This window comes from Xenopus laevis, chromosome 9_10S, assembly GCF_017654675.1.
Source record: "Xenopus laevis strain J_2021 chromosome 9_10S, Xenopus_laevis_v10.1, whole genome shotgun sequence".
In the NCBI taxonomy this organism is placed as follows: domain Eukaryota; kingdom Metazoa; phylum Chordata; class Amphibia; order Anura; family Pipidae; genus Xenopus; species Xenopus laevis.
This window is the reverse complement of record NC_054388.1, coordinates 41,173,258-41,227,308: the sequence shown is the minus strand read 5'-3', so window position 1 is coordinate 41,227,308 and position 54,051 is coordinate 41,173,258. Positions and strand designations below refer to the sequence as shown.

General features: G+C 41.3%; 1 protein-coding gene across 2 annotated transcripts; it reads right to left on the bottom strand.

The window, feature by feature from the left end:
- Nucleotides 1-14,578: 14,578 nt before the first annotated feature.
- mgat5b.S (alpha-1,6-mannosylglycoprotein 6-beta-N-acetylglucosaminyltransferase B S homeolog) lies at nt 14,579-45,982 on the bottom strand. 2 transcript variants are annotated; one of them, XM_041579281.1, is made up of 19 exons: nt 45,856-45,982; nt 37,225-37,299; nt 36,296-36,408; nt 32,593-32,740; nt 31,423-31,532; nt 31,088-31,161; nt 30,733-30,900; nt 30,162-30,326; nt 29,031-29,200; nt 28,546-28,677; nt 23,892-24,025; nt 23,502-23,632; nt 22,762-22,767; nt 20,756-20,911; nt 20,465-20,611; nt 19,003-19,119; nt 18,200-18,274; nt 17,224-17,486; nt 14,579-15,584 (listed from the first exon to the last, which is right to left on the bottom strand). In XM_041579281.1, exons 2-19 carry the CDS (start codon nt 37,290-37,292, stop codon nt 15,386-15,388), a joined length of 2,376 nt encoding a protein of 791 aa, XP_041435215.1. In that variant the 5' UTR covers nt 37,293-37,299; nt 45,856-45,982; the 3' UTR covers nt 14,579-15,385. The 2 variants fall into 2 exon arrangements, with proteins under 2 accessions (XP_041435215.1, XP_041435214.1); XM_041579280.1 differs by lacking the exon at nt 45,856-45,982 and adding an exon at nt 42,040-42,176.
- Nucleotides 45,983-54,051: the final 8,069 nt, after the last annotated feature.

Below are 54,051 nucleotides of genomic sequence, written 5' to 3'. Positions count from 1 at the left end.
GGGATCAACATATTTTTTTTGTTTTTTTTACCCCGCAAAACATGCAGTAAATGTGTTGCTTATTCAGTAGCTGAAGTGACTTCCATGACTATTTGTATGAACTAACTTCATTTTGGGGTTTCTAAATGCCAGATACATTGGTTATCATATGCACAATGGGCATCAAACTGCTCAGTGGCATTCATATTTAGGATGTTTGTTCTTGGATTGGTACCTAATGCTGTGTGGGAGATACACACTTGCAAAGTGAATTTTCATACATTTTTATAGAAACTGCTATGTTCAGAAAAGCTTTGATGTTTGGTACTTTGGAGTAGAAAGACATGGTTACCCATTTTATCTTTGGCAAAATGTGTACTTTTCAAAAATAGATGGTTTGCTGGGGTAAACCTAATGGTCCAGGATTTTTTGGCTTTGGAATATGAAGTATGCCATATTCTACTATAGTGCTTTGAAATTTGGTAATTTACTGCTGTGAGTATACATATCTGGTATTGGCATGTTCAAGACACTCGAGGCTTTCCAAGTCAGTTGCATTTTTGTGCATGAAATAAAATATTTTTCTGGTATAAATCCCTATATCATGAAAAATAGCAATTTTAAAATTTTGCATTAAGAGCTCTAAATCTTGTCCCAGAAGTGGAAATAAGCAAAAACAGACTTAGATTTAGAAAGCTCATGTTCTCCTGAAAAAAAAACAAACGTATAGTTTTCTTAGGTAAATTAATATGCCCCTAAAATGAGAGAGCACAAAATGTTCAAAAAATGTCTGGCACTGAGTGCAATTGAAATGAGAAATTCAGCTGAGACTTAAAGGGTTAACAGCTACAGCCAGGATCATTACTGTTATGGGGCTGCTGATACTCAAAATTTCTACAGTAAAGTTAAAGGAAATGTAAACCTCAAAACAAATAAAGGTAACAATGCTCAGAGTGCTCTTCATTCCAAATTTACATTTTTTTCTTTCTAGTTTTCAAGTTATTAGCAGTTTTTATATATCTAATATAATGAATTTGATGAATGCGACAATGCGACAGTCAGCTGAAATCTAAAATGGTCTCAAGATCTAAAAAGGTAGTCTGTGTGCCTGATATACCCCACAAATTCACCAATGCAGGTAGGACAGTGTACCTGATATAACTTAATAAACTGTGTGGCTTCCTCATTGGTAGGAATGGCGGAGGGAGCAGGGGTAACAAAAAGGCCCGAGATGTGTGGAGGTGAATGGAGGCTGAGCAATAGAGCATTTTTAATTAAAGCATGTGCAATTTTCCCTCCCCCCCCCCCCCGCCCAGTGTTTAGGGAATCCCTGCTTGTGTTCAGCAATTATTTAGACTAGATGTTGCCTGTGCCGGCATAGCTCATTTTGCCTGGAGGCTGGAAGCAGTTGAAAGGAAGCTGGTCCTGTAAGGCGTCAGATATTTGTGATAGTAATGCAGATGTAGCTGCAGGCAGCGAGGTAGGGATGTGCAGCCCTAAGGGTCTATATGGCATGAGTTCATGGGTGGTCCTGGAAAAATGAATCTGTCCAGAGTGGGTTGCTAAGTTGATGTTGTCATTAAAAAAAACAAAAAAAAAAACCCTTTTTATTGTCTGTAAAGTAATTTTTATATAAAATATATGATATAAAAATCACCTTTAAAAGGTGCTGTGAGTAATGGAAGTTCTTATTTCACCTATTGTCATAAGAATGCAACCCCCCCTCCGCCACCGCCAGGACCCCCCTCTACCGCCGGACCCCACCTCCTCTGTGTGCACCGCCCAGCGCCGCATGTATGCGAGTGCGTGTAAGCACACAAGCGCACTGTGTTGGACCGGTCGCTGCAGGGAAAGGAAGCTGAGGGTGCGGATCTGGGCTGGAGGGGCCCACCGGGTTTTTTCCCTGTGTCCCGTCAGCCCAGTCCGACCCTAGACAGGTGTCTTTAAACACATTGGTCTTTAGGGAACATTTATTGGTTTGGAGATAAAGGGGGTTATTTAATAATAGGCACTAAATGTTCCCAGTAGCAGTAACCCATAGCAACCAATCAGCAGGTAGCATTTACTGGGCATTTGTTTAAAAGCAAACATATTATTGAAGGAGTATATTTTGTGATCAGATCTGATATATTATGGGTGGGGGGCTTTATTGTTTAAAGACCTTGAATGTGAGCGCTAGTATATTGACATTAACTACAGAGGAAATTAGAGCCAGTAAAGGGGTTTGCATAAGGTAGCAGTTGGTATGGAATAATAAGATAAATAAATGAGTCTACCATTTACCATGGATAAATTACATCCACAGATGGATACGCATTAGAATTATGCAACATGATAGATTTATGGAGACTGAGGGGTAAATACAATCTAAGCAAATGTCCAACTTTTCCAGCCACTTTAGTGAATAATGCAACTTTTAGCCTAGAACTAGCCAACTGCAAATAACGACCCATATGTAGTCATTTATAACTGTTCCACATGATGCTGAATCACAACATGATAGACAGATTAAGCACGATGTTTAGTCAGAGACCACCAGGCTACCCAGTGTCCTCTTCTGAGTGCCTCCTGCCCAAAACATTATCCCACAAATGCCTGAATTCAAAAGCTTATTCTAGAGACAAGGGTATCTTATATAAGGGAATAGGAATATGAGCCCCTGAGTTTGGGGAGGGTCAGGCAGCCAGAATAATAGGTCAGTTGATGTGCAGTTCAAGGTGTGGTAGGATTCAAGCGACCAAATATAAAATCTAGCAATGCTTATTACGACACAATAACAGCTGCCTACAAATGGGCGACTTCATTTCACAAAATTCTGGGACAAACAAAGCTAATATCAATGTTCACTGCAGCTCCCCCACCTCCCTTTCCCATTTTATCTCTTTCTTCTCCATCCTTTCTCTTTCCTCCTTCTCTTCCATACCCCCACCGTTCCCTTCCTCCCTGCTTCTGTGTCCTTCATCAATATAACAATACACATTAGTATAGATATTACTGCGCTATGCACCTCTACATTGCATGTAACTGACACAATCAATACTCCAATCAATCCTTTCAATTTCCATGTAAAACATAGAAGGAAGAATTTTCTTTTGCTATTATCTGCAGCTATTTTCACTCACCTGTTTGGGGGCCGGGTCCTGATGAACCTTATTATTTTATGATGAACATTATTTTATTAAGGTGAAACTGTGTCCTTTAATGCTCTTTCTTAAAGCTTATCTGGCATAGGGCAGGCAAAAAGGACGGGGCTCCTGAAATCTCTGAATTAGGCTGTTTCCCTTTCCAAATTGTTAATGTGATGAATGGGCATGCTTATTCCTTCAAACATAATTCCTTCCCCTCCCCTCTAATTCACAAAATGATTTTTGTTAGCACAAAATAAATATGGCTGGGCAACCAGACAGGGAGATGCATAAGATAGGTAGATAGAGAGACGAGGTTAAATCTCACATGCTGGAGGCAGAGAGAGAGTTTATATTGAGGTGGATGGAAGGAGCTGCAGTATGATGGCACCATTACTAGGCACAAGGAGTAGAGAAATCTGAGGTATATGTGACAACAGCAAGTGCAAGAAAGAGGCATATTGTACTGGGATTGATAGAAGACTGGGAGAGGGGATTAAGCAACAAGGAGAACAGTGCTGATCGGAAGGTAAATCAAGAGAACTATGGGAAAAATATATGAATATGACAAAGGGTGCAATGCACGAAAATGCACATCCCATTCACAAGTACTCGTTTAGACAGGCAGAGAACAATTGCAATACCAGCTTTTCCTAAGGGGGTCAACCACTCTTACACCCCCACCAGACAAGCAGAATATAGCCGATGTCTGCACATAAGGGTGACAACTGCCATATTGTTTCCCTTAGAAATTATAGTATGAGGTATACTGTAGCTTATTGTGTGCCCAGAACATTCCTTCTCTGTATATTTGTATTTATACATATGGGTAGGAGGTGCCATATTGTTTCCCTTGGACATTACAGTATATAGCTTATTGTGTGCCTTATTGTGTGCCCAGAACATTCCTTCTCTGTATGTTTGTGAAGATTCTCATTCAGCCTGGTCATGGTATATCTGTGGAAAGAAGTCAAATCAACTGGACTTGCTGTGTTTTTCTTAATTGAGAAAGCCAGTTGGTTGACTTATTTCTACAGACCCCCCCCCCTGTATATTTGTATTTATACATATGGGTAGGAGGTACCATGTTGTTTATTTTAACAGTTTAGATGAGTTGAGAGAGTATAGCTTTTTGTGTACCCAGAACATTCATTTTCTGTATCTTTGCATTTATTCATATAGGAATTATAGGGCATGTAAAGGCAAAAAAATAAAATCCCATTTTTACTTTCTTTAATGAGGAAGAAACCTATTTCCAATATATGCTAATTAAAAAATGTGTACTGTTTTATAAGAAACCTGACTGTATACAGTGAAATTCTCTTTTCATTTACTGCTGTGGATAGGAATTGTCAGATGGCCCCTAACTGATCTGCAGGGAAACAATCATACTTATAAACAGCAAGGGGAGCCCCCACTTCACTTCCCAGCCATGCAGAACTCAAGCAGCTTTGTTTCTTTTCCTGTAGAGCAGTCGGCAACTGTGTAGAGATTTGTATTGGATTTTATTTTTGCCTTTACATTCCCTTTACTGTTTCCAACTCCAGCTGCTGGGACAAAGATCACAGAGCCAGATTTAAACAGATAAACTGGGATTCTATTTAGAGCATTATTTTGCTGCAGCCACTGGTTCTGCAGAATTGGAGAAAGTTTTTATTAAACAATACAAAATCTATAAATTCCACATTAGATTACATGACAACACAGGACCCAGTGCAGTCTGCATATTCTGATTATTAATCAGTCTTTCTATCGGCATCTGACAGATATTATTTGACTTGTGCTGTTTTGATAATTTATGAGGATCCCTTAGAAGCCCAGACCACACTGAGCATGTGCACAGTCTTGGTCTTGCAAAGATGTTTAACAAAGTTGGCCAACTTTGAAAGCATAAATCATTTGTTTGATTAGGCTTGTGGTGCAGTAAGTTCATGTTTATGTTTAGTGTACAAAATACAGCATTTCTAGCCTTATTCTATTTTAGCCTTTTCTTCACCTTTAAGTGCTAGTTTCCCTTAGACAGTACAGTATAATGGGATAGCTTATTGTGGTAAAGACCACGGGGAGACCATGAAACGTTTGGGCATGTTGTATAAGGCCCATGGACCATCTGTTGGACATCTATGATCTATTTAAACACATACAGGAATGACTTCAGCCTCTACTGGCCGCTTTGGCCACATTTGTTGTCTCAAGTATTTCAATTTCAGTTTATATATTAGATAAGGGCAATGTTTCCTCTATTCGGATAACATAAACCATTCCTCTTGTTCCAATTGCCTGTGTACAATCTCTCTCCCTTAATCTGATTGCATTGCTCATCCCTTCCACTCTGCTCATAGAAGCAATCAGTCTGCTGTTCATTCTTTTTCATTTGATTTTATCCATTCTATCCATTCTTGCTTTGCAATAAGGCCTGTATGGAGTCCTCCTTCTGCACTGTACAATGCAGAGCGGAAAATACCAGAGCACAAAGATCACGTAGGCTGATTTTTCATCTATATTCAGGGGGATGAAAAAGTAGGAGGCAATTGCCATGGGGTCCTGTAAACCAGCAACTGTAAGTCACAAGAATGGGGATGGAAATGGGGACAGTAAGGAAAGATGGTGACAGTAGGGAAAGATGGAGAAAGTAATGCAGGATGGAGACAGTAGGGAAATATGTGGTAAGTAGCATAAGATGAAGACGGCAGGGCAAGATAGGGACAGTAAGACAAAATGGAGGCAGTAGGAAAATATAGAGGCATTAGGAAAGATGGAGACAGTAAGGAAAGATGGAGAGAGTAAAGGTGGCCATAGATGCACCGATAATATCGTACAAAACAAAGTTGATGCTTTTATGGTGGACCGATATCAGCAGAAGACTTGGATATAGGTTGGCTCGTTGATCGGGCACTTTTAAAGGCACCTGAACATTGGCCACTGTTACTCTGCCTGTATATCTGACAATTCAGCTCTAGCACATTTGTATTGAAAACAATCTTTCCTGGCCACTATATGTCAACATAATTCCCCGCCCCCAGGCGTAACCTGAGAACTCCTCCTCCATCAAAACCTTTAAATATAACCCCACCTCCTGGAACCAGTAGTTTTTTTTTCTCTGTCTTTTTAGGCTTGCCAGAGGGATTTTATTTTCCTCCTAACCTAGCAAAATTTGGATCTGTGGTTGCCTCATGTATGCAGCAGGGTTCCTTTCCAGTTTTCTTTTGTGGGAGCAGTTCAGGGTCAGTCAGAGGCTGTAAAAAAGAAATGTTTCCCTGTGACTCTTCTAGGGTGAAGGTGCGTTTTCTTTAATTGTTCCATATTGGGACAAAGGGTGGTGTTATGTTAATGCCTCCTTTAGGGTGTTAATGGCACAGTGGGATTCAGAAGTTTCAGCGAGGTCCCTGCATGTCTTTCTTTTATGTGTGCCTCCTCCAAGATGGCGCGGATGACATCATCGCTATGCTCGTCGGTTCAATGACTCTGGCGTTCGCATTGCAGGTTGGTGTCAGATTTTCTGGTTTAAGGCTTACCAATTTTATTGATTTTGCCGGTGCCTGGGCTATAATAGTTTTTTCAGCAGTTCTCAGCAGTTCAGCGCACCAGATGATGGATCCCACTGCCCTAACAAAAACTTCTCCAGGAGCTAAGTAAAACTATTTTTTTTCTTCTCTTTTCCTCCCTCTCTCCTATTTTAATTGTATGTGGCTTCCATTTTTTCTTTTTAACGTTTGTGAAAGAAAAAGCCTGCCAAGCCTAAAGGGAAGATGGAGTGCAGAGGATGTTTTATTTCCCCATTGCCAAATAAAAAAATTTGTGCTGATTGCCTTTGCCAGCTGGCAGATGACAGTGCCCTGGGGACCAGTTCAGCCAAGGCTAAAGATATCACGGGGTATATTTATCAAAAAGTGAAGTGAGAGATCGCCACAGTCTTCTAGCATGAAATTTTGTCACTCTCCATTCATTTCTTTGGCATTTTTATAAGAGTATTTATCAATGGGTGAAAGTGAAAGTTCATCGTTTGATAAACACGTCTTTCAAAATCTCATAGAAATGAGGACTCTGGTGATCTCTAACTTCACTCTTTGATAAATATACCCTAATGTCTCCATCAGGAGGATTTTTCATACAACAATTTTCATAATTTATCAGATGCCTTGCTTTCAAAAAAGCAGGAGGAGGAAGAACGTGAATCCTCTTCCAGTTTTAACTTGGCTTTAGTCAATCCTCTTATTAAGGCTGTAAAGCTTATTTTAGGAGTAAAGTCATCCTCTGGATCGTCAAATTAATTAAAGGTGCTGCCTTCCTCTGCCAAGACAAAGGAGGGTTTTCCCTTATTCTCTGAGGTCTCAGATTTATTTAAGGCAGAATGGCAAAGGGTCTCAAGGAGAGTTTCTTTTGGCTCATCATTGTCCTCTACAGTCTCCAAATTATACCCATTTGCTGCTGAGGATTCAAAATTTTGGGATTCTCCATCAGCAGTTGATCCAGTAGTGATTCATCTGGCCAAAAGAACCACTCTTCCAATTGATGATTCCTCTGTCCTCAAGGACGCAATGGATAGGAAGGTGGAAGTGGAATTGAGAACATTTTATCAAGTAGCAGGATCAACTTGCTGTCCAGCAAAAGCCTAATCCTTTTTAATTGATAATTTGGATGGCGCAGTGAAAGAAGGAGCAGACAAACAAGATATTCCTTTAGGTCTAGCTGAACTGAAGCAAGCAGCAGGTTTTATCCTGGAGGCATCAGTTGACTTGACTCGTTTTACGGCACATACCATGGCTCTTTCAGTGACTGCTAGAAGGGCTTTGTGGCTCTGTGTCTGGACAGCAGATACTCCTTCTAAACTGAGTTTACCTTTCGAGTTTTTCCTTTACTTTACCTTTCGAGGGTGGCAGACTTAAAGCAAAGTTGGATGACATCTCTAAAGTCCTCTGGTGGGAAGAGTTAACTTCTACCCCAGTAGAAGAATAAGCCAAGGAATCAGTCTTTTATACTTTTTCTTTTTCGTGGAGCTGATAGAGGAAGATCTTATGGGCCTACTTACAGATCCAACTTGAGGGACAGCTCAAGATTCAATTCCTGGCCTAGTGCAGGATGTTCTGTCTCCAGAGGAATAGGCAAGTCTACTTTCACTCCTTAAAAGGATTCTGCATGAAATCAAATTTTCGGAAATTCCAAGGTGGAAGCCAGACGTTTCCTAGATCAGTGAGAATGTTAAGTCACTAATCAATGGTTTCTGTCAATCATCCGATCGGGATACCAGATGAAAGGGTGATCATTCCTGTTCCATCGGAGGAAAGAGGAAATGTTTTTTATTCTATCCTTTTCCTAGTGAAAAAAGCCAGGGGGGTGGAGACCAGTATTGGACTTAAAAATGATCAACGTATTGATCGAAATGAAAACATTCAAGATGGAATCCATTCGCACTATAATCCCAGTTATTCAGAAGGGAGATGGTCTTGTGTCGATTGATCTGAAGGATGCATATCCTCATGTCATTTCCCTTTTCTTCGTTTTGCAGTAGGAGTTCGGCATTTTCAATTTCAATGCCTACCCTTCAGCCTTTCAACGGCACCCAGAACATTCACAAAGATATTAATTACTCTCATTGCAGAGCTCAGGAAAGTGGGATACAAGTCTGGCATTACCTGGACGACATCATAATTTCAGCCAAAAACCCAGATATTTTATCTTTCATTGGTTCAAAGGAACAGAGTGCTCAGTTTTCTTGTCTCTCATGGCTGGCTGATAAATGTGGAAAAGAGTGTTCTTCTTCCAACACAGAACATGAGGTATCTAGGAGCTCTCTTCAATACTCAGTTTCCTTACTGCTAGACAAGACCCAGAAGATAAAACAGAAGGTCTCAGCCATGATGGAAAAAACAATGATCTCGGTCAAGGATTTTATGTCAATCCTGCTTCTAATGGCTTCCACGATTCCAGTGACAAGATGGGCTCAATGGCACATGAGACCTCCCCAGCAGATGTTCTTAAAGCAATGGGAGAGATTCTAGAAGGATTGGTCTCAGATGATTCATCTTCCCTTTTCTCTAAAGAGAGACCTTCAGTGGTGGGTAGACTCCGCCATCTGTTGAAGGGGTTTCCTCTTCAGCAGTGGGATTGGGAGGTCATCTACACCCCAATCATGAAACATGTTCCCAGGGGTTCCAATTAAGGGGTGTAACTGGCTATTTGGTAGTCAGTATTTGGACCGGCAGCCTACAGAAGGCTCTGTTTGACAGTACACAACCAAAAATATGCACCTTCTATGACCAGCATCCAAGGGGTTGGTGAGCAACTGCCACTGGTTGGGGACTACTGCCTTGGATGGTCGGGCCGTAAGGTCAAATTCCACCAAACTTCTCAACCAAGTCGGTGCAGGTATGGCTCCTTTATGCTTCATTCGACCAGCAAAATAATAACAAATGGCTGCTCACGATACAATTGATCAAAGCATCCAATGGCAAGGAGCCTTTAAGAATCAAAGCAATGACATGATCATAAAGAGGTAATTATTTTTAGCACTTTTCAATTGGTCTTCGTTTTTATAGTTTCTGAATTATTTGCCTTTCTTTCCTGCCTCTTTCCAGCTTCATTCATAAACTGAAGAAACCCCAAAATACAATGCTTATGAGAGCCCTGTTGCATAATTCTCCCTCCTGACTAGTCTAGGTGCTGGTGAGCCACACAGCACAATTAACCAATCACTTCATTAACCAGTAGCTAATTGCAATGAGCCTGGTTGAACATCAAATGCCTTGTTAGGGCTATCTCACCCATATGCTGCTTAATAAAGCATGAGCTAAGATGGCTCAGCTTGAAGGCCAGTTGGGGTAGAATTGGAGTAATCACTTATTGACAATCACAATACAAACATCTTAGTTGCTTTTGTACTTTTCCTGCACGATACCTCCATTTCTTTCTCTCTCTATCTCCTATAACTCACCTTTGCGTCTCTGCAACAAAAAACTCTCTATCCTCTTCCCCAGAGCAGAATAAACTCTCAATCCCTATTCACTTCTATTACTTATCTGCCTTTCTCCCTTGTTCCTTTTCATGATACATTTATTCTCTCTCATTATTAATTCTCTTCCTGGGTATTGCATAATGCAACCACTCATTTTCTACCTTGTTCCTCACATAGAAAAGATCAGCCGCTTTTCTCCAGTCCCTGGGGGGTAGTATCAAAGGGTAAATTAACTGCTAGCCACAAAATTCACCTTCTATAACTATCTGCCGTCTTGTCTAAAGGTGAATGTGTATGTATGTATGCACATTTTTATAAAAGCTCTCACACCTGCACTTCCACACGCTTCCTGATCAAGTCAATGAGAGCCAAGGGAGGCTGAAAAGCATAAAGTGTGCCATTGGCCTAAAAAGAAATCCAATGGCCGAATTCTTGCAGAACAAAACAGCACAGTACACATCAGAGTTTTCTAAACAGGGGCCCCCTGTGGTAGGTAATAAGGATAATATTTATGATGATGATTGTTTATTAGATGTTCCGGATATTTTTGGAACAGAGAAGGTCATATTTATACCTTAAGCCTTGCTATGAGCTAATGGGGACCAAACTAGTACTGGGACATAAAAGTAGAATCAAAACATAATGATGACTCTTAATTTCTGTCAAAATACATGTAAAAATAAGGCTGGGTTGGCCTTTAATCTGTAAAAAGAATAAACATAGTACAGTCTGCTGAAGCTGAAACTTCATCTGCTAAAGCCTGTTTTTTTAGTAGATCTCTCATTTGGGTCAGAACAATGTTCTGATCAGCAGCTATATAACTGTCCAGAATTCAGGTAATACCTATTTCAACCATATTCAAACCCTGATGGAGTAAAGAAGGGGGAATGGTCAGGGCAAAATTGGAGTGTGGCTAAAAAATCAAACTAAATCATATAGGAGAAGACTAAAGTCTTTGCCATTTGGCAAAGGGCCCAAAACAGGATGACAGCAATGCTAGCTTAGCTAGGAACAAAGCAGGATCCCGCACACCCAACAGATGACAACAATATGCCTGGTGCTCACTGGCAGAGGTTCAGCAAGCCCCACAACAGAGTACAGCAAAGGAATTCCAACGGCACACAGGACTATGAGAAATCTTATAAAATGTATGTCAAAGCGGAGTGCGATGCAACGTTTCGGGTAGTAAAACCCCTTTGGTTTTACTCCCCGAAACGTTTCATCGCACTCCGCTTTGAAATACATTTTTGAAGATTTCTCATAGTCCGGTGTGCCGTTGGAATTCCTTTGCAGCAATGCTAGCCTATACACGTGCCCCCCCCCCTTAGACTTTAATGTTATGCTTCTCTCAGCAGCCATGTTCGTTTTCCGTGAAGTGAGCACTAGCAGCAAAACATGACATTGACTTCTTAGTCTCATCCAGAATATTCAGCCTTATGGCACGGAGCATCTACAGTTAATGTAGCGTCTAGACATTTTATTGCTATGTGCAGACTGGGCTGCAGAGCATTCCCTCCCCTCCCTCATATCTCAGCATTCACTTTAGGTATTATCCTTGCATTATCCTGTAGCGCTTCTCTATTCACAAACTGCAGGGCTCAACCCTAATTGGATGCAGCACACTCTCATTTGCCATGCTTTTATTACTGTGGTGCCAACTAAGTACCAGCCATGTTATACTTCACACTGGCAGTCCTCAGTATGGAGCTCAGATAAAAGTGATTTAAAAAAAGAAAAAGAAAAGGCAGCATCACCATACATCTATACATTTGTAATAAGGCAAGGAGCTATCTTTATAACAGAGCATTCTATCACAGTGGCACATATCCCATCTGATCCCCATTGTAAGCAGCAGTCCTGCCCTGCTTTATGGCTGAGGTTCTAGCTATCTTTATGACAAAGCATTCTGTCACAGTGACACAGATCCTGATACCCATTGTAAGCAGCAGTCCTGCTTAAAATATGATATGCCTTTGTTCTTGATGTTTAATCCGAGCCGCCAAAAGGATCAGATTAGGCGCAACTTCCGATGTGGCTGTAAGGATGCTAGAAATCCACATTGTGGTTAATGAGAATGGCAATCTGCATCCATGAACTGCAATTTGCCCACTGCACTGTGTTCATGAATGACCTTTGAAGAATAGTAATAACTTAAGGTGGTCATACACTATTAGATCAGCTCGTTTGGCTGGGCCATATCGGGTGTATCCAAATGTTCAGATTACAATGCTGCGAATAGGCGCTGATGGGTCGCAGGACCGCATTAACTAGCTGATGCGGTACTGGATGGCAGAAAGGATTGATATTGGCAGCTTTAATCTGCCCGTGTATGGCCAAGGTCAATGCGAAATAATTTGCCTTCCCCTTTACTAGCAATGCAAGCCCTACGTAAGCACCCCCGGGGCTCAGATATTGCTATTTGTGTGTCCCCCCCACAGCATTTTCAGCTGCCCCACCAAATGCCTTACCTGACAGGCTAAGTAACCTGAAGAACAAATCAGATGCTTGTTTTCATTATAATTTACCTGCAGTAGAGCAATAAAAGCTAACTTCACACGTTACTACACATTTCCCCAAAGCGTAGTTTAACTGAGATAAAAGCATATTACAGCATGGTTAAAGGGGTGGTTCACCTTTAAAAGGCACCTGTTGGCTAAATATATTATCCCCAACCAAAGGTGCGGGTTAATAGAGCCCACATTCCGCTTCGGGGTAACAGTAGGTTTTACAAAAAAAATTGCCCCCACCAGCGCTAGGACACTTGCAGCGGGATGGAGTTCCATGCGCAAATGTGCTTCTGATGTCACATAGTTGCAGCATTCGCTCATTATGTGCATGCGTGTGCCCCAACATGGCTGTTCCCGGTACAGGTTGCCTAAGGCTTATGGGGGCAATTTAAAAAAACAAACCTGTTACTCTCAACCAGAGTGCTGACTCTATTATCCTGCACCTTCAGTTGGGGATAATATATTTAGCAGGTGCCCTTAAAGTTAACTTTTAGTATGTTTTACAATGGCCATTGCTAAGCAACTTTTCAATTGGTCTACATTATATATATATATATATATATATATATATATATATATATATATATATTTTTTTTTTTTATAAATTTTCAAGTATTTGCCTTCTTCTTCTCTTTCCAGCTTTCAAATAGGGGTCACTGACCCCCATCTAAAAAAACAAATGCTGTGTAAAGGTGGCCATAGATGTAACAATTACGATCTTAGCCAGGTCTTCTGCTGATATCAGTCGGCTCTTTTCCCACCATACACGCACGAAAATTCGTTTCATATGATTTTATCTGTGCGTCTATGGCCACCTTTTTATTCCTCATCTTTCTATTCAGGCCTCTCCTATTCATATTCCAGTCTATTATTCAAATCAATGCATGGTTTGCTAGGGTAATTTGGGCCCTGCTGAAATTGCAAACTGGAGAGCTGCTGAATAAAAAGTTAAATAACTAAAAAAAAAACACAAACAATAAAAAATTAAATCCAATTGCAAATTGACTCAGAATTTCACTTTCTACATCATCCTAAAAATGTATTTAAAGGTGAATAACCCCCATTTATAAAGTTGGCCTTGAACCTGTAGAAAGAAACATGAAACTGGAATGCAGGGGAGCGCAGCTAAAAACACTTGTCTTTAAGAGCCCTAACATTCAGGTTTTATATAACAATTGCACAGTCCACCAAGGAAAACGTGTAGCAAAATGTAGCAGTGAAGAAAGGCACCCATAAGTGTATGGAAACTAGGGAACCCTAGATCGCAAATAACCCTGGATCTGGCACTAGATCTGGGATCCCCACAGCTGGTTGCACCTGACTCACAATCAGCAGTGTCAGACTGGCCCACCGTGATACCAGGAAAACTCCTGGTGGGCCCAGGTGTCAGTGATTTGGCATATATCATCGTAATTCCCTATTTCTTTTTAGGAAAAAAGAGGCTTACTAATGGAACAATAGAGTATAGTAAGTAGATATAACAGACTTGAAGAATAAAAAGGTTAAGTGAGTAGAAGAATAATAATTTGGAAAGTGGGCCTAAGGTTTTCTGGTGGGCCCCTGGCATCCCAGTCCGACACTGGCAATCAGTGAATCAGATGCAAACACTGTTTTGAATGCGCACTCCAGAAGTGATGCAACCACCCACTGCCTACTCTCTATTGGCGGCAAACGTTTAATTAATTTTGACACATCAGGGGCAGAACTACACTGCGCCAGAACCCACCCCCCAAATAAAAAAATCGTTGGAGGGGCCTGGTGCACACAGTGCTCACTCTGCTGCCACTCATTCTAAGGTAGGAGAGTAGCTGGAATTACTTGTATACAACTAAAGAGGACGCAGACCCTGCAGTCCATGCCCCTCTGCTGCCACAGGGTCTGTTTCCTCTATAGTTATGTCAATTCCCAATGCCACTGACCTTATACGCCCATGTGTTCCTGGCCATGAAGGAAAGCCTAGCTAGACTTAATACCCTAGCATCCAAACCAAAGGAACACCATCTTGTTCGGCTTTGTGCACTTTCCCTCAGATGTTTATTACCAGAAATAAATCTTTAGAATGAAAAAAACAAAATAATAATAAACACACACACAAGAGAACATGAAGTCTATTGCTCAGTGTTGCTTCATTCTAAGCACTCCGGTCCCATAGGGCAGTGTCCTGTAACCACCACCGCAGGGGTTACCAATGTAAACCTTTGTATTTGGTCCAAATTTTTTAGCATGTTAGAAAATTGAAATTTTATTTTGGACTCGAGTCTGATAGATTGTTATCCTCCATTAGTCTTCATAGTCACGTTGTGTTTTTGGAGTGGGAGGATGGGCTTAGGCTAAAATTATAGAGCCCACTTTGATGGATGCTGACGAGGTTCGGACTGAAATAGGGCCTGAAATTTCAAGTACACAAAGGCCAAAACAGCCTTATATAGGCCCAAAAGATAGTGACTGTCTATAACTTCTTATAGCAGCCATTCTGGCATTTGCCAAAATCTATAGATTTCCAGTCTGTGCCTAATGCTGGCAGCACCAGTATTTTCAAAATAGTTGAGTTGCAGATCCCTTCCCGACTCGGGCTCAGCATGACAATTGTGCTTTTAATTATAGAAAGTCATTGAGTCCAACAGGGAAGATAAAAGGACAACAAAGAATGTAGCTCGAGGTCACCACGTGCCTGCAATGTCAATGCTTGCTATTGCCATATGCTGCAGCATAAAAACCCCGGAGCTGGGACTCAGCAGCTAATGGAAGTAGAAAACTAGTAAGGGTGCAGAATCTTTCCATGCTGTGGTCACTTCGATAGCTGTCTGGAGTATGACTTTGACTCAAGAGCATTCCCGACACAAGGCTACTTGTCCAGGCTGATAGTCTCTGCAGGGACACAACCGGCTGAATTTGTTACTATGCCCAGAACAGCTGAATAGCAGTGGCTCTCTCTGCAGGTAACATTCACGAACTGACAGGGACACCGCCGGGTAGAGGTGGCTCATCACTGACTCTGTACTGTCACACAGGGCTCCCAACCTACAGGGAACAGAAACATTGTCGCTGGAAGTTGGATTACAAAATCGGATGGTACACTGGCAAGGCCAAAGTGACAGAGAGCATTACTACTACCATCTTGCCCTCCTGGTACCTGGACAATTATAATCACACATCTAAGGCATGCATGTGTGTTAGAAAGTCCTGATTTATATAACAAGGACTGTTTTGCAGGAGGATTTAATTTATACTTTTTATATTGCACTGTATAAAGGAAACAACATGGCAGCTACCTTCCATGTGAATAAATACAAATATACACAGAAAGTATTGTTCTTTAAATAGGACAACAGTAAAACCCCCCCACTCCAAATATTTCCCAAAATTGATTATAAATAAATATAAAGTGCAGCGATTATTATAAAGTGCTAAGTGCCAATTCAATCATGCGCAATAATTCCCAAATCAATTCTGACCAGCACATCAATCAATCAATGAAATCAAAATGAATCAATTATTTCAGTATATAATTAATGAGAATCAATTAAAGTGCTTGTGCTTAAAATATTAGGTATTAAAAAGTGAGTTCATTAACTTTCAATAATTTCAAAAGCCAGCAATTCATGAATTTTAGATCAGAAAAGGAAAATAGTATAGAAGTGGAGTTGTCCCATGAGTGTATATATTGAATAAAGTACCCCTCTTGTAAATTATAAGGATATTATAAGTTACAGAAGAGTTTCATGACCATATAAAAACACGAGACCGAAGGAACTCCGAGGTAACTCCTAATATATATATATATTTTGCAACTGGAGGTACTTTATTTATTATAATACACAAGTTTCAGAGAGTCATGTGACAGGAATGACATCAGAACTCACCGTTTATATAGTGAATAAAGTACCCCCTCTTGTAAAATCTAAGGATATTATAAGTTACCGAGGAGTTTCATGACCATATAAAAACACGAGGTCGAAGGCCTAGTGTTTTTATACAGGTCATGGAACTCCAAGGTAACTTCTAATATCCTCATATTTTGCAACTGGGGGTACTTTATTTATTATAATACACACATTTCAGTGAGTCATGTGACAGAAATGACATCAGAACTCACCGTTTATAGCTGATGACATCAGAACTCACCGTTTATAAGGATATAATTTACAAGATATTCATGGCTTTTGTGTATTATAAGGATATAATTTAGAAGATATTTATGGCTTTTGTGTATTATAATAAGTTACAAAGAAATTCCCCTTCTTTTTTGAATACACAGAAAGTATGTTCTGGGAAGACAATGAGTTATATACCTACTAAAGAAAACAATATGGCCTATGTTTAAATACAAATATACAGAAAAGGAAAGTGCTATGCGCTGAATACGCTACACTTGTATTGTCAATTTTATGGAAAACAATTTAAATATAAATGGTGCCTGGAAAAGTCTAGATTTGATATTAAGGAAGGCGAGTGATTGAATCAATTATTCATTGGATCACTGTGTAACTGAGTCTTGGCTACAAAGAACAGCTGGTGTAAAGATACGTACAGGGAACAGAATGTCCATCTATCTCTGGCTGCCATAATATGTAGCTGAGAGCCCCAATAAACTGAACATACAGTAGCCAAGCCCACGGCAGACTGGGCACAGAGCCTGACAGTGACATCACATACTCACTGCTCCAGTAACCGTTGCTGGTTGATGAAGACGAAGAAGCTTGGCTCACAGACGAGATTGCGCTCCCAGCATGCATTGGTGCAGGATTCCCCTTCTTCCGACAGCCAAACCTGCATGGAAGTGACTGGGGGCCAGACATGGGGTAGGGGTGTGTTTTGGGGCCACACCAGGTGTGTGTGATTAATGAGGAGCATGGAAGGGGTGTGAAGGCCTTGGGACCCATTTATGGGATAAGGGGAGGGAAAGGGGAGAGAACAAAACTCCTGAAAGAACAACGAGGAATGTACAGAATGGAAAAAAGATAGGAGAAATATTGGAAAGATTTGGAATGGAAAAGAGAAAACAGGGAGATAATAAGAGAGTGGAAAAGAATAAAAAGATAAGAAAAAATAAAGAAATGATGGAATAACGTCTGTGAATGATCTTGTCCCCATAGCAACAAATAGAAAGGTAGCATTTAATGGTCAGCTGTTTGGTTGCTATGGGTGACTACACCCGGGCAAACTTTGTATCATTTATTACATAAGTCTTAAATGCCTGGCACTTAGGGAAGATAAGAGCTGGCACTACTGCCTTTGAAGCCAAAAAATCAAGGAACCCTCCATGGGTTCAGCAAAAGGCACATCCTCCACTTTTCAGTGAAAGGGAGCAGTTTTTCAACCTTATTCAGCAATTGCATCCTAGCTTTTTGCCATGTGACTAAACTGATGTCCTGAAGCAGAATAGCTAATAAAAGTGCTTCTCTAAGGATATTGCAGAAATTGAAGGAAACATTAATGTTTCTCAGACTAGTGAGAGAGAGTAGGGGGATAGATAGCTTTTACCCACTTATCTGTTGACCCCAGCTACATACATATATATATATATATATATATATATATATATATATATATATAGCCTTTAATCTTTGATGGTTTAAGTCTCTTCCCCAAAATTTTGGCCTATCACTCCTCATAACATTGTAGAAGACACTTACTTGATGTTGGATGTAAGCATGGAGTCTTTGCAGCATTCCCTCACTAGTGTATTCGTAAGGTAAGTAGGGCTCCACCTATAGAAAATGCCAAATTAGGTCAGTTGTGCTCTATACAGATGGGGGCCTATTTATCATGCTGTGTAACATATTGAAGAAAAACATTACCTGTGATGTTGGCCATAGCAACCAATCAAGATAATGATTTTTTTTCTCCACTGTTTTACACAGAGTGATAAATAGGCCCCAGTGGGTTCCATGCCTACCCTTTTCTGCAAAACACTGACGAACAGGAGGGACAAATAAAAGTCTTAACTGGGGACACGGCTCTATCTGCCTTCACTCCTCCATTCCTCATTCCCCCAGGCTGATCAGCGCAGCACTGGATAACAGGGTCTAGCTTCTGTGACTAAAACATTTCTCTACCACCCCCCAATCACAGTCGCTAATGATCTCCCCAGGGCACTTTCCCTGAAACACAAGTCATCATTTTCCAGCATGGAACCATCTAGATAATGAGGCTGCTCTCCTGGCTATTTGGAAATATTGACACATTAAACCCCCCTATTTGACATATCGGCAGCATCAAACTAAGAGCGAATATTCAGTCCTGAAATGATCCTGTCCTGGTCGCAAGTCTTAATAGGAAACTCTGGTGCCAGGTTAATTGGTGCCTGTGAATCTTATATTGAATTGTACATTCTAGACAACCATGCAAATTATTTGCAGAGCATTTAGCCATCATAACTGCATTAATTCAATGTTTCCCAAAACACAGCGGAAGATGTATCGCTTTCCCAGAATACCTTGCTCCTCAAAATTGCCTTGATAGCTGCCTCAAACTCCCGTGTGTTGTTGTAGTCGACTGTTAAAACATATGGTTTTCCAATGGCCATCTCCATGTATGGATGTTGAGAAGAGACCTGCAGATACGGCAGAGAAGAATTTAAATTCACCATTGTTTTATCCAATATACAATGTTACCATGGTGCCTACAGCTTTGCAGTAGCCTGAAACCCTGGTGCTGACAGACCTGCAAAAAATCTGTAGCCTTGGTGCCTACAGCCTTCTATAAACCTATAACCCTAATGCCTGCAACATTGCAGAACACTATAACCATGGTAACTACTGTGCGCCGGGCCCCCTGCAAAAAAATCTTCTATAGGGCCCAGCACATAGAGCTCCCTACCCCACCTCTGCGCTCCCGCACTCTCCCTGCCTTCCAACTGCCTACTCCCCACCTCTCACCACCCCCTTTTTACTATCTGCACACTCCCTCTCTGATCTATAAGAGGGGGAATTCTTTAGCACTATGGAGGAAGCAGACCCCACGCTCCGTTCCCCCAGTCCCTGCACCCCGCTCCCTGGGCCCCAGGGAGCCCTACAGCCTTTTACAAACCTGTATCCCTGCTGTCTACAGCTTTGCAAAACTTTATAAACCTGGTCCTTACAAACTTGCAAACTTGCATATGCCTGTAACTGTGGTGTCTTAAGCCCTCCAGCACTCTGTAACCCTGGGGTCTACAGCCTAAAACCCTGTTAACTACAGAAAACATCTTCTGAAAACCTTTTACCCTGGTGACTACAACCTTGCAGAGTCCTATAAACCTGGTGCCTACAGCCTTGTAGAATCTTATAATCCTTGAGCCTACAACCTTGTAGCGCCCCATAACCCTGTTGTCTACAACCTTGCAGAACTCTTTATAGGGCCGTGAAAGAGATTTTCCAGAAATCCAACCTGCAGTTGAACAATATATGCAGACACAATAAACATTGCTCTATATATAGCATATTCCTTCATCACCTCCCAGTAGTGCCTGTTTTGCTTTGATTTTATCCCACAGAGATGTTCCTTAATAATTCTCCATTCTTTCATCTTTCTCTCCCTCCTCCTCCTCTTCCCCTACTATCTCCCCCCAGGCTACTTACACTAGCACAATTCTGCTTGGCACTCTCTCTCTGACACATTTTCACGACTCACTTGGTTGACTTGTCTATTTAACGCTGGTAATTGGGTTTATGTCAGCTGCTTATGATGAATATTCCCACAAGCCGTCTGAAAGGCTGCAGGACACCTATCTCACAGTCGCTTCGGACATTTTGAATAAGCTTTTGTTGGCGTACGAGCACTGTCTTTTTACTTAGTATATACAGCACATTTCATGGCCCACAAGCCCCACATAAACCCTGCCGGGAGTGTTGCTACTAACCCTTGGTTTTTGTCTATAGTCTCCAATAGATGTAAGGGTAAAGAAAATGTAAAAGTACCTCACGAGAAGTTGGCTTCCCACGGAAAAATTCATGGTTGAGAGAGCTGTGAGGGGGATTGAATAGCGGCTGCAGGAACACGCACCCGTTGGCTACTGCTTCCAAAGGAGCAGGGCCTTCATAAGGAAACCCAAAGCCAATGAAGAGCTGTTGGATTGAACATATAACACTATAACACCAATGTGAAATGACCCTCTTTAAAACCACCAGCATTCCACCATTGTCCCCACCCTCTAAACACCACATCAGCCTAGCCTCATTTCCATATTGTCTTCTCCCTATCCTAAGCACCTTAGCTTTTTTCAGCAGCTGCTGCAGGTCCTGTTGGGGCAGTAAGCCGTGGTTCTTCACAAAAGCAGGGACCTCAGGGGGGCGCTGTGTTTCAAAATAAACAGTGCCATGGATTTCCATGTACTTATGCAAGACAGACAGGAACTTCTCTTTTCCCTGGAATAAGATGACATTTTATTGATTAGTTGCTATTACCCTTTATATCGCAGCCACATAAACCTCAGCATTTTTTATATATTGCTCTTTTCACATGGTGTTGAGTGAGTCGTGACAGTATAAGCTGTGGCCACAGCCAAAGGGTGATTTTTGTGTTTTGGAATGTTTTGGGCAGATATATATATTTATATTTTTTTAAGTTTTTATTTATGCTTTTATTATAACAACAGTTTTATAGCGAGAAAGAAAGAAGAAGAATAAACCAGCACACCATATAGTGATCAGTTCTGCAGTAATATATGCACAATTAAGTTTACATGTATTCATTTATCAGACACAGTTCGGTAGGTAGTGTTAGAAAGAGTATGTATGTTAAAGTCCTATGTTTGTCACTACTAAGAGGTCTTCTATCGCCCAGTTAGTTAGTCGAGTTGTATTTCATGGTTAGTTTCTAGGCCCAGATCCATTTCAAATTTCTCTGGGAATCCCCGCCCTTCGTATGTTAGTTTGATCAGTGGAAGGGTTTTATTAATTAAAGTTGTCCAGGCTGGTACTGTAGGGAGTTGGGGTGCCATTCATCTAATCATCAGTAGCTTTTTGGCATAGAATAACCATACTCGGATTAGTGACCTGGTTTTATTTGGGCAGGTATGTTTTTTTTTACACAGTATCAAATACTACCAGATATTACCTAAATAATAGTGCCCCTAAGACACAACACAGATGTAGTGTCAGTTTAAAGTGTAATATCCCAGAAAACATGGAAATCTACATACAGTGCCTGTTTCATTTACAATACACCCTGGCACACATGGTATAATTGCAGTGATTATTCCAAGTATGATTCCCCCATAAAAGCTAGTTCCATGTATGATACATTAGAATACTTGTATCATAAACGCAGGGACAGGTTTATTTGTATCAAAAACAAAGCATGGCAAATTAATACAGTGCCAATCTATAACTGGAGTATTACCCCAGAACACACAACATGTTAAATGAAGTACCTATTTCTGGTATATATGGCAGGATTCTTAAAGTACTAGTTCCATATAGTGTATAATACCATAGAACACATTGTACACAGTGCCAGTTTCATGTAAAATATCTCCCAGAACATATGAAGTTAAATGAAGACCAGTTTCAAATATTAATGCCCCCAGGACACATGGCAGGATAAGCAACGTTCTAGTTCCATGGATAATTAGCCTCCCTCTATGGCTGTGGTGTTGTCCTTTTGTCCTCTTTTCATTCTTAATGCCCTTCATTTTGTCCCTTGAGCCTGTGATACCCATTGCAACCTACCTTACAACTTCACAGTCCAGCTGACATTGACCTAACTCCCAGCATGCATTAGGGTATACTGTTAAAGGAACAGTAACACCAAAAACTGAAAGGCTTTTAAACGAATGGAAATATAATGTCCTGTTGCCCTGTACTGGTAAAACATGTGTGTTTGCTTCAGATACTTTACAATAAGTTATATAAACAAGCTGCTGTGTAGACATGGGGGCAGCCATTCAAAGCTGAAAAAGGAGAAAAGATGCAGGACACACAGCGGATAACAGATAAGCTCATTAGTTTACAATGGGATTCTTCATGACTTATCTGTTATCTACTGTGTGTCTTGTGCTTGAATGGCTGCCCCCATGGCTACAAGGCAGCTTGTTTATATAAAATATAGTTGGGTTTCTGAAACAAACACACCAGTTGTACTGGTGCAGGGCAACACTACATTATATTGCTTTTCCTTTAAACCTGTTTAATTTTTTGGTGTTACTGTTCCTTTAACATGAACACAATATGCATTGGGAATAGGAGTGAAAAGCAGATAGAAGTACATTCTGTACCTGCAGCTGTGTGAAGCCATCCGGGAAACAATCGCAGCAGAGGCAGGCAAGGAGAGAGAAAGAAAGAGAGAGAGCTCTGTGGGTAATACAATAGATTCGCCAGCACACACCATCCTTAAATATTAATTAATAAAGGCAGCAAGCAGAGAAGCTAGAATACAGCAGAGTAGTCAAGCAAGCAATCAATCAGTAATCAAGCAAGAATAAAGCATTCTGGGATGGTAGAGAGATAAAATAAATAGGGATGCACCGAATCCAGGATTCAGCCAGGATTCTGCCTTTTTTTGATCAGGATTTGGCCAAATCTGAATCAGAGTCCTAATTTGCATATGTAAATTAGAGGCATGTAGGGAAATCATGCAACTTTTCATCACAAAAGAAGATTTTTTTCCACTTTTTCCTTTCCTGCCCCTTATTTGAATATGCAAATTAGGATTCAGATTTGGTTCAGTGTTTGGCCGAATCTTTCATGAAGGATTCGGCCGAATCCCAAATAGTGGATTCGGTGCATCCCCTAAAATAAACTTAAGGAATCAAGGGTCAGATCACCTACTCTCTAGTGACCCATTGTATACTCAGACATGAGCTGGCCTAGTGTCACAACAGCAAAGATGGCAGGCAGAAAACATAAGGAAATGGGTTGATGTGCACAGAGGTATTCCGTGAGGTAGAAAAAAAAACTCTGGATGGGTCTGTGTGATATAAGGGTGGGGGTAAGAGGATATGAGTAAGGGCAGAACCTTCCACATGGCAGCCTCTTTCCCGTACACCACAGCCATATTCCGGACTTTATTCTGTGCCACCTGTTGGCGCTCCGTATTATTTAGTTCATCTGTCACAAAACCCATGAAGGAATTGTCTGGAGTGTGAGCTGGAGGGTAGAGAGAAAGAAGAGCTAGGGCGATACAATGGGGTCTTGCAGATACAATTCATCAGGAACAGCCCCCTATGTTTGCTATAGGGAATATGGGGTATTTTCTAAGACCAAGCAACAAGCCTTTCTAACTTACTAATAACAGAGAACGTGAGCTTACACTCAACTACTCGCAAGTTGTTGTGAAAATAAACAGTACAGAAACAACACATTCATATTCTTCTACAAATCCCACCACAACATGTCCCAGACTCACGGAACATGGTCATGAACTGCTTGGGATGCAGATTCCAGTAGCCCCAGTTGGTCCGATAGCCGTGGAGTGTGGCATACTCTTCATGGTTATAGGCCGGCTCCGTCCCAAATGTGTCCACTACCCGCAGGCGGCACCTACAGAAATACTTAAGGGTGAGTGGTCTGTAAGCCTCTGTCTAGTCCAGGGATATGAGAAAGCTATTTAACTAAGGATTATGGGAGTTATACTCAAAAAGCAAACAAACTCTCTCCAAGCAACGGTTTGCTTTTGTACAGTGCTAATTTCAGTCTTTTTGTATTACTAGGACAGGGTCATGACGGTGTTGTTTTTTTAATTGAGTCCCATGTTATATGCTGGCAGTGCCTACCACCCAGGAGTACAGTTGGGCTGATAACTGAGCCACTGCGAGGGGAGAGGAATGATTTACTGCTAATACTCAGCACAAACAGAGTCAGTTGTATTACTGAACAGGTCCCTCCAACATATGACCAGGTCTGAACTGGGTGTCAAAACAGCCCCTTGCATTCCAAGTACAGGCTCCCCACCTGCATTTACTTCCAGAACCGGGGATGGATAATCTGGGGGGGGGGGGATATACATTTGGTCTAGACAGGAAGAAACCTGTGTGCGCTGATTTATAGGCAGGTTGTAAGACTGCAGCCATTCTGGCCAGCAAGTATAAAGATTTGGGTTTCAAATGCAATTTTTTTATTGAGCCATAAATGAAGAAGCATAAAGGAGGACACAACCGCCTCTGTGATGAGCACAAACTAAAATAACTATTTTTATAGTCGACAATGGAACAACAAGAATAGAACAGGAAGGTCCAATCTGTGGTCTGTAAGAGCTTGCTGAACTGCAACTATCAGTGTCCTAATTAATTAAGGGATCACTACAGGGCCATTTATGGGGCGGCTGTCTGAATGTTAGCGTTGGAGTGGGTCAAGGAAGGGGGCACATTACTATTGCAGAGGGTGCTACGGTCAAATATCTATTTTAAAAAATGTAAATTAGCCTATTTAAGTTACCAGAAGTGGCTTTTTTTTTGCCCCTGTTAACTGGCCACTCGCTGCTGCCCTGGATGACTGAACTACAGGCCTCAAATGCTCTAAAAGGGACATAACACTTTTTAGGGCTCATTTACAAATGAAGTGCAGCATAGACTTCTGCCTAAAAATCCACAAAGGAACACTATTTTGACACAAGAGCACCAGAAAGTATGTACTCCTGAACAATTTATATCATATAATATCATGGCCACACCCTCACCATTTGTGATCCTATTACACTAGAACCCCAACCAAATCTCCTGCAAGCCACGTCCCATTCACTAACCATAAATCACATTTTTACTTCTCTTTAGACCTCCTGCCGCGGGGCCCCTGACTGCAATAGCCCTGTACCCCCCCCACCCCGATGGCGGCCCTGGGTACATCAATCACACAGAGGTTCCCTGAACACACAAATGTGCCATTATAACTTACAGGGCTTTTATAGGAAGATAAAATGAACAAAATGACTAACAGCTATAGAGTACTAAGACAGCCAGCAAGCAACCATATAAATGATTCAGCGGCACATAAGGATTTAAGCTCAAACACCATATTGTAAGCAGCGACCAACAGGCACAAGCCAATCTGCAATGCTGTACCTATTCCCTCTAAAAGATATTTTATTGTGCGCTAAATCTATATATTGCAGAGAAGTGTGAGCCATAAACAGCAGCCAATACACATCATAAAAATGTTTAGCCGTGTCCCTGAAGGCTTTATCTTTGTCTCTAAAATCTATAGCATGGTGGGGGTGCTTCCCAATTTTCTGTGCTTTGTGTTAAGGGAGACTTAATGTCTCAGGCCACTAAAGGGGAAATAGAGCCAAATAAACAGCTATTGATTTAGCAGCCAGTCATGCTCCGTAGGGCAGCACAGAGTGCTTTTATTTCTTTTATGGTGGATTCTGGAGACTGGAGTGTCCTGTGGCTGTAGGTTTCCATTCTCAGGTCTTATATGCACCTCCCATTGCCCTGCGCTGATATCATCTTGCTAAATGGATGCCTGAATTTATAAGGGGTCATTTACCAATTGAAAGCCAGGATGCAAAGTGCAAAACAAAAAGGTGCACATTGCACCCTGGCTTCTACTCCATTTAAATTGCTGCACATCTCTGCACTCTGGTTGAGTAACTACCACATAGTGGTGTCTGCTGTATGATCCACCGGCTGCCACCACCGCCAACCACAAGGTGGTCAAAATTGCATGGGGGGGTGGTATAAAGGTTTGAGGAGCTCCTGAAAATATTTTGGGTAGGGAGCCCAGCTCCTGAAAGCTACACTACTGCTACACTCTGTTTTGGACTGCAGAAACCTTCAGATGCCCTCATAATAACAGAGCTGCCTGCACCTCAAGCCAGATTTTTAATATGGTGCAACATACAGGGTATGAGGCACAATTTTGTACTCCCTGGTGCCCTGGAGTTGAGAGACTCCCCTCAGGTGTCAGCGCCCCACTGGTTACAGAGGCAGCAAAAATGCCACTCCTGGTAGCTTTACCAAAGGGAGTGCAAATGTGCTTCTCTATGCTAGTACCCTGGACCCCTTCCGGTGCCAAAAAAGTGAATCTGGCTCCTAAAGGAACAAGCAAAGGCAACATTTTAGCTCTAAGTATGACACAATTCCCACAACAATTTTAATGTAATTGAGTCAGATTCGTGAGAAATGCAGATGTGGGCGTTTTCATGAACAATTCTGCCCCTTTTTTGTAAATTAAAGGAAAATGAAAGCCTTGCACTATGTATAAAAATATACTGCATAGTTAGATGGATAAGTTGGATTGAAAAAAAGACTTAAGTCCATCAAGTTCAATCCCTTCAAATGAAACGAGCACACATACTTACACGCACCGAATGAAACTACTGTATATATAGCAATATCTATATTAATTGTAGATTTTAGTATCACTATAGCCTTGGATATTATGCTTGTCCAAGAAATCATCCAAGCCCTCTTTTATGCCTTAACAGAATCAGCCATATCAATATCTGGCAGTGCATTCCACAACGTCACTGCTCTCACTGTGAAGAACCCCCTACGTTGCTTCTAATGAAAGTTATTTTCCTCTAGTCTGAAGGGGTGGCCTCTGGTGTGGTCATCTCCTTTATGGAAGAATAGATCTACCGCTAGCAGTCTATAATGTCCTCTAATATACTTGCAAAGTATAATCATGTCCCCTCAAGTGTCTTTTCTCCAGAGAGAACAACTCCAACCTTGACAGTCTACCCTCATAATTTCAATCCCCTTAACCAGTTTAGTTGCACGTCTCTGCACTCTCTCCAGCTCATTTATATCATTCTAAAGGACTGGAGCCCAAAACTACACTGCATACTCCAGGTGAAGCCTTACCAGGGACCAAGAGTCATAATTATTCCCTTGAGTTAATGCCCTTTTTTATGCAAGACAGCACTTTATTTGCTTATAAAACGGCATTAACTCAAGGGATGCATAAAACCCTGCTTCAAGTAAATTAACAATTTTCCCAGTAATATAATTTTTTAGTAGTATGTGCCACTAGGTAAGACAAAATAGAAAATTGCCATTTTAAGAAGGTCTGTCCCACCCCCTGGGAACCTACGATTTGCGCTGCACACAATCAAACCATAAACGTTAGGTCACACGAGCCAATAAACAGAAAAGGTTTGTCTTTTACTTTCACATGTCTTCCTGTTACCGTTAGAGCTTGAATATATCTGATCAGGTGATATCACACAGACCATCAAGACATGGGGGCTCAAGGTAAGAGATGTAATTACAGTATATATTCCAGTTTGGTAAGATTTTTTTTAATATGCCACTTAATTTGATGTAAACTATTTGTTGCTTAGGTATTAATTTTGGGGGTACAGTTTTCCTTTAAGTGGAGACGCCGTACTGACGAGCAGCAGCTGATTGATAATAGCCACTATTTATAAACTGATGACGATGAAGGACTTGAATTAATTGCATTCTCTACTGACACATCTCTGAGCCTTGCACAAGGTTCGATAACCTCTACTGTCTTTTCCATGGCTAGATTTGCTCCCTTGCCTTTTTATATTTTTGAATCCAGATTTAATTACCTCCGTTTCAGATCAATATGTCAATTGTCGTGGATCTTAAAAGCGGCCGGAATAAATTCCAGCCTTTGATGTACATTATCCCTCTGTAAAGCTGCATTATTTTATATGCGCTGTGTCTTTAAAGGGGATGTAACTCCCATCATACTTAAACATGTTTTCAAAGATTATAGCTGGGAGCTATGGTGCAGCAATTTTTAAAGCAAGAATATTCTCCAATGAAAATCCTGCCTACTCCATATATGCCCCCCAGCTCTCTGTTTATTCATGGGGTCAATGCTGGAGGCAATTAAGATATTCTCTAACACCAAACACTTATACAGCACTATATTTGGAGAGCTTGGATGCACGGCTGGAGAATTTAATAACAGGTTGAGCTGAGAAAATACTGACCTGTGCAGGACTAGAGGGAGTGTACATGGAAAAGTATGGCCATTACTAGGGTTAACTTGCAGGTACCAGCTGAAGGACTTCTCCAGCTGACAAGAAACCTCAATGCACAAAATCCACTGCTAAGGGGCTAAACGTGATCTAGCAGGTCCCTTACCTGTATTTCCTAAAGGAGAGGCCCATATGCTGCTTCATCTGCTGCATTCCATGATAATCCGTGAAGATGAGGTCAAAGGGCAGTGGGTCGGTCAGAGGACAATTGCCCCTCCCAGGAGGAACCCCTAAGTAACTATAATAAACAGTGTTAGTTGGCTTCCAGGTTATATAGCTTTCTACTCTTTGTTATAATGAGTATAACAAAGATTTGTAACCTATCCCCCCCTCCCAACAAAATGCAGTTGAACTATATAGAACAGCAAAGGCTGATGGACGGTGTCGTTTAACAACTACCTGGAGCTTATGAACACTTTAAGACGTGTGTATCCAGTGCAGTGGGGCTGTCTGTGTAATCCAGTTAGGGAGAACCTGTTAGTTACAATTAGCCAAAGGGGGGCTGGTCCCTCCTGTTACCATGGAAACAAGCGAACAGTTTTTTTTAGTCTGTGTATATATGCACCATACTTCAGTGTTTCGTGTTTTTACCTTTGCAGCTCCTTCACAGACACAGTAATTTTCAGGCTGTGCCCTAAAACGTAGAGAGCTGCTAGAATATCTGCCCACTGTACCATCTCGCCCAAAGGCCCACCCTTCAGCACACGAGGACTGAAAACATCGCCCGACTCTTCTGTCAGGAATCCGATATGAACAAGGATCTGGTGAGGGGAGAGGGAGAAGGAAGGTGTTCATCTAAACTCAGCTACTAGGTGACAATTTTGTATGAAAGAGATGGAGGCACCTGAACAGTACCCGACTGTATGAGTCAACTCCAACTCATAACTGCTGGCTTACTGGCCTGCTGGACTTTTATAGCCTGTCTACCTACTGGTTAAATAAGCAGCAGTCCAGTTTGAGATTCTAGCTATCGTTATTACTGTGTATTCTGTCACAGTGGCACAGATCCTATCTGATACCCATTGTAAGCAGCAGTCCTGCCCTGCTTTATGGCTGAGATTCTAGATATCTGTATAACAGAGCATTCTGTCACAGTGACACCGATCTTAGCTGATACCCATTGTAAGCAGAGGTCCTGCCCTTCTTTATGACTGAGATTCTAGCTATGGGGTATATTTATCAAAGAGTGAAGTTAATAGTGAAGTTCCGCCACTAGAGTGAAATTCCGCCACTTCCCATTCATTTCTATAGGGTTTTTAAAGGCGTATTTATCAAAGGGTGAAATTTCACTTTCACCCATTGATAAATACGCCTTTCAAAATCCCATAGAAATGAATGGAGAGCTGCGGAATTTCACTCTAGTGGCGGAACTTTACTCTTTGATAAATTTACCCCTATATGTATAACAGAGAATTTTGTCACAGATTAATAGATTGTGAGCTCTTGGAGTAGGGACCTCATCCCAACTTTATTAAAATAGAATTATATTTTGTCACTTTATAATTTACTATAACTATTCCCCTGTTTGTGCTTACACCTTGTACAGAGTACATTTGTGGTGCTATATTAATAAATACATACCTAATTACAGTAGCACAGATTGCCTTAAAACACATTAAAAGCAATGTAAAACACATTAAAAACAAAAAATACTAATCCAAACTGAAATGAAACATTTTAAGGAGAAATGTTGGAACAAGGATACAAGAAAGATTCTATTACCAGCTTCTGCTCTTTCGGAGTGTCCAAAATCTTATTCTCGAGTCTTCTAGCCGCCTGCAGCCACTGAGACTCTAATCTGCGCAGCCTCTTCTTCATGAAGATCAGAGACTCCTTGCCAGTTCCCATTAAGTCCAACAGGGAGGAGAGCTCTGTGCGGAAGGCAGCCTCGGGGAAGAATAAAGAGGATGGTGCTTAATCTGGGCCAGAAAGCAAGAGAAACACATTTGGGACTGACTATAGAGCATAAAGCTGATTTCTCCCCAGCCGCAGCACTTACACTTTATTTATACATTAGAGCATGGAGTTTCAGCCATTGGCTTTGCAGCTGCTGCTAAACTACAATGCCCAACATCCTAACATTGGCCAATTGTTGCTTAGCAAGAGCTGAAGAACACTCTATAACTGAGATTTTATTTAGAAAAGATTGTGGTTGATTTTTCTCAGTGTTGGAGGGCTCTTATAGCCAGAAATCATTATTTTATTTGGAGTTTAATGACCTGTACAAAAGCTTTGTCGCCTTATGGGGTCACGGAACTCCTTGTCGACTTATTCTATTCATATATATATATACCTGTTTTTTTGGCCGTTGCTTGGAATAAGAACCCAGTGACTGATTTCTCCAAGGCAGAACCGGGCAGAACCATTCAACTTCGCTAAGGTAAACCAGAAAGGAGCACTCTGTGCCATCTACCCCGTAAAAGGCATAGCAGGGATCCGACGTCCAGCGAGAGCGCATCCACTGAAAGGGAACACCCACAAGTCAACTTGACAGCAAATGTCCAACAGTAAAACCTGGCCCACCAACATGGCTACAAGATAAGGCCTTTCCAGTATATGGCACTGGGCATTTGTAAGATTTACAATATTAATATAAATGACACATACATTTCACCTTAATCAGGAAAGGGCAACAGGGCTGAACATACCTCAACCTTCACGGAACAATCTGGAAACCGAGGGTCTCGAGGGACATCACAGAGATCTCTCTGACTTTCCACAGCTAGAGATACAAATAAAATTCCCCATTAAATACCCTACATTACCCCTTCCACTCATAATGCTGATGGCGTTTGGATAAAAGAGGTGGCACTGACACTTGTGATTGCTGTTCTGACTCCCATGCCTCACCCTGTGACAGACAGATTTTATAGTTGGATAACAGAAGGGAAAAATATGATTCTCCTATTTAGCGTCCATCCAAGACTCCTGACGATCAGTTACACAGTAGTCTCTCACATGGGATCACTTTGGGCGAACTCACCCTTTGATCGGAGAAGGCTGTTCCGCAAAATCTGATCTACTTTAACTGCAATGTCGGAAACGTTCTGAGCGATGGCCTGGATTTTTTCCATCAGCCCAACTGACTGCAAGCTAAGAAATACAAATACAAGAGTCATTTACACTTCTAAGGCTATGCACATGGTACACTGTTTGCTGCCTGTGAACCATTCACCTCCTGACATGCTACCTTAGTACAAAAGGATTAGCAGTGTTAATATGGTAATAAATTGTCCAGTTTTGTTCCCAGGTATTCTATGCAAAAACACCAAATACTGATTATGGAGAAAAGATATGAACAATTAAAACTGAGAATTTAGGGTCACCAGAACTACGGTTACAGGTTTAAATATGGGATACTTAGAGCTTCTGCTGCAAGTAGGGAGAATGGGAGCATAGAAGATGAAGGGCAGAGAGGGTGACAGCAAAACAACACAACTGCCCCTTTGGCTACTACAGAGGGAACTGTAGTCAGGGGTCAAAGGACAGAGTGGAACCCGAGATCTGAAAAATTGTGGGTCAAAGCTTGCGATGGAATGGGTGCAGTGTCGGACTGGGATACCAGGGGCTCACCAGAAAACTTTGGACTTTCTAAACTATTATTCCTCCTCTCCTCACTCTTTATTCTCCTAGTCTTTTATATTTACTTACTATACTTTTTTCCCATAAAGAAATAGGGAATGACCATGAAGTGTTTAGAAGCAAGAGGGCCCACCGACACCTGGGCCCACCGGGAGTTTTCCTGGTATCCCAGTGGGCCAGTCCGACACTGGGTGGAGTGTTATATCCCTGGTTTTGGTGATGTTGGTACATCAGGTAATGTTATTCCTCATTAACCAAAGACATATCAGGAATTGCAGAGATTTTGTTTCTAGTCACAAAACGATGTAATTAACACAATAAACTCATTTCTATCCACTTAATTAAAATGTGTTCTTCAAGCAGAGATGCAACACAGATTACAAAATCAATTTTGTGACAGTAACAGAGCTTCACAAGTGTAGCCAACTGCCTCTAGTCTTGTTAATGGGAGATAAATGTAAGTTACAGTGTGAGAGTGATTATTGCCAAGGATAAGAAGGTTTAGACAAAGGTCAGCACAGGGCATGTATTATGTAACAGACTTTAAATGTTACAGGAAGTAATTACAGACCCATCCAGCCCAAAATGTTCAGCTTCCTCTCCTCTACGATATTCACTGGCATTCTCCAGATGAGCCAAGATGTCCATTCGCCTCACCAGTGTCTCCAGAATGTCATTCATTCGCCGTAAAGCACCCCTCGACTCTCCTGTGCCCAACACTGAAAACCAGAAGGTCATTCTTACTGCTCAGGCATGGAACCATAATGCTTGTACTTCTGAGATTATATCAGCATTCCCATCTTTAGCTTTTCTCACATTGCAAGCCTGTTTTTGTTGCTACATTAGGGGCCATCTCTCCCTATTATACCTGCTACCCCACAGCCCCAGTCCCTTCCCAGAGACTATTATCCCACTGTTACTATAGGCACCATCTCTCCCTACTATACCTGCTATCCCACAGCCACAGTCCCTTCCCAGAGACTATTATCCCCACTGCTACTATAGGCACCATCTCTCCCTACTTTACCTGTTATCCCACAATCCCTTCCCAGATACTATTATCCCACTGCTACCACAATCTCTCCCTACTATACCTGTTATCCCACAATCCCTACCCAGAGACTATTATCCCACTGCTACTATAGGCACCATCTCTCCCTACTATACCTGCTATCCCACAGTCACAGTCCCTTCCCAGAGACTATTATCCCACTGCTACTATGGGCACATCTCTCACTACTATACCTGCTATCCCACAGCCACAGTCCCTTCCTAGAGACTATTATTCCACTGCTACTATAGGCACCATCTCTCCCTACTATACCTGCTATCCCACAGTCACAGTCCCTTCCCAGAGACTATTATCCCACTGCTACTATAGGCACATCTCTAACTACTATACCTGCTAAATTTGAGATTGCGAAATTTTATTACATACACTGCACATGTTCACAAAAGCAATTTGTTTGCAAACTTTAGAAGAAAGTCATTGAGATCTCAAATTGGTCATAAAGGAAGCAAATGATGGAAAGCTTGGTTGCTAACGTTCGCAAAGGTGTTTGCTAATTATTTTTTTCGCGCTTAGAAAACATATTACATTCCACTATTCCCTCCCTGTGACTTTAGAGTAACATTGTGACATGAGCACCTTGTTGACTCCCATGGACAACATATTAAGTAAAAGCTTAACTCAACCTTTAAAAAGGAAGCATTGCTGTTATAAAAAAAAATCCATTAGCTGTAGCAGATGTTTAATACACTTTTTCACAAGTTTCAGTCAAGCTCAAGTGTGCAGTGATTGGTTAAAATCTGCCCAATCTGCAGGACAGGCCTATCCCATTTATGCCTGTTACTACACAAACAGAGCTGCATCTGGTGGGGTCGGTGTTTACAGAAAAACAGATTAATGGAGGGCACTCTTATATAGCTCAAAAAATTTAAGTAAGGTGCATTAAGCCCCAACAACACCCTCATAAGGTAGTTCAAAAGTACTTTTTCATATTAAGGGCTTGCACACTTAAAAAAAATAGAGGAAACAGACTGAGGTGGTAAAAAATCTTTTTTTTATAAATATAGGTAGTACATTTAATCGTGCAGCAAAAGTTTTAAATACAATACATGTATACCAAGAAAAAAAGAGTCAAATCAATAATAGCATCAACGTACATACCACCAAGTTGTAACCAAAGGGAAAAGCTCTACAAGGAAGTGAATACCCTTTCCTGAAAATGAGAATTACCCCGACATTTCGGCATGTAGCTTTTACCAAGGGGTCGGTGTTTTCACACACACTTGGGCACTTACAAACACTTTGGGGCCTATTCATCATGCTGTGTAAATAGTGGAGTAAAACATTACCAGTGATATTGCTCATAGCAAATCAGTTTCTCTCCACTTTTTACACAGCATGATCAATAGGCCCCAATATGAGCATTATGGGCTAAATTTATCAAAGAGTGAAGTTCCGCCACTAGAGTGAAATTCCGCAGCTCTCCATTCATTTCTATGGGATTTTGAAAGTCGTATCTATCAATGGGTGAAAGTAAAAGTTCACCCTTTGATAAATACGCCTATAAAAATCCCATAGAAATGAATGGAGAGTGGCGGAATTTCACTCTAGTGGCGGAACTTCACTATTAACTTCACTCTTTGACAAATATAACCCTATGGGGCAGATTCATTAAGGGTCGAATTTCGAAGTTAAAAATACTTCGAAATTCGACCCTCGAATTGAAATCCTTCGACTTCGAATATCGAAGTCAAAGGATTTAGCGCTAATCCTGCGATCGATCGATCGAAGGATTTTTCGTTCGATCGAACGATTCGAAGGATTTTAATCCAACGATCGAAGGAAAATCCTTCGATCAAAAAATCACAGGCAAGCCTATGGGGACCTTCCCCATAGGCTAACATTGACTTCGGTAGGTTTTACCTGCCGAAGTAGAGGGTCGAAGTTTTTTTTAAAGGGGAAGTACTTCGACTATCGAATGGTCGAATAGTCGAACGATTTTTCGTTCATTTCGTTCGAATTCGAACGAATTTAACCAATTCGATGGTCGAAGTACCAAAAAAATACTTCGAAATTCGAATTTTTTTCATTCGAATCCTTCACTCGAGCTTCATGAATCGGCCCCTATGTGTTTGAGTAACCCAAAAACATAGTATCAAAGATGCTGAAACTTTTCAAGCTACTATTGCCTGACAAGCATGAGACTGTCAAGAAAATCAATAGAGGGGCCCATAATTTTCGGCTGATTTGAATGCACTGCTGCCGAACAGCATGGCTGACTTGTTTGCAGCAGGCAAAAAAACTACTGTATACCTTATTAAACTCCAGTGAACTGAACACTGTGTTATTGGTGTGAGGGAGCAAAATTAAGGACATAGCAATGTGTATTCCTCCTGGCCATCAGCAGGGTTGGACTGGCGCATTTGGGGCCCACTGGGTTCTAAACCTCGGCCCATGTGCCTGCGCAGAAACTGACGTGGTGTGCACAGCGCACATGCACGGACGTCCGGGCACAGTGCATGTTGCGCATTTTTCTTTTGTTTCGCCCCATAGGGAAGTGGGTCTGGGACAGCAGGGGCCCAGGGGGGGGCGGGCCCACTGGGTCTTTTCCCGAACCTGCCCATCAGAACTGTAAGAAATAATGTGCCAAGTTTGGGTCATGGAACCTGCTCAGTAGGTTCCCAGCACAACAAGAGGACACAAGAAGAAGTCACACATTAAATATGCATGTGTTTGTATATTTATTCCTGCCTTCCTTTTGTTCTCCTCTTCCCTTGGAGTCTCTGGGGACACTGTCATTTCGCAAGGTGGGGTGGGGAGGAAGAAATTAGTCGAAGGGGGTTTAGGAAATTGTCTTTGATTCTGTATCGCACCAACTCCCTGAGGACCATAATCTGCTGTAACAATATACTCTCTGCCTTCCGCCATGCCGAGGATTTAATTTTCTGGATGTGAGAAACCATTTGCCTATAATAGAGGAGCTATGGGCTACATGCAACTCTTATCTGTGCCAGAAATCGGTGTAATTACTAACGTATGTAGCTCAATGGCTATTGAGCTCACCAGCTATGCCACATTTTGAGAGGTAAAGTAGAGATGCTGTAACATTTACAGGGCCAGGGATTGGTAAAGATCCCCAGTTGGCTTAATTAAGGGCTCTGGTTTATTCATTCAAGTCAACGTGAAAAAAACATTATTACAGGTATCACTTCCGGTACCATTTCTTATCAGCACACACCACAACTCATGCTAACCGATCACTTACCCTCTGTCCGAATGGTGAAGGGTGAGTCTGCCAGGCGTTTGGCTGAGAACTGGCCACCGAGTGAGGTCATCAGGAAGCAGAGAGTAAAAAATCCAATGCCCAGGACAAATATCCTAGAATGAAGGCAGGCAGGTATCTTACCACATTGCACAATATGTTCATCATAACTAATTTCAATTTCACCAGATACCAGTTAAAAATTGGGTTCAACAGCAGGTCCCTTTCTGATAGCTCGGATCTTGGACTGGCACCTGAGGAAAACCCCAGTGATGATATTGTTGACTTCAGTAAGAGGCAATGTTCCTTTTAAGCTGTGCTCTAGTGCATGCACAAACAATAAATTGTGATGTGCACAATGAATTTTGTGTGAGAACACATCATTTTTGGCCTGTGGACACTGTTTTTTAAAAGCATGCACACGTTTATAGAGGAGAAATTAGAGGGAACATCGGTAAGAGGTTCAAAGCAATTGGCTGCATCTACAAATGAAGCTGTTATGTTCATTTCACAGGCTGGCATCAGTCATAATATTTTATGGGTAGGTTGCCACCCGACTGTTTTTTACTAGTGTAGCCAATAAGACTTCTGTTAAAGCCAGGGCCAGTGTGTTTGAAAAAAGAACCCCCCCAGAAACATTGATTGCTTCAGTTCAGCCTTTACTTCAGTGGAACTCAAGGAGAAGCAAACATACAACACTCTAGGTATACAAAAAGAAGCACAAAAAAAAAACAAGTAGCAACCTGACTTCTGAATATTCTACATTAGCCTTGAAATTCATAGCTCTGTAGCACCAAAAACAGGGGAACAACATTCATTATACCTCCAAAGAAATCAGCATGGTGATGACAGAGAAGCACAAGTTGCTCCCTTGAAGTAAATCAAGTAGGTAGTGCACTAGCAATTGCAATAAATATTTGGTGCATTCTTACCGGAAGGGTCTGAGGGTGAGGAAACATCTCCTGACAAGGACCTTCCCATCAGAGTTTACAGACAGCATCTTCTCACTAAAAGGCAAAAAAAATAATGCTACAAATTGGATAGCACAGAGCAGTGGGGTGAGATTTGGAAAATAAAATGTTGCTTCACGGTCGCGATCTGAAACAAAATGAATTGGGAAAAAGTTTTGACGGTGAACAACCCCTTTAATGACACCCCAATGTGTACTGTTTATCTGTGATCTTATTATATAATAAGGGGGGATTTATTTAATACTGGTCCTCAAAGAAAAGACTGAACCCAAAAAAATGAAGGGTTCTATGGTGATACCTGCTGTACAATAAAAATCTTCCGTCCAAGTGTTCGAGTGGGCACAGATGTCATTCCTGGATTTGTTTACTACTACAAACTGCCAGATTGTTTGGTGATCACATGATCAACAGTTATATCAGGCTGATACATATGGAACATTCCTCTAATTACCCAGCATGTTACGAGCAATTAGATAATAACCAGACTGAGAGGCTTGGTGTAAAGATGTGATATATAAGTTGGTGGCTTAAAGGAACTGTTCAGAATAAAAATAAAAACTAGGAAAATAGATAGGCTGTGCAAAATAAAACATGTTTCTAATATAGTTAGTTAGCCAGAAATGTAATGTATAAAGACTGGAGTGACTGGATGTGTAACATAATAGCCAGGACACTACTTCCTGTTTTGCGTCTCTCTTGGTTTTTACTGATTGGTTACCAGGCAGTAACCAATCAGTGACTTGAGATGGGACGGCACATGTTTCATCATTTGCTTTTGAATCAGAGCTGAATGCTGAGGATCAATTGCAAACTCACTGAACAGTTATGTCCCATGTGGCCCCCCCTTCAAATCACTGACTAACTCAGAGTTAGAGAGCTGCAAAGCAGGAAGTAGTGTTCTGTTCAATTTTTTAGACATCCAGTCACTCCAGCCTTTATACATTACATTTTTGGCTAACTAACTCTATTAGAAATATTTTTTATTTTGCACAGCCTATCTATTTACCCAGTTTTTATTTTTACACTGAACTGTCCCTTTAAGTTGACTTGTTCAGAATATTTTGTCAACTGTGTCCACAAACACGTGCCCTTTGCATTAAAGGATAAAATAACTAACAGTTTGGTCAACTTCTGCGGTAATGTTGTCAGATATAAAATGACATCCAAATGCGCTATTTCCAGTCATTTAACTCTCTTACATGTTATGGGAAAAACATAGGTGTTAAACTGCAGCTATAGCTCTAACAGTGCACCTCTTGCACACTCATACAGAATAGCAGGCCACTTACAGTGCACCTCGTGTTTATTTAAAATGAATGTAATGCGCTCACAAAAACACAAAAATGTGTTGTCAGGTCAACTCATCAGATGTTTCTTGTGTGCACATTCTCTAATCCCTTATACACACTTTAAAAAAAAAAAACAGATCAAAATTTGTGTGTTCTTACACAAACTTATTTGTGCGCAGCACAATTTATTATGTTCATTGGCATCAAAATGTATTTGCGCATGCACAAGTACACAGCTTGGAGGGAACACTGGTCCAAAGCCCAACACAATTCATCATGCATCTGACTTTGTTAGGGAAGTGCAATACATTTATTTTAAATTTTTGTTGTGATTTTCACTATGGGAGTGTACCCCTTTTTCTTTGCTTGTTTACAGAACCCCAGATTTGACCAACTCACTGAGAAGGCCTTGCTGGACATAGATTACATGGGTTTATACAGTGGCGGACCTACCGGGGGAGCCGCTCGCCCTCAGGGCCCCCCGGCAGCCCGATCGCCACTGAAATCTGGTGTGTACGGAGGGGGGCGGGGGCCTGGCTGTGCGTCAAGCACCAGGGCCCGCCCCCCTCTAATTACAGTACTGGGTTTATATTTGAACTGTTCTTGAATTGGACTGCAAATGTGCTATTCATTTAAACACTACCATGAACCTTTGATCGTGGCAGTTTATTGATTTTTATTTTACACCCTCTATAGCTCATTTATCCATTATTATTGTTTTTATGTTTGATACCAATAAGCTCCCCTTTATTACTGCTACAAATAATGGCTGCTGACTGACCTTTACCTCCCACACAATATGATGCCTCAATACAAACTCCCTATGACAGCACATAGCTAACACACTGACAATACATCAGCTCACTTACCTCTCATCATACATTCCACTCTCACAGAGTACAAGGGCACAACCACATACAGTGTCAGGCTGATCACATTTCCATGTCTTATACAAGCTCAATATAAATGCTGCTACCTATGATCTCATGGTACTTACCTCTGGCAGGGGGGAATGTTAGGATACTTACTATTTAAACTCATTCTCTGTGTATAATAGCATTTACTTCCCTCGCAAATTAAACACAGATTAAACAGCAATTAACTGTATCATAACAAAAAAAAATATACTCCATTATGTGCTTGTGTGAGAGAGAGAAGCAAGAGAGGCAGGACGTTTCGGTCCCCATTCGGACCTTTTTCAAGGTGCAAATACATAAAAAAAAGTGTGTTTAATTGCCACTTTTTTTATGTATTTGTACTGAAAAATGTCCCAATGTGGACCGAAACTTCGGTTATACATATCATGCTATAATACAATTTTTTAATTTCAAGACCCTTGGTGCTGGTTTTTTATCCAATAAATTATACTAAGGCTTTTTCCGTGCACAGGGGCAGCCACGAGGTGGCTTTTTGGTGAGAGGTGCTGTCCGATACCAAAGTGTGTGTATATATATATATATATATATATATATATATATATATATATATATATATATATATATATATATATATATATATATATATATATATATATATACTGTATATATAACTCCTGCCTCTCTTGCTTCTCTCTCTCACACAAGCACATAATGGAGTTTATTGATCAAAGAGTGAAGTTAGAGATCACCATAGTCGTCTAGAGTGAAATTCCGCTACTCTCCATTCATTTCACTATCGCCCATTGATAAATACTCTTTTAAAAATCCCACAGAAATGACTGGAGAGTTGCGGAATTTCCCTGTAGAGGACTGTGGCGATCTCTAACTTCACTCTTTGGTAAATACAGTGAAACCTCAGTTTTAAGTCCCCTGATTTTAAGTTTCCCCGCATTTTACATTTTTTATTTGTGGTCCCACCAAATTATAATGCATTTCAATGAGTGCATTTCCCTGATTTTAAGTCATGTTTTCCTGGATTTTACATCTAAATTTTGTCCTGATGTTACCAAAAACTGCTTTTTTCCCTCTATGAATGTTCTTATTTGTGAAATAAAGAGGTTTAAAATACTAACCAGATGTATATTTTGCCATTGTTTTGCCTGTAAATGGTCAATTCCAATTAGTCTGCCCCTTATACAGTCCTGCACCAATCACTTATTGCTTTAGGTTGTGGATGTGACTTACAGAGAGTCTTGCACATGCTCCCCATAGTGTAACATTAATGCTGCAATGTTTAACCCTTGTTATTAACACAGTAAATATTGTATCTCAAAGTTAAATGGACTCCTGTGCTTATATCCTTTCAGTACTTGAAGAAAAAGTTACTTCAACACATTTCCCTGATTTTACATTTTCCCGGATTTTACATCATTTTTTCCTGGTCCCCTGAAAAAACGTACAATGGGGGTTCTACTGTATACCCCAAAATATCAATTATACATAGCCTTTTATCTGTCTCACACATTGTAATGGCAACACTTACCTACAATCCCTCACTTCAGATACGAGGGCATTTATCTCATTCTCTCACAGCGCATTAGGCGAGAGATGTCAATATAATAAAGCTTTAAATTTTTAACCAACTATTTTTTGGTCTGATCAATACGTGAGTTTGCCAGTGTGCCCTGCACCAACATTTACGCTTTTGTAAGCGCATTATGTGTATGTATATATAGATGATAGATAGATAGATAGATATGGTGATGATGAAAGATAGATAGATAGATAGATAGATAGATAGACAGACAGACAGACAGACAGACAGACAGACAGACAGACAGATAGATGATAGATAGATGGATAGATGGATAGATGGATAGATGGATAGATGGATAGATGGATAGATGGATAGATGGATAGATGGATAGATGGATAGATGGATAGATGGATAGATAGATAGATAGATAGATAGATAGATAGATAGATAGATAGACAGATGATAGATAGATAGATAGATAGATAGATAGATAGATAGATAGATAGATAGATAGATAGATAGATAGATAGATAGATAGATAGATAGATAGATACCTGTAGATGATAGATGGATAGATGGATAGATGGATAGATGGATAGATGGATAGATGGATAGATGGATAGATGGATAGATGGATAGATGGATAGATAGATAGATAGATAGATAGATAGATAGATAGATAGATAGATAGATTGACAGATAGATGATAGTATAAAATATCCTCATACACCTGTTTTGCTCCACACCTGCAGCATATGCTTACCTACCTCAGTATATAAGACAAATATGGGAATACCTACCTAGCTGCTCCAATTGCACTTACCTGTCTCTCACACATAAGTATACAAGGGCAATTATCCCCTCCCCTTATGGAATTTGGAAAATCTGATATCTACCCTGCTGGGCATAGGCATAAGTATATAAAGGCTCACACACAAACCTAGGCACAGTATATAAGGACTCCCCATATAAGGATGGCTACCTTGCTGCTCACACACAGTATATAATGGCACTCAGCAGTGTCACACAGGATACCAGCACCCCTACACACACAGTGTAACAGCCCACTCACCGGTAGCTCGCCACCTGCAGAGCGTGAGGTCAGACAATGGCATCAGCATCTGTCCTGGCTGTGAGAGTGCACCCCATGCCCGTAGCGCTGCCCGTGCCTCCCCTCCCGCCTGTTCACTGCGCTTTGCCACACGTATATGGGAGGCTGCATTGTCTCCACTGGGGAGAGCACCAGCTGCATTACACTGACATCTACTGGCACTGCCGGGGTACTGCAGCCAATATTAAACAGTAAGTTAACCACTTAGTTGCCAGGTTCTTTGAGCGAGCTATAGGGTAAATTCTATAATAGTGTCGGACTGGGGCACCAGGGGCCCACCAAAGAACCATAGACCAGGGACCCACTCTCAGTACTATTATTCTTCCTCTCCTCACTCAAACTCTATATTCCATCTATTTAGCCTCTTTGTTCTCAAAGAAATAGGGAATGGCCATGAAATAGGCCAAATGTTTAGCAGCACAAGGGCCCAGAGGACACCTGGGCCCACCGGGAGTTTTCCTGGTTGCCGGTGGGCCAGTCCGACACTGTCTATAAACACTAAATCACTGGGGACCAGTTATGAGCCCATCCACTCGAAGCCTATAGACAGAGGCAAAGCCAGTGGCACTGGATAATAGCAGTTTGAACATTCCCAGGTGTCCACATGGATGTAGGGCCGGTGAGATCACTTCCGTTCCCCCATTATAGGCTGCCTGGGCAATACCCAGTCCCGACCCCCATACATGCTGTTGCTAAATATATCAATAGCAGGGTCCAGGGGTTTAATAGGTGCCTTTGGGAGGAAGCCTAACACCTACAGTGCATTCACTTCATTCATCATCCAGTTCCCATCTCAGACATGGGTATTGTGGGGGGGGGCAGTGTGGGCAGGAGAGAGAAACAGAGGTAGATGAGATGTACATGATAAAACAATCATCTTATTGCTCACACATTATCTGGAAACTATGCATCACCCAGCTGCCAGTAGGGAGGGGAGCAATTGGGGGAATCAGAATTCCTCTAGATGAGACTTTAATTGGTTTATTATGTGAGATTTTGTGTACTAATGATACACAGAAATGGAGGGCAGAGCTTTGTATGGAGAGGTTAGTTAGATAGGGAGGAGGCAGGTGAGCTGCCATGACTAGAGCCAGCAATAGTTACATTAATAGAAATAGTTTTTCTAGTGGCCATAGTTCCAGGGGTACCCAGGGCACAAATAAACACTCACCCTCACTGGCCTTCAGGCTCCATTAGCTCATAACAAGGTTACAGATATATAGAAACATTGGGGTAGCAGTCACCCTGCTATAGTTCCAGGGGTACCAGGGCACAAATAAGCAAATAGTTAGGTGGGTAGGAGGCAGATGAGCTGCCATGACTAGAACCAGCATTAGTTACATTCATAGAAATCGTTTTTATAGTGGGCCCTTAGCTCATAACAAGGTTACAGATATATAGACACATTGGGGTAACAGTCACCCTGCTATAGTTCCAGGGGTACCCAGGGCACAAATAAGCACTCACCACAAATCTCACCCTAACTGGCCTTCAGACTGGGCCCCCTTAGCTCATAAAAAGGTTACAGATATATAGAAACATTGGGGTAACAGTCACTCTACTATAGTTCCAGGGGTACCCAGGGCACAAATAATCACTCACCCCATATCTCCCCCTAACCGGCCTTCAGGCTGGGCTCTATTGGCTCATAACAATGTTACAGATATATAGAAACATATACGCTTCTAATATTTACCCTGGCACCTACCATGCTGTGAGAATAAAACATAGTAGCTCTATTTGATTTTCAGTATAAATCTGTTAATTACTAAGCTGCTTGCATCTGCTGCTGCCTCAGTGACAAATGTGGGGGACTGCAGTGTTTAATGTGCTATGGGGGTTAATGAATGAGGGAAAAGAGAAGGGGGTGCAGGATCTCCTGTGGCAGGCAACTTGCCAAGCACTTGATATTCATTGAGCTGTGGGTTGTGAGGGGTACTCGGCATGGTCTCCCTGGTAACAAAATCGCCTCACTACTCCTGCTGAAACCATTCCTTGTGGGGCTGTGGGTGCACGTTGCTGCTTTAGGCAATGTTTACTATTTACTATTTGTGTTCCAACTCATCCACTCATCTCTTCCCTATAAATCAGCATATGTGTTTTACCAAATCTCTTACACAAAGCTCTCCCTACTCATTGTCCAACTGCTTAACTGCCTGTCTCTACTAGATCTACTCATAGACTCATTGCTCAGTCCCTTGTTATTGCCCCCTGGTCTCTTTTACTACACAAGTGTAACCACCATTCTGTTACAATCGAATATTCAATTGACATGTGTCACTACATGGCTATCTTCCCAATTTGCCATCCCTTTCCTTTTCATTAGTAGACTGTTGATGGAAATCCAATTGTACCCTACAGGGTATATGTCAGTCTGTTTAGTTCTTTATTTGTGTGTTCACGTTCCCAGTGAGAGGAAAGTCTGGCCTAAAACCTTCTCAGAGCAATTCTCTTTGATTTGCTCAGTACAAAATGAGAAAACTGCTCGGTAGGAGCTTAACTTATGACTTACAGACCAAATCAATAGGATTCCTCAGCAACCAGGAACTGCAGAATTACCTCTATATGCCACACTTCTACATTGCCGAGCAATGGAGTCTACAGCCCATTCTGATCATAGCACTCATCCGTATGTGTGTCAGCTCAGAGGCTTCGCTTCAACAGACCATCCTTGAACAATATTACATAGTGCCCTCCGTGTATGGGTGATCAAGTTGATTTGTCAGTGTGTGGCCCTAAATACACTGACTTCAGTTCATGACAAGATAGTCTTGGAGACAGTGAGAAATAAGTTTAAATGCAAAGTTAGTTTTGGTATTCTACAGTTTGTAATTGATTGGTTTAATTTTTTTATTTGGCTTTTATATTTTACCTTTGCATTTGCTATGGCTTGAATGACAGAGGGATAGGATAGGGTGTGAGGTTTTTCTGTTTGCCAGGGTCAGCGACCCAAAGAAATTAGTTATCTGTTGGATCTTGTATTTCACAGGTCCTAGTTAAAACACAACCCCCACAAAGTCTGTTTTGCACCAGTAAGTTCATAAACCAGTACAGGGTCCATGATACCGTATGAAGCTGCCTTTGCACACTGAGCATTACTATAGGTGCTTACAAAGTCAGACTATGATAGCATAGAACATGAAAGAGCTAGAAGAAGATGAATACACATATTAATTGTCAATGCTTTTATCTAATCAATGTACTCATCATCCTGATTGAACTGCACAAAGCTGCAATTTTGTTAGTCACAACTGCTCTGTCTGTAGCCCTGCTCTTCAGCTCAACCACATTCTATTCTGTCTGTGGCACTGACTGGAGCTGACCACTGTGTGTGGTACTGAATTCCATACCCACTCTGTATCTGCATGTCATCTCTTATAAATATTGTGTATACTGTACAATCTGTCCCATTATCTATATGCTGCAGACAACAAGCCTCATATAGGGTTCAGCAGTATAGATGGAGCACTGGGCAGGACTGGAGACAGGAAAAGTGGCCCCTGAGTCTCCCATCTAGGAGGGGTACGTTTAAATGAGGAGTGTCCAGTCTGCATGATGCATAAACTTGACCACACTATAGAATGCACAAACTTTGTTCTTTCATCTAATTTTCCCCAAGGGGCTCCTCTATGCTGGGGTCCCAATGTCAATGACCTTCCCAACCAGGCAATGCTGGAGGGTGCTCTAAGAGCTGAATTGAATTTGATGCTTTCCAAATATTAAAACTCTCAGTAGTTCGACAAACACTGGAGGCTGATGGAAAGTCCAGATACTCACCATTATGGACATCCCTTATGCCTTAATACCCTCACGGTTCCCCATTTGTAGCCCCTTTTCTTCTGGGAGGTGCCATGCAATTTCTTTATATTTGGGCTGGATACAACTACTGCCTTGTGAGAATAAACAAAAAGTAGCAAGCAAAGTGGTTTCCCCTCTGTGCATCCCTAATGACACCTGTTAATACAAAAATCTAATTTAGGTAATGACACTTTTAGTGGGTGAAGCCTTGATATTGAATAGGAAAAATATTTGCGGTCTTACCCTTTGTCCTTGGGAAGAAATGACATACATAACCTTATATGCAAAGACAGAGATACAATGATAATTAGGGAGTGAAGAAGAAATAGAAGAAAGAGCTTTTCATGCAGGGGAAGAGAAAGTGATGTAGAGCGATGTAAGGAGAGCAAATTATCAGCAGGAGAGGGGAGATAATACAAAAGGGGGGGACGTATACGAACAAAATACAGATAATAATAATGAGAGGAGTTACAGAGGCATAGCCTGTGCAATGCCTGAATTTCCCCAATGGCTTGCACATTGGAGCTGAGGGAGATATGTAATAATGAAGCAAAGAATGATCTACACACAGACATTGCAGCTGACAGAGATATATAATATACATAAGAGCTGCAAGAATGCTCTAGATGAAAATGGGAACGATATAGGCCTGCACACTCAAGCTGAAATATATAATAATGGAGAGAAAGAGGTCTGCAAACCATTCATGAGCTACAGAATTATGAAAAGAGGGACAGATATAAAAAAAAAATATGAGATAACAGTCACGCAGGGCACAAATAAGCACTCACTGCAAATTACAAACTGGTTTGCCCATATTTTACCAGTTCCATATATGGCAACCCTTTGATTTATGATGATTAAATTTAAGTCTTCAGACAGATACAAAGCAATTCAGTGACTTTGTGCTCTGATGGGGCAGATACGTTGATTCCCAGGCAGACAAAGAGTTAGGGCTTCTGACTTATTTCTTATAAAATATTGATAGAACCCAAGTGCAAGTAGCTACATCCGTACCTGTCTCCATCTCTCTCTGTCAGTTCATATGCCTTCAGTAAGGGTGTGTGGGAGTGTTTAAAGTCCTGCCTGCCTGTGCTGCTGAATATTTACAGCTGTGTGGGTGTCTGTCCGTCTGTTATCATTCTATGGGAGCACCAGTGATTGCCAGCATATAATTAGATTTCTGCTTAATGACGTATGGATTTGCTATATTTGTCTCTTTATGATACATAATGGCATAAAGAGATTATTTAGTTAGACAAATAACATCTAAATGTGCTGATATACAATGATATGCATTAAAAACTTTCTGCTGTGCAACAGTTGTGGGGCTACAATTCCCAATAAGCAATGCTGGACTTGCTAGGGTTTACCATGAAATCTTAGAGTGGCTGCTGTGGAAGCAGACCCCCGAGCAGGGGTCAGTGCTTCCTCTGTAGGGAGCTCCGTGGGTGACCCACAATTTTTTTTCTGCATCATGGGTGAGCCGCAATTTCACATGGGAGCCCCCAAAGTTAAGCCACTGGTCTCATTGGGGGTTATTCAGCATGTGCAGGGCAAGATGCAAAGTCCATAATATGGTTGCAATCTGAGGCATTTTTTTCACCTTTTACACCCAGGGCACTGTACTCGGCACCTAGTGTTAATTATCCAATCTGGCACCAGGTACAGAGGACAGCCCCTGGACTGTCATTTTTAAATGACTTTTGTGCCCCTTAGTGCTCTTAAAATTGTGTCTGGTATTAAAGTAAACTACTCTAACTCTGCATCTCTTGTCTGCTTCCTTCTTCTCTTCTATGATGTGCTTCTCTTCTCCTTCTCCTGCTCCCCTTTTCTGTTCTACCCCTTCTATATTTCTGATCATATCCCCACCTGTCTGTCTCCTTCCTAATTCCCCTTTCCATTGTCTGTTATTCCCTTACCTTTTTCAACCCCCCTCTCCTTTTCTCCAGTTGCAACCTACTCTGTCTCTTTAGTTCATGTAAGAACAGAGTAGCCAATAAGGGGTTACAGATGGTTCATTTCAAGGACTGTGAACACCAATATTTATACCTGCCCAGTACAGTCACAGGCCCCCTGCTTTCATATTTGCACCGGCTTCTAGAGGACTAATTGCAGGCACAGAATTTGTCTCTAATAACTAATGAATCAACTCTTGGAGAAAGTGATGAACATTCCGAGGGACAGCGGTGAAGATTTTCATATTTACTATTCCTTTAAATAACAATGAATTCATAACAGTCATGGTATTTTATATCTCACTTCCCATCACAGCAGAACAGTGAACAATAAAAACAACCCTGAATATTTAACACCTTATAATTGCTCCACTTTGCTTCTTTGAGCCATGTGAACAAAAATGGTGGTAGTATGCATATTTTCCAGAAAAATGGAAATAGTCTTAGGAAAAGGGTCAGAGCAGGCATATTGCTAAATAGCATCCTCTAGGTTTCCTACTGTGACCCCAATTTATCTACTATCAGGAGGTTGGAATAAGCTTTGCCTTGGGTGGAACAGTTGTGAAATGGAACACAGAGGGAGCGTGGTGCTGAATGTTCCATCGCTGCCGTGTTTTATCATCTTACCTTGCAATACTCCTGACTCCACAACAATTGCTTTAAATTCCTGCAATTTCTGCTGCTTTCCATCTGTCTGCAGGAAAAAAGACTTTATTATAATTCCCTGCTCTGTCCTGCCGACTCATGACTAATTTAGCAATTTTCTTGCACTTTAATTTAATAGACCTAATCCAGGGATGTCGATCTCAGGGGCCCTACAGTTGTACAATACAATAATAATAAACCTCAGCTGTACATTTTGGAGTGACAGACCTGCCTTGTACAGTGATCCGAGCTGGACCTGATGCGACATTTAGGGGCAGTCTGACCGATATGTAGTTGGATTACAAATACTGGCAATTACATTGGCAGTACATTTGTAATACTTGCACCAGTCCTAGAAGCTCTTTTACCAGTTATACCTGGGAAAAACTGGCCACGTGGCCCTCCAAGGGAGAGTAAAGGTGAACATAAATCACAGATATTGGGAGCTGCAGTCCAAGAATAGCATAACTGAACAGAGCTATTGTGTATCAAATACGTCCTGTATTGTCTCACAATAAGGGTCCTTTAATACCCCCCCCCCCATTTTCTACCCTTCTACTGACCCTATGTGCATGTATGAGTGTACAGATTGGATAATAGCACTGCAGTGGCGAGGGTTTCTCCTGACCTTTTTTTTACTAAAATACTGGGTTTCCTAAATGGATTCTGCAATGATTCCCTTTTTCTTTCACCTGCTGTGGATTGCAAAATGATGCTCTTGTTGCCATAGCAACACTGTTAAAAACTGCAGCGCACGCTTTTCTGACAACATAAAACATCCCGTGCTTAATTTGGTACATAGCCATTTGACCCCCCCCCCCAGTAGAGTTTGCAACTATATAAGTGGTTGCACCCCCGAAGTAGCGTTTGCAACAATGTATGTGGTTGCACAAGAATGGTTGCAGACTACAGTTGTTGTATAAACTGATGCCATACATTAAAGGTCCAAACCTACTCTTTGCATTTCCTATATAGTTGCACTTGGTGCCAGTGCATCCACGCAACCTTCTGTTCCAAATTCAGTGCGCCTATTGACTTAGGGGAATTACCGCTTCCTTTAAACTGCCAATAGCTCCAGGATTTCTTCACTCACAGCAGTGTTAATACACACAGCAGAATTCTTTGCTCTTCAGTAATTCCATAGCATGTGAGGTTTAAAGTGGACAACAATGCATAAGGAGTAATAATACCAGTTGTCATCTATTTCCTTACATAGGGCATTCAGCTCTTTGTTGGCTTTATCTGCAATTTCTGCCAGTTGTGTCCACCTGATGAATCAATACAGACACAATTACAGTTGTGTTCAGAATAAAGCTCAAAATCCTTATAATAGTTTTTATTTCCATACAAGCAAATGCATTGGGAGCACATTCTATTCCAAATCATAACACGAAGAAAACTTGAACGGCTGCACATTTGTGGTGCATGGAGTTGACCATCTGGCAACTGTTACATTCCACAATTCTTCTGCATTTCTTGGTTTTGCCTGACAAACAGCATTTTTGATGTTACCCAAGTTTTCTATTGGATTAAGGTCCAGGGATTGGGCTGGCCACTCCATAACATCAATCTTGTTGGTCTGGCACCACGATATTGCTCCTTTATTGGTGTGTTTGGGGTCACTGTCTTGTTGAAACTCCCATTTCAAGGGCATTTCCTCTTCAGCATAAGGCAACATGGCCTCTTCAAGTATTTTGATGTATTGAAACTGCTCCATGATCCCTGGTATGTGATAAATAGACCCAACACCACAGTATGAGACACATCCCCATATCATGATGCTTGTGCCACCATGTTTCACTGTCTTTACATTGTACTGTGACTTGAATTCAGTGTTTGGGGGTCGTCTGACAAACGGTCTGTGGCCCCTAGGCCCAAAAAGAACAATCTTGCTTTCATCAGTCCACAAAATGTTGTACCATTTCTCTTTATGCCAGTCATTGCACAGCATTTGCTGCCTTCCTTAAAGAAGAAACCCCCCCCCAGTAACAAAAGCCCGCCTTAACTGCCTGCCATCACCCCCCTACCCTCTCCACACTGTGTATTAGTCAAAAAGGAGCCCCTGGAAAAAAACCTGACCCTAAAATGCAGCGCAGCGGAGTTCCCGGGCACCATCTTCTGTCAGCTTGTATTCTTTCAGGTCTCAACACCAAACACCAAGCCTGCCAGAGCATGCACAGGCTTTGTGTTGGCAAAGAATGAATGACCTCACTAATTGAACTCCACATTTCTATTATTTGGAACAAACTATTATTATTCAACCCGATTTAACTATGTTACTATGTAATTTCTACCAAAAACAGTGATTGATCAGTTTGGTGATGTCGGACTGCTATTATTCTGAACACAACTGTACACTTGCGTTTAGCTCCAGATCAGGTGTTAGTTGCCTAGTAGGCATGTACCTGTAGTTATCTGCAGCTGACTTCTTGTCTCCATCATAAGGACACTGCTTGCATCGGGATGCTCAGTCACAGGTGGCAAAAAGTGCAGAAATGGATGCCAAGTGTGAGTATTAATGCCTTAAATTGTCAGAACTAAATCTCCCTCTCTTTGCTGATGCCGAGATCCTGCAGTTGATATTTGTGATTTGAAATAAAAGCATAGGGTTTTGCTTTTTCAGCAAGATTTTGTGAACAGTCAGCATGATCCTTAATAAGAAAAGATATCATGCCAATACTGGTTAATGCCCTTCCATGCAGACTGCAGATAATCACATAACCTGTAGAACTGTGTCTGTGGAACAGAGCTGCAATTAGTTTATGGATGCTCATATCCCTCTACAGAGGTAAGAGAGCAGAGCTATGATGCTGAGCCTCTCCCTTTCCTATTTCCTGCATAATGTTTGCTGCTCTAGAGCAATTATTTCAGACTGATAGCGCATGTTTGTCTCTCGGCATAATTACTGCATGAAGTCTCTGCAAGCTTGGGTTCCAATGTAATTTCTATACAGCAATTCTCTGATGGTCTGACACTGACTGTCTTTTGGAAAGAGTTTCAGCTTGGCTATGTTTCAGATGTTTATTAGAGTGTATGCTTCACTTTAACCATACCTCCCAACATTTTGGAAGTAAAAAGAGGGACATTTTTTTTCCCGCACGTAGCACAGCAATTTTTTGACCACACCCCTTTCTGTGGCCACACCCCCTAATTACCATGTTTGTTTTACAAAATTTGGCAGGTTATGAAAGTTTGAAAATATTTCTCCTTATCTAAACTGTGTTTTTGTGTCTCAAAATTGTTACAAAGTATCTTATTTGCACCTGTTAGCTATTCTGGGCTCTCTGCTAAAAGCCGATTAAGTGAGAAACTTTGTTTCTTTTTCTGGCTGTTCAGTGCAGAAAAAAGAGGGACTTTCCAGTACAAATGAGGGACTGCGGGTTGAGCTGTCAAAAGAGGGACTGTCCCTCCGAAAAAGGGACAGTTGGGAGGTATGCTTTAACTGCTGCATGTGCTCTCTGCTGATTTAAGTAATTTAAGTACAATCTACAGTGTCTCACTGCAGGCCTATGTGTGGATTTAATCACTGTACAGTGTCTCTGCAGGCCGGTGTTCCATTATAACACTGTACAGTATCTTTGCAGGCTGGTGTTCTGGTATAATCACTATACTGTGTACCTGCAGGCCGGTGATCCAGTATAATCACAGTACGGTGTCTCTGCAGGCCAATGTTCTGATATAATCACTATACTGATATAATCACTATACAGTGTCTCTGCAGGTCGATGTTCCAGTATAATAACTGTACAGTGTCTCTGCGGGCCGGTGTTCCATTATAACACTGTACAGTGTCTCTGCAGGCTGGTGTTCTGGTACAATCACTATACAGCCTACCTGCATGCCAGTGTTCCAGTATAATCACAGTACAGTGTCTCTGCAGGCTGGTGTTCCAGTATAATCACTGTACTGTGTTTCTGCAGGCCAGTGCAATTGCGCTCTCTTTACTAGCAGAGCCAAAATTCGGAATTTCACCCGTTAAAGTTACCAGAAAGGGCTTTTTTGCAACCCCCTGGTAACTTGAGTGCTGCTGCCTCCTAAGGCAAGTTTCTTAAGTTGCCCTGGCAGGCTGGTATTCTTGCATAATCACTGTACAGTGCAGGAGAGGCGCGTGATATTTTTGTTCACTGAAGACAAAATCAAAGAGGTGATTAGGCTGATCTATTGCCTCTGTTAGTATTGGCTCATGAAATCATTAGCAGTGATAGAACAGGGTGCAAAGGGAGAGGAAGATGAGGCCGTTAGGCATAAGATATTATGATTATGCCAGTGACTTGGATGAAGATGGATCTATTTTATGGGTGACATTATTTAAGAATGAGGATATTGGCTGAAAGGTCTATAGAAACTGCACTGGAACTGATTGGTTTATATTTGGTAACTGATTAGAGAAAGGGCAGACCCTGTTGCTGCTGGAGGTCAGGGTTCTGAATGATTTACAATGTTTGCAATATAGAATATATTCTATAAAGTACAAGATATTACAGCGGGGGGGGGGGGTCCTTCAGCCTACAGAGGCCACAGGGCTTACTATAATGGCTTAGATGTAACGCAGCCATGTGAATACCTCTAACTTCAATTTACAGGATTTTTTATAGTGTGTTTTATTAAGGGTTTGACTGGTCTACTAGAATTCCAAAGGATTATCTAGTAGGGCCCAGTGTAGAATAAATCCCATCAACTCATCCTTATTTCCACCATGGGTCCTTTATAAAACGTTTACAATTTGGCACTGTCTATTTGTAATTGCTGTGAGAATGGCCCCAGGGAGTCTGGTGGCCTGTAGGATATTTAGCTTAGTAAATGAATTTCTCTGTTGGCACAGTTTGAGTATGTTCTACTATTTGATGGATAAAATGCAAAATAACTCTGAATATTAGTCTTAGGTCAGCCAGAACATTGGTTTTCAAGGAGCTTTAAAATTGGCTGGAACTCAAATGAAGGCAATTAAAATTGACTGAAGGTGAAGGATTATTGATGTGCACTTAACCTGTGAATGTCAGGCCAAATAAAATGTTTAATCTGCAAGACTGGATGATTTTCTGTACTATAAGAGCAAATGCTTAGCTACCCCATCACTGTTAAATGGCATAAGCATATAAGTGCCTAGGTTTTGAGCCACATCTCTATACAAGATGCAATCTGTACATCCGGTTTAATGTGACACAATACAAATTCCCTTTCTCCTGTTCGCTTTAGCATCATAATAGTTACTGTCTCAAATTTGTTTGGATCAGATGGATCATCTGAATCCTTCTGCCGCATAAAGTTTGGATTTCTAAACACACAGATGTCAGAACCTTAAATGCAAAAGATCAATTTTCGGTACATGTATGGTGACCCAATGATGATATCTATGTACTGGGAGGTTTCTCAGTTGGACAGGTTTATAAATTGGATCTGCTTATGCACCCTGCTGGCCAAATATGGTGAGTTGGCAGATATCAAAGAGAAAAGGAACCACAGCTGGGACGGGGGGCCCTGAAACAGCAGCACTGGTGGGCCCCCAGTCCAACCAAAAGCTGCTCTTTGCATTTGTGCTTTAGAATAGGCTCAAAGCTTCAATGGTCAGCAG

Bases quoted from the DNA above. Each gene is read 5' to 3' on its own strand.
- mgat5b.S (XM_041579281.1), bottom strand. From the start codon at position 37,292: ATGCTGTCTGTAAACTCTGATGGGAAGGTCCTTGTCAGGAGATGTTTC. The intron at 23,633-23,891 runs GTGAGTCTGGGA...TCTACCCTCCAG, and splicing joins GCAGTTCATGACCATGTTCC to CTCACACTCCAGACAATTCC. The intron at 15,585-17,223 runs GTGAGTATGTGA...TGTTCCCTGTAG, and splicing joins CAGCAACGGTTACTGGAGCA to GTTGGGAGCCCTGTGTGACA.